The sequence below is a fragment of the Stegostoma tigrinum genome, unplaced genomic scaffold (genome assembly GCF_030684315.1).
Source record: "Stegostoma tigrinum isolate sSteTig4 unplaced genomic scaffold, sSteTig4.hap1 scaffold_82, whole genome shotgun sequence".
Taxonomy (NCBI): Eukaryota; Metazoa; Chordata; class Chondrichthyes; order Orectolobiformes; family Stegostomatidae; genus Stegostoma; species Stegostoma tigrinum.
Genome location: NW_026728768.1, coordinates 962,314 through 1,034,402, shown reverse-complemented (window position 1 = coordinate 1,034,402; position 72,089 = coordinate 962,314). Strand labels below are relative to the sequence as shown.

Sequence of the window (72,089 nt, the reverse complement as noted above, 5' to 3'; positions counted from 1 at the left end):
AGGCAACTGAATCGATTCCTCTTCTTTGTTCATTCATGCAAGTTCTGTGTTTGGATTCCTGATTGCGGCTACAAAATGTCCTATCTGCCCCTCCAACTATCAAGTCTCCGATCACTCATGTCCTGTTTACCTTATCCTTTTCCACCGTGTCCCAGAGCCAATTACACTTTACTTTTCATGAATTTTAAGTTCAAATCACAATAAAAGGAAGCCATTTGGTCCATCATGTTTGAACTAGCTCTCCAAATACATGTCACAAATTAGTGCCTTTTCCTTAACCTGCACATTATTTCTCTTTAATTAATCAACTAACGCTTTCTTGCATCTTTTACTGAAACTGCCTCCTCTAGGTAATGCATTCTATAGACTGTGATAAAGCTATTTCTTACACTGCAGTTACTTCTGTAGTCAATCACTTCAAACCTCTGCATCTTATTCTCAATTCTGTCACAAGTAGGAAAGTCTTCCCCTCGTCTACTCTGACCAGATTTCAAATGATTTTGCAAGATTCAAAATAATCTCTTCTAAGTCTCAGCATCTTCGAGGAAAGCTGTCCCAATTCCTCTAATCAATTTTCATAATGAGATATCTCAACCCTGGAATCATTATTGTAAATTGGTCCTGCTCTGTCTCCAACATTTTCACAAAGTTCCCTTCGCATGGAAGGTTTTCATTCGCCATGGTGGTATAAACCTATTCAGAAGTAACCTTGCCAGAATCTTCCCAGCAATGGAAAGGCTGGTGATCCCATGGTTCTTTGAGCAATCTGACATTTCTCCTTCAGTTTTGTATAAGATATGGCATCTTAAAGATTTTGTGAAATCCTGCCCTGTTCCTCATAGTCCATGAAAAGCTAACAGATCTTGGCCTTCAGAGTTAGGCCACCATTCCTCAAGCTTCAGATGGAATTCAATTGACTCCGGGTCGCTGTTGCTCTTTACTTAGTTATGGCAGTCATAGTTTCATCCACAGTTGGGGTCTCACTCCAGTTCTTCTTAGACAGGGAGTTGTTTGATCAGATCAATGGCAGTAACACGCACCTTCTCCAAGATGGCCAATCTTAGAAATGTAGGAGAATAGTTAACTGAAAAGGGTCAATTTACCCCTTAGAAATCCTGTCCAAATATGCAATTTAATTTACTAATTATGGACAAGAAGTTTTATCGATCATTTAGCAACAACACAGCAATCACTTTCATAGGATGCACACACACTGATTACAGGACTAATAAAAAGGCCTTTCTGTAAATTCTCAATAATTGCAAATTACAGAACCAACCGGAAGTCAAGTCACAATCCATTCTGAGCCACAGTGTCTGTGATCAATGCAACGGTGAACAAAATACCAAAAGCATGCAGCACTCACCTCTCACAAAAAATTAAGTTAAAGAAGTTGATACTTAATTTGTCCTAATTACTTCTCTGGTCCATGAGTTTGTTGGGATTTTTGATGATTTCAGTTGTGTTGTTGACTGATCGAGTTTCTAATAGAACATCTAAAGTTAAAGCTTTCTTTAAAAACTAACTCCCACTAACTTTCTGCTGGTTTGCACATCTCACCTGAAACCTACGAATGGGTACTCTTTGCAGATGTTACACTTCGCCTGATGTTTTGCAGTTTCAGCAGCTGCCACATGGTGTAGAACAGGCAGCCAGACCATGGATCGAGGCTCCAATCTCATCCACTCTACAAAGTGTTTAATATCAATCTCTGTTTTTGTTCTGGCCCGAGAGGGAAATAAAAGATCAGCTGCATGACTAATTATGTCAAGTTTACATCCGCTATCCTCAGTGATATCTAATACACTATCACTGGGGTTTCTGACATTGTTTTTAATCATTAATTTAATAAAAACATTGACTATTTATAAACATGATAGCCTTGGATTAGTCGTGGTACATGTTGGCCTCTGGAACTAATTCAAACCGAAAATGAGCACAAAATTCACACTGGCAAGTAGACCCGCTTGACCTATTGAATTGGCGCAGAGCACACTTACATGTTGGAAGCAACTGCAGACACTTGGTTCAATGTTTCTGCCTCCAAATGAAGGTACCTCACCGAGCTGCCGAGGGATCTGGACTGCATTGTGAAGCAAAAGGCTCAGGCTTCGTTGGTCACATAAATCTGTGGGTTCAGCTACTTGTTTGAAGAGATCTGCAAAAGTTATTCAGAAGAAAAATATTGATATTCCTAAACTTAAGAGAGGTAGTTGAGAGTTCAATACATCCAATACATCTTCCTCAATTGCCTTGCTTTGTAAATTATCTTAAAACATTATTTTATGATCTTGATTGGCTATTTGCAAACAACTGTGGAAACAAAAACTTCTGTTTGTTTACAACAATGGACAATGTATGTTGTCCAAGGAAGTCATTTGGTCAATTTCTTTCTTGATTGTAAATCTCAAACCTCTCGAATATCTCCTCATTCGTTTCACAGAGATGTACAGTTTGTGTGGACCTGGAAAACATGGGCACTGCCCTCAATGAATATTTTGTGTCAATCTTTACAATGGAAAAGGACACTGCAAGTATAGATATCAGGGCAGAGGACCTAGGAACATCAGAGGTAAAGACACAGGGAGACGCAACTGGTTTAGCAACTTTACAAGTGGATACATCCGCAGGCCTAACTGAAATGTATACCAGCTCGCAAGGGAAGTGAGGGAGGAGATATCTGGGCCCCTGGCAGCAATTTTCAAACCCTTGCCAATCAGAAATGAAGTAATGAAGGTCTATGAACATTGTTCTACTATTAACAAACAGAGAGAGGAACAGACCAGCAAATTAAAGGCCAGTCAGAATAATCTCAGCACTGGAGAAGCTACAAAGAGGCATTCTTAGGGGTAGAATGTACTTGCATGAATTAATCAGGGATAGTCAGGATGGATTTGTTAAGATGAGGTCATATTTCAGAAATTTGATCCTTTTTTGAGGAGATGTTGGAAAGTTGATGAGCTTATGCATTCGATGTGGACTTAGTAAAGACCCCTTGGCAGACTGATCAAGAAAACAACAGTCAACGAATCAAAGGCAAAGAGGCACACTGGAGCCAAAACTGGCTGAGGCAGAGAGCACAGGGTGATTGATGGTAAAGGGATATCTATGTGACAGGATGTGTGCTTTGATTGGGCTTGTGCAGGGCTTGCCACAAGGACCCTTGAAATTTGTCAACTAGATTCATCGTTTGGGCTTAAATACAGTGTGTATGACCGTGTCGCTAGCGAATGACTAATTTAGTGAGGAGGATATCGATGGAATGGTCATGTAAATAACAGCCATGGGATCAAAGGCAAAGTGGCACACTGGATCCAAAATTGGTTGGCAGACAGGAAGGCTAAACTTCAGGAGGAGATCAACAGACTGGTCAGCTGGGCACAGCAATTGGAACTCAACCAGGAAAAGTGTGATCTAACGAACTTGGGAGGGCTAACAAGGCAGGGGATCACACTATGAAGGGTGTGATCCTGGAGATTACTGAAAAACCAAGATGCTGCCTGGGCTGGGGGTTCTCATGGAATCATACAGCACAGAAGAGGTCCCACGGCCCACTAAGGATGTACCTCTGAAAATACACTGCGACATATACTAGTCCCATTTTTACACACTGGACCATTCTCTTAAATATTACAACATTTCAAGTGCTCATCCAAGTACTTTTCAAAAGTTGTGAGGTTTCCTGTTTCAACTTCCCTCCCAGGCAATGCATTCCAGACCTTCACCACACTCTGGATGAAAATGATTTTCCTCAAACCTCCTCTAAATTTCCCGTCTTTCTCTTTAAAATTATGCCCTGTTGTTATTGATGCTTTAACTAAGGGGAACAATGCTTTCTACTCAACCTATCTATACCTCTCATATTCTTATATGCCTCTATCAGGACCTCCACTCAACCCGCAAACCTTCTCTGCTTCACAGAAAATAATCTGACTTTTTCCAGCCTTTCTTCACAGCTAAAATGCTCCAACACATGCAACATACTTTTGATTCCCTCCAGTGCAATCACATCCTTCCTAATGGGTGGTGACCAAAATGCCACTCACGACTCCAGCTGTGGCCTAACCAAACTTTGAAACAGCTCCAAAGTGGCCTCCCCGTTCTTACAATCTGTGCCACGAATGATAAAGGGAGATGTCCCATATGTCTTTGTAACAACCCTTACTAGCCTGACCTGACCCCTTCAGGAATTCATGAACAATCACCCCAGGATCCCTTTTCTCCTCTAAGCTTCCCAGTGTCCTGCTATGCATTAGATTGAGATTTAGGTTTTATTATCACATGTATTCAATACAGCGTACAAGAGTACAATGCCACCTCAGACGGTGCCACCTCAGGGACAAAGTCCCGAGGTATGAAATTTTAGTTGCGGAAGTAGAAAATTTATCCATCTTTCTTTAATCAGAGTCTTAGGGGAGTGGAATGCAATGCCGGAGAGGGTCGTGGAGTCAGCCTCATTAGGGGCATTTCATCGGCTATTAGACAAGCACATGGATGACATTATAAGGTAGGGGTGGAGGTTAGATAGACGTTAGGATGAGGGTAAAAGTTCGGTACAACATCGTGGGCCGAAGGGCCTGTACTGTGCTGTACCGTTCCATGCTCTATGTTATAAAAATAAATGAATAAGTTTAAAAGTTCAGCACGACAGTCTTCTTAGTATAACAGTAGAAAAATAAAAACAAAAATTTAAAAAGTCAAACATTACAGTCCTTTCTGAAGCCACGAATTTGCAGACACTCTGAACGAGGCTTCCCCCGTGACGGTTGGTGTTCCCCTGTGCTGGGCTGAGGCCCGCCCATCCTTGCCAGTGGACTTCACTGCTGGCTGCCATTGCTGACCTCCATCCGGCACGACAGGTTTTGCCACATTAAGTCTCTCTTATATTATTCCTTCTTCAGGCTATATCAATCTGCCACTGACCTGCCCGTTTGACCGATGCCAAGATTGGAGCAGACAAGGGGACCTGGTAAAGGTTTTTAAGATTTTGAAGGGCATAGAAAGGATAACTGGAAGCTGCTTTTTCCATTCGTAGACATGTCAATAAACAGGGGACACAGATTGAAGTTCACAGGTAAAAGGCGAGGAGGGGAGTTGAGGAGAACCTATTTTCCCAGTGTGGTGGGAGTCCTGAGCTCACTGACTGAACAAGTGTGACTGATTCAGAAAGTGTCTGAATATTTAAGCAGTATTTAGATGTTCACTTGTGTTGCCATAGGCTCCAGGGCTATGGGCCAAACAATCAAAAAGGAAATCAATGTACTCTGAGTTCAATGTAGACAGATCTTTGTTGAGCAGTGCAGTAACGACAGACCGCACGGCCTCCTCCTGTGCAAAAAATATCCTTGAGTCTAGAATTACACAACTTTTCTAGGAGGCATTTCTCCACTTGACTGATTCTTTGTAAATGCAAGGCCGATAAAATAAATCCTTTTATTAGAAGCTTCTACCTCACTGAGAAAGCTTCAGGCCAATTTGATAATCTGCTCTCAAAAATCTGCTCATGTTTTGATAGTTATGACAAATTCTACTGTCAGGGCTGACACAATCCACAACATTCGAAATCAATCAACAATATTCCAGAAAGATGATCATTTGCCTATCCGACCAATTTTAACTGATGCTTTAAAAAATAGAGAAATAAATTTGGATCTGGCAAAAACTAATCAGTTCTTCCTTGGACCATACCTGTTCGTACCAGCTTTCAAAAAAATATGCCCATTAGTTTGTGAGATGCATTGTTGACAAACAGCACAAGTGGGCAAAAACATGGCCTCACATTAAGTGTTATCACTGCTGCAAGTGAGCAGTAGAGTCATACAACACTTCCAAATACTTTTCCCAGTATTCTAATGATGAAAACATTATTGGTCACAAAAACAGCTGCTAAGTTGGTGTCATTGAGAAGCAATGGCATCATACATATGTAGTGCATCATTTATCCAGCAGGAATGCACTGTGCAGATTCTGCACAGACCAAGTTATGACTTAACATTCATCGTGGCAGTGACTAAATACAGAAATATACTAATACAGCAAACCTTTTGTAAAACAGCACCTGTGGTCCCAGGAATGTGCTGAATAATCAACAATTCCATTTGATCAATCGGTCCACACACACAAAAAACACACACTCAATAATAGGAACATGATGCATGGGATACACACATCATTGTTATACTTCATCTGCAGCATAAATAACTTCAGTAATGATGCAACTTTGCCTTAACTCAAACTTACTGGCAGAGAGCCTTCTCACGTGCACCCTCACCAGACATCACAGAGATTAGGAGAATACAGTAAACATCTAGTGTATAATTTTTGTCAGTTTATTGAGTGTGCTAGTTTGTTAAACAAAGTTTACCTCCAGTTAAACCTACAGTTTACATGTGTATCAGCAATGACAGATTTAGTACTGACACTTGTATTTTTCCTCCAGATGACCCTTGGATCGACACATCAAGACAAATTTTCAAAGAAAGCACTCTGATTCTTCCACTCATACCCCTGGAAAAGGAAGTTGCAGAATGTCACTGACTGACTTTACTCATTTGAAGACAGCATAAGATACATAGAACATCGAACAGTACAGGCCCTTCAGCCCACGATGGTGTGCCGAACCTTTATCCGAAACCTCAGGTCCATCTAACCTCCACCCCTATCTTATATTACCATCCATATGCCTGTCTAATAGTCACTTAAATGCCCCCAATGAGGCCGACTCAACGACCCACTCCAGCTGAAACAAAGATCTCTTTGAATTGTCATTTGTCAGACATGTATTGAATCAAAAAACAAATTTCTCACTTCCATAGATTTCTATAGCATCTTAATATGATGTGAAGATTAGACTTCACCCTATCATTTTATAAATACAACTTTGAACAAAATGCCACGATATAGAACTTGTAAGTTGGTATTTGTGCATATGCCATTTCAGTTTGTGTGATCTGTTTCGATGCAACGAGTTATAAACACTTCGATTGAAATGGTTGAGAGTAGTATATGTGAGATTTAATACCATGTCTAATCTACAGATAGTCCATCTGCAGGTAGTTTTTCATGAGGCTCAACTGACATCATGTCTTAGGGGAGCTTGTGGCCTCTGGGTTAGGTACTGTTTGACCATTGCCTACTGGTCACTGGTTGAGAGGAAAGTGAACTACTAGCTGCTATCCATTTTCAACAAGTGATCACGATAATCTACCTGTGTGACAACGTCCCATCAACATTCAAGAATTGTTGCTCGAAGAGGCTTCTGTGTAACAAATAGGAGCGGAATCAAGATCAACCATGTTTTCCCTACCTGAACAAGCTGCCAACACCAGAAATATGGGACCGTCTTAATCATTCTGATACAATTAACTTTTACAACAGACAACAGGTGCAGGATAAGGCCATTCAGCCCTTGGAGCCAGCACCACCATTCATTATAATCATGGCTGATCTCCACAATCAGTATCCTGTCCCTGCCTTATCCCCATAACCCTTGATTCCACTATCTTTAAGAACTCTATTCATCTCTTTCTTGAAAGTATCCAGAGACTTGGGCCTCCATTGCCTTCTGGGGCTGTGCATTCCATACATCCACCACTGTCTGGGTGAAGAAGATTTTCCTCAACTCTGTTCGAAATGCCCTACCCCTTATTTTTAAACTGTGTCCTCTGGTTCTGGACTCACCCATCAGCAGAAACATGCTTCCTGCCTCCAGAGTGTCCAAAACTTTAATAATCTTATACATCTCAATCAGACCCACTCTCATCCTTCTGAGCCAGGTCCCTGTACAGCGGCAGAAGGACCTCTTTGCTCCTATACTCAATTCCTCTTGTTATGAAGGCCAGCATGCCATTAGCTTTCTTCACTGCCTGCTGTACCGACATGCTTGCTTTCATTGATTTCTGTACAAGAACACTTAGATCTCGTTGTACTTCCCCTTTACCAAACCTGACTCCATTTAGATAGTAATCTGCCTTCCTGCTCTTTCCACCAAAGTGGATAACCACACATTTATCCACATTAAACTGCATCTGCCATGCATCCGTCCACTCACCTAGCCTGTCCAAGTCACCCTATATTCTCATAACATCCTCCTCACATTTCACACTGCCGCCCAGCTTTGTGTCATTGGCAAATTTGCTAATATTACTTTTCGAGCCTGCATCTATATCATTAATGTATATTGTAAACAGCTGCAGTCCCAGCACTGAACCTTGTGGTACCCTATTGGTCACCGCCTGCCATTCCAAAAGGGACCCGTTTATCACTACTCTTTGCTTCCTGTCAGCCAGCCATTTTTCAGTCCAAGCCAGTATTTTGCCCCCAATACCATGTGCCCTAATTTTGCTCACTGATCTCATATGTGGGACTTTATCAAAGGCTTTCTGAAAGTCCTGGTCCACTCCATCCACTGGTTCTCCCTTGTCCAACTTCATAGTTACATCCTCAAAAAATTCCAGAAGATACGTCCAGCACAATTTCCACTTTGTAATTCTTTGCTGACTCTGACCTATCCTGTTACGGCTATCCAAATGAGTTGGAATTTCATCTTTTATAATTCACTCCAGCATCGTTCCCACCATTGACGTCCGGCGAACCAGTCTGTAATTTCCTCTTTTCTCTCTCCCTCCTTTCTTGAAAAGTGGGACAACATTAGCCACCCTCCAATCCGCAGGAACTGATCCTGAATCTAGAGAACATTGGAAAATGATTACCAATGTGTTCACGATTTCTAGAGCCACCTCCTTAAGTACCCTGGGATGCAGACCATCAGGTCCCGAGGACTTATAAGCCTTCAGACCTAACAGTCTATCCAACACCATTACCTGCCGAATATAAATACCCTTCAGTTCATCCATTACCCTACATCCTTCAGCCATTATTACATCTGGGAGATTGCTTGTGTCTTCCCGAGTGAAGACAGATCCAAAGTACCTATTCAACTCTTCTGCCATTTCCTTGTTCCCCATAATAAATTCACTCATTTGTCTTCAAGGACCCAATTCTAGTCTTAACCATTTTTTTTCCCACATACCATTTACTATGCTCCTTGATAATGGGAACTGCAGATGCTGGAGAATCCAAGATAACAAAGTGTGGAGCTGGATGAACGCAGCAGGCCAGGCAGCATCTCAGGAGCACAAAAGCTGACGTTTCGGGCCAAGACCCTACACCCAGGCCCGAAACGTCAGCTTTTGTGCTCCTGAGATGCTGCTTGGCCTGCTGTGTTCATCCAGCTCCACACTTTGTTATCCTTACTATCCTCCTTAATATTTTTGGTCAGTTTTCGTTCGTACCTCATTTTTTTCTCTGCGTATTGCCTTTTCAGTGATCTTCTGTTGCTCTTTAAAAGCTTCCCAGTCCTCCGGCTTCCCGCTCATCTTTGCTCTGTTATACTTCTCTTTTATCTTTATACAGTCCTTAACTTCCCTCGTCAGCCACGGCCGCCCCCGCCTCCCCTTAGGATCTTTCTTATTCTTTGGAATGGACTGATCCTGCACCTTTTGCATTATATCCAGAAATACCTGCCATTGTTGTTCCACTGCCATCCCTGCTACGGTATTGAACCATTGAACTTTGGCCAGCTCCACCCTCATAGCTCCATAGTTCATACAATACTGACACTTCCGATTCTCCCTTCTCCGTCTCAAATTGCTGATTAAAACTTATCATATTATCGTCACTACTTCCTAATGGCTTCTTTACTTCAAGGTCTCTGATCAAATCCGGTTCTTTGCACAACACCAGATCCAGAATTGGCTCCTCCCTGGTGGGCTCCATACTGACCATGCATCTCCTGATTCTATGTCTCCACTCACAAGGGGCTGAAGATTTTATATTTCTTTATATTCATAATTTCATATTTTACTATTTGTTATTTCTTTATTATGTCATATTTCTTTGCTTCTGACTATTTTAAATACGACATGTTTTCTTATGCTACATCAGTGACGACATTTCAAAAGCACTTCAGCTGCGTATAAAGTACATTTTATGCCCGAGTCCATAAAATGTGCTACATAAATGCAGTTCTTTCTTTTATTAACTTCTGTCGTTGTGTGTTTCTTTGCCAATGGAGGATTGGCTACAATTTTGCAGAGTAACATAAGTGAAATACATTTCCTATGACAAAATTCCAAACCAAAGTTACGAAATTAGAATAATAAAATATTGGCTGTTTGCAACTGAACACTGTAGATGACCAAAGGTCACTTAGTCAGTAAAGTACCAATTAAGTATGTTCCCGACATGGAGAATACAAATGAAAACTATGGTAATGTTCATAGGAAATTGGACAATGTTCTCTGTTATGATCATAGCAATGCCATATCATCAACACATGTTTTAATAGATAATAAGGCACTCTGGGATATTTATTCATTTGCTTGATATTCTCAAGATCATCTTCACAAATCCTGTGAACAGGGACCACTGAACAGCTTACTTAAGCTTTTTTTACACCTATAATTTCCATGTTTTATCCCTCTACCATCGATGTTCGTTTGCAGCAAGATGAGTTTACAGGGGGCTTACAGCTTTAATTTGTACAGCTATGTGTCCAATGTTTATAAATATCTGTCTGTAGCTAGAATCTATGCAGTTGTCATAAATAGGCATTCTTGTTAAGAACAGAAATCTGGACTGTGGTCTCCATCAGTTTGGATCTAAAAGACAGGTAAATTAGGGAAATTTACATCCTTTTCAAAATCTTCCACATTGGGATTACTCTGCAAACAGCAGGCTAGAATTGCAGCATGGTACCCTTCTGAACGTAACACCTGAAATCACTAAAGTAATAAAAAATGAAAATGGACTCTATGTGTTAAGGTTACACAAATCCACGAGCTACAACATGGGGAAAAATACAATGGATGCTATTTTTAATGAACAGTGTGTCAACATCAACTATTCTGTCCCAGAGTGAAATCTGAGAAATGAAAAGTGAAAACTGCCGGGTTAGAAAGTTCCAGCTACGTGCTTACCTGATGGAAATGCATTGATTGTGATATTAATATATATATGATTGTTAAATGAGAATACTGATGAATTTTGCTTATTGTTTCTGTGATGATCTAAACAATCCATTTGTCAACACAATAAAGTAGATATTCTTATTGTAAAACACCCCTGAAAATCCAAAGAAAATTTCAAGAGGGGCCAAATAAGTAGCGTTGGGAAACAAAGAAATGCCAGAGGAACTGAACAAATATTTTGCATCAGTCTTCAGGTTGGAAGGCACCAGTATTAGACCTTTAAGGGAGTCTGAAGCAGAAGTGAGTGTGGTGGCCATCACAAAGCAGAAGGTACAGGGGAAGCTAAAGGGTCTGTGTGAAATTTGTACATTCTCCCCATGTCTGCACGCGTCTCGGACAGGTGTTCTGATTTCCTTCCACAGTCCAAATATGTGCAGGCAAGGTGGATCAGCCATGGCAAATGCGAGCTTGCGGGGAAACAGTACAGGGCTGGGTCTTGGTGGGATTTTCTTTGCGGAGATGGTACAGACCCAATGGCCTCTTTCCGCACTGTAGGAATTCTATAATTCCGAGAAGACGGTAAATTACATGGACCAGATGGACTGCCCCCCAGAGTTCTGAAGGAGTTCAGTGAGAAGACCACGCAGGTATTGATGATCTTTCAGGAACTACTGGAGTCAGGGTGGGTCCCAAAGGAGTACAAAATGGCAAATATAACACCCCTGTTTAAAATGGAGGGAGGCAAAAGGTGAGAAATTATAGACTTGTTAGCCTAGCACTGGTCATTAGGTCAGATTTTAGAATCCATTATTAAGGATGAGACCGGAAATTACTTGGAAGGACATGGTAATACTTGGAAATACATGCTAAATTGGGCTGAGAAAACACAACTTTGTCAAGGGAAGGTCTCTGTTAGATTCTTTGAGAAGGTAACCAGTGAGTGAAAAACAAAAGAGAGCCATTGAACTTTATCTGTTTGGATTTCCAGAAAGCCTTTGACAAGGTGCCACACAGGAGGCTTCAAAATAAAAAAAAAATGAGCTTATGGTGTTAGGGAGTGGGCACTGGCATGGATACAGGATCGGCTAACTGGCAGAATGCAGAGAGTGGCAATAAAAGGGTCTTTTTCAGGATGGCAGCCAGCAACTACAGGAGTTCCGCAGTCATCAGAGTTCAGACTACAGCCACTCACGTTATACATTAGCAATCTTGACAATGGAACTGATGGTATTGTCATTTCGATAGGTGGAGTAGCAAGTAGTGTTGAGGAAGTGGGGAGGTCACAGAGAGTCTGTAGAGAAGTGGCAGTACAGGCATAGGCTATTTTCTAAATGGGGAAAGGCTTCAGAAATCTGAAGCACAAAGATCACCCAGTTCAGGATTCTTTTAACATGCAGGTTCAGTTGGCAGTTGGGAAGGCAAATGCAATGTCAGCATTCATTTCAAGACGGCAAAAATACAAGAGCAGAGATGTATTGCTGAGGCTGTGTAAGGCTCTGGTCCCATTGCATTTGTAATATTAAGAGCAGTTTTTGGCCATCTATCTAAGGAAGATGTGCTGGCCTTTGTCAGGGTCGAGAGGAGGTTCTCAAACATAATCCTGGGGATGAAGGCACTGTCATGTGAGGAGTGGCTGAGAACTCTGGGTCTGTACTCGATTGAGTTTAGAAGGACGAAGGGGATCACACTGAAGGTAATTTAGGCCTGGATAGAGTGGACATGGAGATGATGTTTCCACGAGTAGGAGAGGCCAGGACCTGAGGGCACAGCCTCAGAGTCAAAGGGACCACCCTTCAGGATGGAGATGAGGAGGAATTTATTCAGTCAGAAAGTTGTGAATCTGTGGAACTCGTTGATGCAGAAACCTGTGGTGGCCAAGTCAGAGTTGATTTCAGGCATAGATAGATATGTTCTTGCTTAGTATGGACACAGGAGAATGGGATTGAGAATGATAGATCCCACTCAATGGGCTGAATGGTCTAATTCTGTTCTTCAATCTTCAGGTCTAAAACACTGGAACGAATCAGTTCAGTGTCATTTTTATTGCACTGCAAGGACAGTATCTCTCCAAAACACCTAACAAATTTTCTCACTCTGTTGTGGCAAACCTATTCAATAACTAGCAACAATGCTCCTGTTGTGCCTCTCTCAGCCGACGCTAGTTAGTTCTCCCACTCATCGTAACTGGACCATCCCGGTATTACTGTCACTGGTGCCACGTTTAATGGATATTGTGAACCAGTAAAATGCTCAGAATCCAGAACTGCCTTAGACAAATGCTATGAACTGTATGAGACAGGGCAGGAAAGGGGAAATTAGCAACTTATTTTACAGTTAGGGACCTGGAGGTCCTGGTGGATGGGTTGGTGCAGTGGAGGACTGTCCTCTTTCCCAAGGACAAGCACAGGAGACCACGACACAAGACTCGGCCAGACTGATCTGAGGCTGTCCAGTGTCAATGCAGTCTCAACCACCGAAAGAACCATCCAGCAGTGCTGCAAGACCAATGACCTCTGCTCCAACAGAGGAAGAGCCTCATTGTTCTGTGCTACCTCTGCAGTTCCTACTATCTCTGAAGAGATTTTCTTTCTCTTCTCCCACAGCAGTCTTGGAAACAACTGGGGATTTGTTCACTTTTAAACCAGCCAATAATTTCAATTTCACACTGCATCTTCCTGCTTTATACAATTCAATGCTCCTCCTTGAAGGGAGGACAGATGGGAGGCACTTGTCTACTGTATCAATGCCCTTCAGTTCCAAACACAGATTGCCCCATCACCCCTCGTACACCACAGTTTCTAATTGGCCCTACTCTTTCCCTGGTTATTCTCCTGCTTGATATGCCTGTAGAATATCTTGATATTCTTTCCAATCTTGGCCACCACCGTTTCTTCACGCTTCATTTTTATACGTCACTAGTCATCCATTCATTTGCTCCCTTTGCACTTGTCATAAACATGTCCTGAACATTCCTCAAGATCCAGGGTTCTCCAGGCTTGTTGATCATAAATTTCACCCAAAACGGAATATAACTGGCCTTGACTCTCCCAGTTCCTTTTCTGGACGTATCCAACTATACAGCTGTAGATTCGCCCGCAAGTCACTTCCCAAAATATTTTACCCAGATCCTGCCTTGTTTCAATAAAATATGCCTTACCCTAAGCCAAAAACATTTTTTTTAAACAGATCTCCTCTCCCATGTTGAAAAGTCTGTTGTCATGGTCACAGGGACTTATGCACTTAGACACTGTCACCCTGAACACTGGCTTTGTGTCCCAGAAATAGGTCCAGCATTGCACTGTCCCTGACAAGCTCGTCGACATGTTGATGTTAAATCATCTCTCAAATGTATTTAAAGAATTATTTCCCAAGTCAAACTTTTATGTTATCTCAATTAATGTTGTGAAGTTCAAATCCCCTAATATAATCTTTATTTTATTAGTTTCTCACCCCTCAGTGAATTACCTGCTCTTCCATTGCCCACTGCTTGCAGGCCTCTTGCTTAAATTCCTCACCACATTAGCAAACCCTCGTGCAAGGATTTTGGTTCCTTTCTGGTTCAGCTGCAGACTAGCCCACTTGTAGAGGATATACCATCCCCACAAATTGTCCTTCAGATCCAAGTGTCTAAATCCCCCCCCAAACACAAACACTTGAGCCAAGCATTCATCTGTTTTCTTCCCCTTTTTCTTGCCTTCTCAGCATGTGGCACCAGGAATAATCCAGAGATTACAACTTTACAGGTCCTGCTATTTAACCCACTGCCTAGCTCTCGGAACGCTTGATGCAAGACCTCATCACTCATCTTACCAATGTGTACATTGAGCTGTGTCTTACGGTCCTCCTCCTTCAGGATACGCTAAATGACATGGTTGACCTGGTTAACACGCCATAATGGAGTCACATCAATGACTGTGAAAAATCTGGTCCACCCAGATTGTCGCAATGGGCAAAAAAGCACACCAATGTGTCTACTTCCCAGGAGGCTAAGGCAATTCAAATATAAAGGGCAACTTTCATTGATGTACCAGAGAAAGCATCCTATCTGGATGCATATCACAGCATGGTATGGCAGCTGCTCTTCCTAAGAAAACAACAAACTCCAGAGTCATGAAAATAACATAGTCCACCATGCAAATCAGCCTTCCATTCATTGAATCCACCTATACTTACCGCTGCCTCAGGAAAGCAACTGACATAATCAAAGGCCTTTCTCACCCCCCAATTACACTCTCTTCTACCCTTTTCTGAAGGGAAGATGTCAAAAACTTAGTATTCACGTGTGAACAGATCCCAGAACAGCTTCTTCACCGCTGTTCCTGCACATCTGAGTAGAACACTTAAAATTTTAAATCTAATTTTGATCTCGCTCTCTGTAGCTGTCACTATGTTCCATTTCACTAATGCACCTTGTATGGTATGATCTGTCTATACTGCGTGCATAACAAAACTTTTCTCTGTACCTAGGCACATGTGATAATGATGACTCAAATCAAATTGACTGTGTGCAAGAGAGAGGTGAGCATATGATTGTGTTCAAGAGTGCAAAGACAGTGCATGAAAGTGTGAGCGTGCGCACGACAGAATGTGTGCGCCAGTGACTGTGCTCGAGAGTGTGTAAACGAGAGTCAGCACAAAAGGGAGTGTTGCAGCATGCATGAGGGAGTGAGTGTGTCTGTGAGAGCGAGTGAGCTTGAGAGGAAGTGAACTTGTAAGCCGAAGTTTGTGAGGGAGAGTTTTGTGGGAGTGTGCGTGTGTCTGTGTGTTGAGAGTATGAACATTGGCAAAAGATCCTACGACAGGGCATGCAAGTGTGCCACGGAATGTGTGCAAGACCATGCATGATTATGTGACAGTATGGACTATGAATGAGTGAGAATGTGACTGTGTGCCTGTGCGTGCGTGTGTGCCTCTGTGTGTGTGTGTCTGTGTCTGTGTGTGGATAGTACGTTTGTGCATGAGGGATAGGATATGCATGTGCAACATAGTGTGACCGTGAACTTCTGTTTGTGCCTGAGTCAAGTGTTGGGGGAGAATAGGGAGAGGAGAGATACAGACAGAGAGCGAGAGAGACAGTGTGTGAGAGAGAGATGAGATGAGGAATAAGAAATGACGAGCAGTCAATACCTGGAGCTAAAAAAGAACAGTATGTGAGTGTTAAGAGAAGCCGCTGGATGTGATATGGAGGCTATTGTTTTACTGATTGTACTAAGTGAAAAGCAAGTGTCACCTCCTGGTGTTAGGGGACAGGAGATGCGCATTAGAGAAGGAGATATAGTCAGCCTTGTTATAGACAGCAGACACGTTGCAAAAACATAGAAACTGAAATTAAAGCTTTACTGTCCATGTGTGAAGAGGTGAGACAAATATGACCAGCCAATATTGTACCTTTGCGCTCAGTAAGATCATAGAATCATGAATCAGAGAATCCTTACAGCGTGGAAACACGTCCGTCAGCCCAACATGTCCACACTGCCCCTCACAGCATCCCACCCAGACCCATCCACCTATAACTCATCTAACATACACATCACTGAACACCTTGGGAAATTTAGCATGACCAATCCACCTATGTTGCACATCTTTTGACTGTGGGAGGAAACTGGAGCACCCGGAGAAAACCCATGCAGACACATGGAGAACGTGCAAACTCCACACACACCAAAGGGTGGAAGTGAACCCAAGTTGCTGGTGCCGTGAGGCAGCAGTGTTAACCAGAGCCACTGTGGTCTTTATTATGCCAATTAAACTGCAAGCATTTTTTTTTCAACAAAGGAAACTTACCATCGTCACAGGATGTGAGGGCTTTCAATTTTCTATCAGCTTTGAGAACTTTATCCATGTCTGTCTTCACAAGGGCAAGGTGATGGCAATGGTGAGAGACTGGTTAATATTCAGCAGCTCGCCGTGCAAAAAATTAGCGGCACTTTCATTGCTTTTTCCCTCGGGGCATAACAGAAAGACAAGTAGAAGGAAAATATTCTGCCTGGAAGTCAGTGGTGAGTGGGGTTCCACAGGGCTCTGTCCTTGGGCCTCTACTGTTTGTAATTTTTATTCATGACTTGGATGAGGGGATTGAAGGATGGGTCAGCAAGTTTGCAGACGACACAAAGGTCGGAGGTGTCGTTGACAGTGTAGAGGGCTGTTGTAGGCTGCAGCGGGACATTGACAGGATGCAGAGATGGGCTGAGAGGTGGCAGATGGAGTTCAACCTGGATAAATGCAAGGTGATGCATTTTGGAAGATCGAATTTGAAAGATGAGTACAGGATTAGGGATAGGATTCTTGGCAGTGTGGAGGAACAGAGGGATCTTGATGTGCAGATACAGAGATCCCTTAAAATGGCCACCCAAGTGGACAGGGTTGTTAAGAAAGCATATGGTGTTTTGGCTTTCATTAACAGGGGGATTGAGTTTAAGAGTCGTGAGATCTTGTTGCAGCTCTATAAAACTTTGGTTAGACCGCACTTCGAATACTGCGTCCAGTTATGGTCGCCCTATTATAGGAAAGATGTGGATGCTTTGGAGAGGGTTCAGAAGAGGTTTACCAGGATGCTGCCTGGACTGGAGGGCTAATCTTATGAAGAGAGGTTGACTGAGCTCGGTCTCTTTTCATTGGAGAAAAGGAGGAGGAGAGGGGACCTAATTGAGGTATACAAGATAATGAGAGGCATAGATAGCGTTGATAGCCAGAGACTATTTTCCAGGGCAGAAAAGGTTAACACGAGGGGCCATAGTTTTAAGCTGGTTGGAGGAAAGTAGAGAGGGGATGTCAGAGGTGGGTTCTTTACACAGAGTTGTGAGGACATGGAATGCGTTGCCAGCAGCAGTTGTGGAAGCAAGGTCATTGGGGTCATTTAAGAGACTGCTGGACATGCATATGGTCACAGAAATTTGAGGGTGCATACATGAGGATCAATGGTCGGCACAACATCGTGGGCTGAAGGGCCTGTTCTGTGCTGTACTGTTCTATTTTCTGTGTTCTATGTTCTATGATAGGTGGAGAGGCAAGTAGTGTTGAGGAAGTGGGGAGGTCACAGAGAGTCTGTGGAGAAGTGGAAGTACAGGCATAGACTATGTTCTAAATTGGGAAAGGCTTCAGAAATCTGAAGCACAAAGATGACCCAATTCAGGATTCTTTTAACATGCAGTTTCAGTTGGCAGTTGGGAAGGCAAATGCAATGTCAGCATTCATTTCAAGACGGCAAAAATACAAGAGCAGAGATGTATTGCTGAGGCTGTGTAAGGCTCTGGTCATATTGCATTTGGAATATTAAGAGCAGTTTTTGGCCATCTATCTAAGGAAGGATGTGCTGGCCTTTGTCAGGGTCTAGATGAGGTTCTCAAACATTATCCTGGGGATGAAGTGAGGAGTGGCTGAGAACTCTGGGCCTGTACTTGATGGAGTTCAGAAGGATGAAGGGGGTCACACTGAAGGTAATTCAGGCCTGGATAGAGTGGACATGGAGATGATGTTTCCACAAGTAGGAGAGACCAGGACCTGAGGGCACAGCCTCAGAGTCAAAGGGACCACCTGTCAGGATGGAGTTGAGGAAGAATTTCTTCAGTCAGAAAGTTGTGAATCTGTGGAACTCATTGATGCAGAAAGCTGTGGAAGCCAAGTCAGAGTTGATTTCAGGCATAGATAGACATGTTCTTGCTTAGTAAGGACACAGGAGGTTGAGAATGATAGATCCCACTCAATGGGCTGAATGGTCTAATTCTGTTCTGAAATCTGAAGGTCCAAAACACTGGAGTGAATCAGTTCAGTGTTATTTTTATTGCACTGCAAGGACAGTATCTCTCCAAAACACCGAACAAATTTTCTCACTCTGTTGTTGCAAACCTTTTCAATAACCAGCAACAATGCTCCTGTTGTGCCTCTCTCAGCTGAGGCTCGTTAGTTTTCCACTCATCATAACTGCAAGTGTTTGCCACCACTGAAACATCCCGGTATTACTGGCACTAGTGCCATGTTTAAAGGCTATTGTGAACCAGTTAAATGCCCAGAATCCAGAACTGCCTTATACAGTTCATAGCATTTGTCCCAGACAGGGCAGGAAAGGGGAAATTAGCACCTTACTTTACAGTTGGAGACCTGGAAATCCTGGTGGATGGATTGGTGCAGTGGAGGACTGTCCTCTTTCCCAAAGACAAGCACAGGAGGCCACGACACAAGACTCGGCCAGACTCATCTGAGTCTGTCCAGTGTCAATGCAGTCTCAACCACCAAAAGAGCCATACAGCAGTGCTGCAAGATCAGTGACCTCTGCTCCAACAGAAGAGGAGCCTCATTGGAGGTAATGGGAACTGCAGATGCTGGAGAATTCCAAGATAATAAAATGTGAGGCTGGATGAACACAGCAGGCCAAGCAGCATCTCAGGAGCACAAAAGCTGACGTTTTGGGCCTAGACCCTTCATCGGAGAGGGGTATGGGGAGAGGGAACTGGAATAAAAAGGGAGAGAGGGGGAGGCGGACCGAAGATGGAGAGTAAAGAAGGTAGGTGGAGAGAGTATAGGTGGGGAGGTAGGGAGGGGATAGGTCAGTCCAGGGAAGACGGACAGGTCAAGGAGGTGGGATGAGATTAGTAGGTAGATGGGGGTGCGGCTTGGGGTGGGAGGAAGGGATGGGTGAGAGGAAGAACTGGTCAGGGAGGCAGAGACAGGTTGGACTGGTTTTGGGATGCAGTGGGTGGGGGGCAAGAGCTGGGCTGGTTGTGTGGTGCAGTGGGGGGAGGGGACGAACTGGGCTTGTTTAGGGATTCAGTAGGGGAAGGGGAGATTTTGAAACTGGTCAAGTCCACATTGATACCATTAGGCTGCAGGGTTGCCAGGCAGAATATGAGTTGCTGTTCCTGCAACCTTCGGGTGGCATCATTGTGGCAGTGCAGGAGGCCCATGATGGACATGTCATCTAGAGAATGGGAGGGGGAGTGGAAATGGTTTGCGACTGGGAGGTGCAGTTGTTTGTTCCGAACTGAGCGGAGGTGTTCTGCAAAGCGGTCTCCAAGCCTCCGCTTGGTTTCCCCAATGTAGAGGAAGCCGCACCGGGTACAGTGGATGCAGTATATCACATTGGCAGATGTGCAGGTGAACCTCTGCTTGATGTGGAATGTCATCTTGGGGCCTGGGATAGGGGTGAGGGAGGAGGTGTGGGGGCAAGTGTAGCATTTCCTGCGGTTGCAGGGGAAGGGGCCGGGTGTGGTGGGGTTGGAGGGCAGTGTGGAGCGAACAAGGGAGTCACGGAGAGAGTGGTCTCTCCGGAAAGCAGACAGGGGTGGGGATGGAAAAATGTCTTGGGTGGTGGGGTCGGATTGTAAATGGCGAAAGTGTCGGAGGATGATGCGTTGTATCCGGAGGTTGGGAGGGTGGTGTGTGAGAACGAGGGGGATCCTCTTAGGGCGGTTGTGGCGGGGGCGGGGTGTGAGGGATGTGCTGCGGGAAATACGGGAGACGCGGTCAAGGGCGTTCTCGATCACTGTGGGGGGAAAGTTGCTGTCCTAGAAGAACTTGGACATCTGGGATGTGCGGGAGTGGAATGTCTTATCGTGGGAGCAGATGCGGCGGAGGCGGAGGAATTGAGAATAGGGAATGGAATTTTTGCAGGAGGGTGGGTGGGAGGAGGTGTATTCTAGGTAGCTGTGGGAGTCGGTGGGCTTGAAACGGACATCAGTTACAAGCTGGTTGCCTGAGATGGAGACAGAGGTCCAGGAAGGTGAGGGATGTGCTGGAGATGGCCCAGGTGAACTGAAGGTTGCGGTGGAAGGTGTTGGTGAAGTGGATGAACTGTTCGAGCTCCTCTGGGGAGCAAGAGGCGGCGCCGATACAGTCATCAATGTACCGGAGGAAGAGGTGCGGTTTGGGGCCTGTGTAGGTACGGAAGAGGGACTGTTCCACGTAACCTACAAAGAGGCAGGCATAGCTGGGGCCCATGCGGGTGCCCATGGGCACCCCCTTAGTCTGTAGGAAGTGGGAGGAGTCAAAAGAGAAGTTGTTGAGGGTGAGGACGAGTTCAGCTAGGCGGATGAGAGCGTCGGTGGAGGGGGACTGGTCGGGCCTGCGGGACAGGAAGAAGCAGAGGGCTTTGATGCCATCTGCATGCGGAATGCAGGTGTACAGGGACTGGACGTCCATGGTGAATATGAGGTGTTGGGGGCCAGGGAATTGGAAGTCCTGGAGGAGGTGGAGGGCGTGGGTGGTGTCACGGACGTAGGTGGGGAGTTCCTGGACCAAAGGGGAGAAAATGGAGTCCAGATAGGTGGAGATGAGTTCGGTGGGGCAGGAACAGGCTGAGACGATGGGTCGACCAGGGCAGGCAGGTTTGTGGATTTTGGGAAGGAGATAGAAACGGGCCGTGCGGGGTTGGGGAACAATGAGGTTGGAGGATGTGGGTGGGAGGTCCCCTGAGGTGATGAGGTCGTGAATGGTGTTGGAGATGATGGTTTGGTCATGTGGGTGTGGGGTCATGATCGAGGGGGCGGTAGGAGGTGGTGTCGGAGAGTTGGCGTCTGGCCTCGGCGATGTAGAGGTCAGTGCGCCATACTACCACTGCGCCACCCTTGTCTGCGGGTTTGATGGTGAGGTTGGGGTTGGAGCGGAGGGAGCGGAGGGCTGCCCGTTCTGCGGGGGAGAGGTTGGAGTGGGTGAGAGGGGTGGAGAGGTTGAGGCAGTTAACGTCTCGATGGCAGTTGGAGATGAAGAGGTCGAGGGAGGGTAGGAGGCCTGGGGGTGGTGTCCAGGAGGAGGACTTGTGTTGGAAGCGGGTGAAGGGGTCAGTGGAAGGAGGGTTAGGTTCCCGGTTGAAGAAGTAGGCATGGAGGCGAAGACGGCGGAAAAACTGCTCTACGTCCAACCGTGACTGGTATCATTGGTCTGTGCTACCTCACGTTCACACTCTCTCTAATTCTGCACCACCCTTCAGCACAGCTCATGTAATACCATTCTCACCAAAGCATTCAATGTCTGTCTTCACTTGCTCTCGCCTACTTGAGGGCCCAAGGCTATTAATCCTCTATGTTCTCTGTGCCTCTTGCTCTCACCCAGGAGACCTCACCTCCCTTCCCAAACATACATGAGCACTAACAAATGCACCAGCTCATTTCATCTCACTCAATCACTCCCTTTGTTTCATTCCAGGAAAAACAGCCCACCGTAGGGCAGAAAGAGCCAACACAGGTAGTGAGGTGTCTAACGTTTGACTTCTCACAACCTATGAGGGCAGTGTCCTGACCATGATCATCCTGAGCAGCCAACTGATTGCATCCAAGCCCCTCGAGTGATATCAGACAATGCCCTGGAGTTACCTCGATCTGCTGCCTGGAACTGCCTCCCTTGACTACAGACCATTCCCCTCAGAACCTGAAGAACGACCATGTGGTTGGAGACAATGCAACGCGTTCTGTGCTTCTGCAGCTGGCACATGCTGCAGGTGTGAGATCAACATATCACGGTGCTGAACGGCAACACACCCACTCCTTTGATTGATGACTGTTGACAAACATGACAAGCTGTCTGGCTTTGTCTCGATGCCAAAAGGTTAATCAACATACTAGTGTTATGAGTCTGAGAGATGTGGCGGAGGGGGCAACCCATAAAAAGACAAAGCAAATGAAGACAAGGCAGAGGAGCTGTTAGCATTCATGCAGGGACAAAATGAGAGTGGAGAGCTCAAGCAAGGTGTCCTGATGTGTAACGTGACCCAATACACGAATGGGTGCCTGTCCCTGCATATAAAAGTGCCCTGGCAGTAGCACTGCAATGAGGGGGGCTGCTGCAATCCAAAATGCAGCAATGAAGTACAGAAGAGTACTGAAAGCAGATCTGAGATGTGCCATGATGTGCTGAGGCTGGAACATGCCACATGTCAAAACTGTGGACATGGGGTGCTACTGATGGGTGTGGCTGCAGATGCTGGAGACTACTGCCCAAGCTGGAGGTCCAGAGGAGCATTGAGCAATGAGCAAGCATCACACACCCACTCAGAATTTCATTTCGCTAATTCTGAGCGTCTAGTTTCTGTCTGGCAGGTACAAAAATGGAATAAGTATTAATGAGGGCGGTACTCAGAAATAATGCATGCCGTTCAGTGCTCCCTCGCGAGAATTTCAGCTCAATGTCTACAATTTCACTGGAAAATGCAACATTTTGGTTTTGACACCCTGAAGCACCTTGAGCCGCTATCAATATGAAGGGTACGTACCTAATGAAGAATGTCAAAATTTACAGTCGCAATAACGATTTAATATTGGAACACACCTCATGCAAACAAAGCTCAATTTTATATAAATGGAAAATTGGAGGTGATTTGGGGTGGATAGAAGGACACCGGAGGTTTAACCCTGGACGTTCATCTCCAAATCCTAGAATTATATCCAGCTTGGACTGAAAGAAAATAAAAATCTCTCCGCTTGCAAGGATTCCCCAATATACTGTCACAGTCTTAATACATTTCCAAGTGAAGTGCATCACATTATTCCGAAATGGAGTTGACTAAACAATCTGACTGAGATAAGCTGAACGACAATTAGTCTGGAAAATACCACAATGGCAAAGTTAATGCTCTTCAAGATACTGGCTAGATTAAAAAGTCTCAGTTACGAGATAGACTGGTATGCTGGATTTGTGTTTCTTGTAGCAGAGGAAGCTGAGGTGGGGGTTGGGATCTGATTGAGGCAGAAAAAATTATGACAGGCCCTGGCAGAATACATTGTGAGAATCCTTTCCCCATGGCACATGTGTCTAAGACCAGATGGCACAAGTTTAAGGTGAGGATTAAATGCTTTGGAGGAAGTCTGAGGAAAAGCTTTTTCATCAGCAAAGTGGACATATGGAGCACGCTGCCTGAGAGGGTAGTTGAGGCAGGTATTCTCAACATTTAAAAAGCATCTGGGATGAGCATTTAAAATGCTAGGTCAAAGTAGGCTATGGACCAAGTGTAGATAAATGAGATTAGTGTAGTTTGGTGTTTGTTGGGAGGCATAGACATGGTGTTTCTATGCTGTATGACTCGACGAGATTGAGGGTCACATAAAAACTTATTCTGCATCTGGCTGTTTATTCCTTGACATTAACTGGATGATGTTCATATTGTGTACTTTATACACGTCTTTCTCCAGCACTAACATTTGTCACCGTGAAGAGCATTACAATCAGAGTGTCAAGATGTCTCCATGATCCTGTACAGATCTGACCAAATGGAATCAAAAGTATATGGTCGGCACAACATCGTGGGCTGAAGGGCCTGTTCTGTGCTGTACTGTTCTACGTTCTATGTTCTATATCAGTTTCAATTTTATGATTTAAAACAAAAGTCGCTAAAACTTTCAACTACTTTATCACTTGCACTGAAATGAAATTAGAACATACTGAAACCTTATGTCAACAATACTAGGAGTGATTTTAATCAGTTGACAATCTTCACATTTACTTAACTGATCAAAATCCAAAATGTAGGATGCAGTTTAATGCACCTTAGGACAATCTAAACATACTACATTCAAGTGTAAATCATACATACGTATCAAAGACGTTCAGCAGCCAGTTCAGACACATGTTGACACAGAGTGACACATGGACCTAGTCTTTGTGATTTTGTTCCAAACCATCATAAATGGACGTTAAACAGTTGATTACTTCAGTTACATTTAGAAGTTGCTCGTTTTGTGTCAATTTGTGTCGATCAAAGACGTGTTGTGCTGTGTGCAACTCCAACAGATCCACTACAAAGGAGGAAGAAAACTAACTTCGATTACAGTTTCAACTTATTGAGCTATCAAATAAAATTAATTCCTTTATTGGGCCGACAAATAAATACAATGATTAAGAAAAGTGCTCTGGAATGATGGAAACAGGCCATTTCCTTCTCAAATGCAATATGTCAAATCTAACTAGGGAACCGTCAGTGATAATGTATGGTTTAGAAGGGGTGGACGCTAGGAAGTTGTTTCCGTTAGGCGGGGAGACTAGGACCCGTGGGCACAGCCTTAAAATTAGAGGGGGTAAATTTAAAACTGAAATGAGATGACACGTCTTCAGCCAGAGAGTGGTGGGCTTGTGAATACATTGCCGCAGAGTGCAGTGGAGGCCGGGACGTTGGATGCCTTCCAGGCAGAGATCAACAAATTCTTGATCTCCAAAGGAGTCAAGGGCTACAGGGAGAGTTGAGGGAAGTGGTGTTGAAATGCCCATCAGCCATGATTTAAATGGCGGAGTGGACTTGATTGGCCGAATGGCCTTACTTCTACTCCTATCTTATGATGCTGGTCATACTCTGTCGTTTGATTCAGTAATTTCTGCAGAACAATGGTGGAGGAACAGCAGCTTTATAAGTTATGAGGCCCTCCTTTATATTTATGAAGCAGGACTCAGAACAGTTTAAACTAAAACATCAGTCTCTTTCAACCGACGTGCATTCTCATTGCACCCAAATCCAAAGTACAATCGAATTGGCTCTTTAATCGTTTCAAATAGTGGATCTTACAACCCCTATTTAACTTCTGGTAATCAGCATTCTTTTAAATCACACTCGGTCGCAGCTATTAAGTGTGTTAATCACATATTCTTGTTAATTTTAAAAAGGTCTCTGTCTGCCTGACTGTCTCTGCCTGTCTGCCTCTGTCTGCATCTGCCTCTGTCTGCATCTGCCTCTGTCTGCATCTGCCTCTGCCTGCATCTGTCTCTGCCTGACTGTCTCTGCCTGCATCTGTCTCTGCCTGCATCTGTCTCTGCCTGCATCTGTCTCTGCCTGTCTGTCTCTGTCTGCATCTGTCTCTAGCTGCATCTGTCTCTGCCTGCATCTGTCTCTGCCTGCATCTGTCTCTGCCTGCATCTGACTCTGCCTGCATCTGCCTCTGCCTCCATCTGCCTCTGCCTCCATCTGCCTCTGCCTCCATCTGCCTCTGCCTGCATCTGTCTCTGCCTGCATCTGTCTCTGTCTTCCTGTATCTGTCTGACAGTCTGCCTGTGTCTGACTGCCTGTCTCTGTCTATCTGCCTGTCTCTGTCTATCTGCCTGTCTCTGTCTATCTGCCTGTCTCTGTCTATCTGCCTGTCTCTGTGTGTCTGTCTGCCTGCCTCCGTCTGCTTCTGTCTGCCTGCCTGTCTCTGTCTGACTGTCTCTGCCGGTTTGTCTGTCTCTGCCTGCCTGACTGTCTCTGTCTGTTTGTCTGCCTGCTTGTGTCTGACTGTCTCTGCTGGCCTCTGTCTGTCTCCACCTGCTTGCCTCCGTCTGTTTCTGTCTGCCTGCCTGTCTCTGCCTACCTTTGCCGGTCTGCCTGTCTCTGCCTGCCTGTCTGCCTGTCTCTGCCTGCCTGTCTCTGTCTGCCTGTCTCTGCCTGCCTGTCTCTGCCTGCCTGTCTCTGCCTGCCTGTCTCTGTCTGCCTGTCTCTGCCTGTCTGTCTGTCTGCCTGCCTGTGCCTGACTGTCTCTGCCCGTCTGACTGACTGTCCGCCTGCTTGTGCCTGACTGTCTCTGCCAGCCTCTGTCTGTCTCTGCCTGCCAGTCTCCCTGTCTCTGCCTGCCTGTGGGAGGGTGCGAGAGAGCGGGAGGGTGCGAGAGAGCGGGAGGGTGCGAGAGAGCGGGAGGGTGCGAGAGAGGGGGAGGGTGCGAGAGAGGGGGAGGGTGCGAGAGAGGGGGAGGGTGCGAGAGAGGGGGAGGGTGCGAGAAAGCATGAGGGTGCGAGAGAGGGGGAGGGTGCGAGAGAGGGGGAGGGTGCGAGAGAGGGGGAGGGTTCGAGAGAGGGGGAGGGTTCGAGAGAGGGGGAGGGTGCGAGAGAGGGGGAGGGTGCGAGAGAGCGGGAGGGTGCGAGAGAGCGGGAGGGTGCGAGAGAGCGGGAGGGTGCGAGAGAGCGGGAGGGTGCGAGAGAGCGGGAGGGTGCGAGAGAGCGGGAGGGTGCGAGAGAGGGGGAGGGTGCGAGAGAGGGGGAGGGTGCGAGAGACGGGGAGGGTGCGAGAGAGGAGGAGGAGGGTGGCGGGGGAAAGAAGGAGGAGGGTGGGGGGGGAAGGAGGAGGTGGCTGGGGGGAAAGGAGGACGGGGCTGGGGGGGAATGGAGGAGGGGGTGGGGGGGAAAGGGGGTGGGGGGAAAAGGGGTGGGGGGAAAGGGGGCGGGGGGAAAGGGGGCGGGGGGAAAGGGGGCGGGGGGAAAGGGGGCGGGGGGAAAGGGGGCGGGGGGAAAGGGGGCGGGGGGAAAGGGGGCGGGGGGAAAGGGGGCGGGGGCGAAAGGGGCGGGGGCGAAAGGGGCGGGGGCGAAAGGGGCGGGGGCGAAAGGGGCGGGGGCGAAAGGGGCGGGGGCGAAGGGGCGGGGGGGAAGGGGCGGGGGGAAGGGGCGGGGGAAGGGGCGGGGGGGAAGGGGCGGGGGGGAAGGGGCGGGGGGGAAGGGGCGGGGGGAAGGGGCGGGGGGGAACGGGCGGGGGGAACGGGCGGGGGGAACGGGCGGGGGGGAAGGGGCGGGGGGAAGGGGCGGGGGGGAAGGGGCGGGGGGGAAGGGGCGGGGGGGAAGGGGCGGGGGGGAAAGGGGCGGGGGGAAAGGGGCGGGGGGAAAGGGGCGGGGGGAAAGGGGCGGGGGGAAAGGGGCGGGGGAGCAAAGGAGCAGGGGGTCGGGGAGCAAAGGAGCAGGGGGTCGGGGAGGAAAGGAGCAGGGGGTGGGGGAGGAAAGGAGCAGGGGGTGGGGGAGGAAAGGAGCAGGGGGTGGGGGGTAAAGAAGGAGGAGGGTGGGAGAAGAGGAGGAGGAGGGTGGGGGAGGAGGAGGAGGGTGGAGGGAAAAGGAGGAGGAGGGAGGTGGGAGGAGGAGGAGGAGGGTGGAGGGGGTGTACTTTTAAACTCCAATTTTCCTTCGGTATTATTGGAGAGGTGAGCCTTTTTGCAAGCACGGAAAGTCTCCACCAGTTTATGCTAAAACTTGAGGAACTCTAAGTTTCACAAATATGTTCCTATTAAACACTCATTCCTATTGAAGCAGTATTAAGCTAAATTTGTTCAACTAGACAGCAGAAATGGTCAATATTTTAAAAGCAAGTAAGTACTTTGAAGAGGAGTCACTCTTCGAACTAAATTCCATCTTGGTGTGTGAGAGTCCATAGGTTCCTCACGCTCACCGAACCATTCAAACTGTCATGCAATTACTGAAACACACAGACAAAAAACATGAATGTTCACAGTCACCAAGATTTTGACAGTGATTTGGAATTTGTATTCAATACCTGCTGGGGGAAATCTGTTCCAATCTGGATCGTACTCACTTATCGCCATCCCACCTACCTTCCCCAGCACCTCCTCCCTCTCCACGCTATTTGTTTCTGAGCTCCCTTCCACCCTCCATTTTGGAGGAAGGGTCCTAACCCAAACCCTCAACTTTCTTGAGCTTCTGATGCTGCCTGCCCTGTTGTGTTCCTCCAGCTCTACAATGTGTTATCTCAGACACGAACATTGGCAGTTCTGACTATCTGAATAGCTCATTCTCACCTTGTAACAAGTGATTTATATTCATTTTCTTTTCAGATTACACATGTACATGTATATACATAAATATACATGTGACACTTTTATGCCTGAACCACTAACCTAGAGGATATTTTAAAATATTCTCTTCAAATCTGCATGCAAGAGTAATCATCAAGGTCATAATTTTCATTTTAGGAATCACTTCAACATTCAAAGTACTCAGTCAGTGTCCCATTTCCTTGACCAGTCAATTTGTTGCGAATATTTCTTGCAAGAGGAAACTATAACAGCAATTATATTTTATCATCAAGTTCTTCATTGCATCACCAATATTTCCTTGTCTGTTTGAAACGTAAGATAATGAAATAATCATGGACAGATTGGCCAACAATGTAATTTCACGTGTGTTATGGCAACTGAAAATCACCACCATTGAAGAGTGTTCTTTCAAATGTTGTTATCATACAAGAGCACTTTTGGAGATGCAGTGATGAATTTAATATATGCTTAATTAATTCCAAAGTATAACTTTACAATTAAAAAGAAGCGAAGAATCTCTTTGCATCGTCATGCTTGTCAGATTGCTACCAGTCAATGGAAATCGTTCAGAACAATTATTTATTTCCAGATCAAAAGGAAGGGTGCACATTTCATTTTTACATCTCATCCAAGAGAGAAAAAAAAACACCTTTACCAATGCATTGTCAAACAACAAGACTCACTAAAAATGTCATTTGGCACATTGAATTTCCTCCACCATTCGGTGAAATCATGGTTGGTCTCATTGCATTTATTATTATACAACATTTCCACCAAAGCCTCCTTATACCTCATACATTCCAATCCAAGTAACATCCTGGTAAATCTCTGTTTCTGTGTCATGCCTTGTCTTTCTAATATTTTTGAGTCATCTACTAATTTAGCCACAGCACATTCACCTCTTTCCTCCAAGTCATTAATAAACAAGCTCAAGAGCTGTGGTTCCTTCAGCGCTACCTCATTTCTTACTGACAAGCCAACCCTGACATCTCTGTCCATTCGCCTGTTCTTTCTAGAGGGCATGTATCATTGGATATTTAGTTGCCAAAACGTATCCCCTAACAACCACCTCTCTGTGACACCCAGAACAATGTATCTGTCAATTTCAATCGGCACCACAAACTCATTCACTTTGTTTCATACACTCCCTGCAATTAAATACAAGACCTTCAGTCTGGCATTTCCAGGGTGGACACTCTTCTTGTTTGCTGCACCTGAAAGGAGACTCCTGACCATTTCCATACTTTTTGTCCTATTACTTGCTCTGGAAACTTTGCTGAGCACTTACCAGCTTCTAACTTTTTCCATAATTTTCCATGCAACTGAACTCACCCACTCCACACTTTTTACTTTAATGCCCTACCCCGAGACCTAGCTATGTCTTTTGCCAGGACACTTGTCCCAAAATGATTCTGGTCGAGTCTGTACCACCGGAACAACTTCCTCCTTCCCCAAAGCGATGCCAATGTCCCATGAATTCAAACACATTTCTGCCATGCCACCATTTGAACAATGCATTTACATCTTTAATTTTGTTCACACCGTGCCAAATTGCTCAGATAAGAATCCAGAGATTATAACCTTTCGGGTTCTGCTTTCTCACCTCAGTGCTCATAATCCCTCAGCAGAACCTCTTTCCTCTTTCTTCCATATCAATGGTACATGTGTGTACCACGATAGCTGGATTTCTACTCCTCCCACTTCAAGTTCCTTTGTTGCTGAGATGGAATACCCTGAACCTGGGCACCAGGCAGGCAACACTACTTTCGAGACTCTCGATCCTAGTCACAACGAACAGTGTTCATTCCCCTAACTATACTGCCTCTGATTATAACTACATAGAACATAGAAAAGCACAGCATAGTGCAGGCCCTTCAGCCCACGATGTTGTGCCGTGGAATATTCCTAATCCAAAAATAAAATAACCTAACCTACATTCCCCTCAATTCACTGCTGTCCACGTGCATGTCCAGGAGTTGCTTAAATGTCACTACCGACTCCGCTTCCACGACTACCACTGGTAAACTATTCCATGCGCTCACAACTCTCTGGGTGAAGAACCTCCCTCTGACGTCTCCTCTATACCTTCCTCCGACCACCTTCAAACTATGACCCCTCGAGGCAGGCAAACCTGGCCTGGGGAAAAGTCTCTGCCTATCGACTCTATCCATGCCTCTCATTATCTTGTGATCAGGTCACCTCTCTTCCTCCTTCTCTCCAGAGAGCAAAGTCCAAGCTCAGTCAACCTCTCCTCGTAAGACAAGCCCTCCAGTCCAGGCAGCTCCTGGAAAGCCTCCTTTGCATCCTCTCCAAAGCCTCCACATCTTTCCTATAACAGGACGACCAGAACTGGACACAATAATCCAAGTGTGGTCTCACCAGGGTTTTGTACAGCTGCAGCATAACCTCGCGGCTCTTAAACTCGATCCCCCTGTTAATGAAAGCCAAAACACCATATGCCTTCTTAACAACCTGATCCACTTGTGTGGCAACTTTGAGGGAGCTATGCACTTGAACACCAAGATCCCACTGTTTCTCCACAGCGCCGAGAATCCTGCCTTTAATCCTATATTCAGCATTTAAGTTCAACCTTCCAAAATGCATCACTTCGCATTTATCCAGGTTGAACTCCATCTGCCATTTGTCAGCCCACCTCTGCATACTGTCAATGTCTCGCTGAAGCCTGCAATCGCCCTCAATACTATCAACGGCACCTCCAACCTTTGTGTCATCAGCAAACATACTAACCCACCCCTCAACCTCCTCGTCCAAGTCATTCATACAAACTACAATCAGCAGAGGCCCAAGAACAGAGCCTTGCGGGACACCACTCAGCACTGACCTCCAGGCAGAATACTTACCATCTACAACCACTCTCTGCCTCCTGTCAGCCAACCAATTCTGAATCCAGACAGCCAAATCACCCTGTATCCCATACCTCCTGGCTTTATTAATGAGCCTGCCATGGGGAACCTGATCAAATACCTCGCTGAAGTCCATGTACACCACATCCACTGCTCGACCCTCGTCAACCTGTCTCGTGACTTCCTCAAAGAATGCAATAAGATTTGTAAGGCATGACCTGCCCCTCTCAAAGCCATGCTGACTCCCTTTAATCATGCTAGGCTTTTCCAAATAGTCATCAATCCTATCCCTCAGAAATCTCTCCAAAATCTTGTTGACCACAGACCTAAGACTGACGACTGACTGGTCTGTAATTTTCAGGGATTTCCCTATTCCCTTTCTTGCAAAAAGGAACAACATTTGCCTCCTTCCAATCTTCCGATACGACTCCCATGGAGAATGAGCAAGCAAAGATCTTCGCCAGCGGCTTAGCAACCTCCTTTCTCGCTTCCCGGAGCAACCTAGGATAAATCTGATCTGGTCCTGGGGACTTATCAATCTTAATGTCGGCCAAAATTCCAGCACATCAACTTCCTCAATCTTGATCTGTTCAAGCCTGTTTTCCTGCTCCTCAAAGTTCTCATTCACAACTTTCCTTCGTGAAAACCAAGGCAAAAAACTCATTTAGGGCTTCCACTATCTGCTCAGACTCCACGCACAAGTTCCCTACGCTATCCCTGATCGGCCCTACCTTCTCCCTGATCATTCTCTTATTCCTCACCTATGAGTAAAATGCCTTCGGGTTCTCCCTAATCCTTCCTGCCAAGCCTTTTTCCTGCCCCCTTCTGGCCCTCCTCAGCCACTTTGGAGCTCCTTCCGAGCAAGCCTGTAATCCTCTAAAGCTGTGCTGGACCCTTGCTTCCTCCACCTCACGAACGCTGCCTTTTGCTTTTTGACAAGAAGCACCTCTGTACCCGTCATCCAAGGTTCTTTAATCTTACCCCTTCTTACCTGTCTCAGAGGAACAAATTTATACATCACTCGCAACAACTGCTCCTTAAACCGCCTCCACATGTCTGCTGTGCCCTTTCTGTGTAACAATTGGTCCCAATCTCTACTTCCCAACTCCTGTCTGATAGCGTCATAGTTTCCTTTTCCCCCGTTAAATATCTTCCCCTGGTAACTGCTCCTTTCCCTTCCCATGGCTATGGTAAATGTCAGGCTGTTGTGGTCACTGTCGCCAAAGTGTTCTCCCACCACGAGATCTGACACCTGTCCTGGCTCATTGCCGAGCACCAAATCCAAAATGGCCTCTCCCATCGTCGGCCTGTCCACATACCGAGTCAGGAAACCCTCCTGAACACACCTGACAAAAACGGCTCCATCCAAACCATCTGCACGAAGGAGGTTCCAATCTACATTGGGAAAGTTGAAGTCACTCATAACAACAACCCTGCTACGTTTGCACTTTTCAACAATAGGCCGGCCAGTGAGGTCTTCGATCTCCCTACTGTGATTTGGGGGTCTGTAGAACACCCCCAGTGAGGTGGCTGCTCCCTTGCTGTTCCTAACTTCCACCCATACTGACTCAGTCGATAACCCTTCCTCGGCAACCTCAGTCCATACCACCTCAATAGACGAGTCCTCCTCAAAAGTTCTTTCAGCCACCGTTATACTGTCATAGAACATAGATCATTACAGCACAGCACAGGTCCTTTGGCCCTCGATGTTGTGACGACCTGTCATACCGATCTGAAACCCATCTAACCTACACTATTCCATGTACGTCCATATGCTTATCCAATGATGACTTAAATGTACCTGAAGTTGGCAAATCTATTACCGTTGCATGCAAAGCATTCCATTCCCTTACTACTATTATAGTATATACTATTAGGCGCCCTATTATAGGAAAGATGTGGATGCTTTGGAGAGGGTTCAGAGGAGGTTTACCAGGATGCTGCCTGGACTGGAGGGCTTATCTTATGAAGAGAGGTTGACTGAGCTCGGTCTCTTTTCATTGGAGAAAAGGAGGAGGAGAGGGGACCTAATTGAGGTATACAAGATAATGAGAGGCATAGATAGAGTTGATAGCCAGAGACTATTTCCCAGAGCAGAAATGGCTAGCACGAGGGGTCATAGTTTTAAGCTGGTTGGTGGAAAGTATAGAGGGGATGTCAGAGGCAGGTTCTTTACGCAGAGAGTTGTGAGAGCATGGAATGCGTTGCCAGCAGCAGTTGTGGAAGCAAGGTCATTGGGGTCATTTAAGAGACTGCTGGACATGTATATGGTCACAGAAATTTGAGGGTGCATACATGAGGATCAATGGTCGGCACAACATTGTGGGCTGAAGGGCCTGTTCTGTGCTGTACTGTTCTATGTTCTATGTTCTACTCTCTGAGTAAAGAAACTACCTCTGACATCTGTCCTATATCTTTCACCCCTCAATTTAAAGCTGTGCCCCCTCGTGCTCGCCGTCACCATCCTAGGAAAAACACTCTCATATCCACCCTATCTAACCCTCTGATTATTTTATATGTTTCAATTGTCACCTCTCAACCTTCTTCTCTCTAACGAAAACATCCTCAGGTCCCTCAGCCTTTCCTCCATACCAGGCAACATCCTAGTAAATCTCATCTGCACCCTTTCCAAAGCTTCCACATCCTTCTTATAATGCAGCGACCAGAACTGTACACAATACTCCAAGTGCGGCCGCACCAGAGTTTTGTACAGCTTCACCATAAGCTCTTGGTTCCGGAACTCGATCCCTCTGTCAATAAAAGGTAAAACACTGTATTCCTTCTTAACAGCCCTGTCAACCTGGGTGGCAACTTTCAAGGATCTGTGTACATGGACACCAAGATCTCTCTGCTCATCTACAATACAAAGAATCTTACCATTAGCCCAGAACTTTGCCTTTCGGTTACTCCTACCAAAGTGCATCACCTCACACTTGTCTGCATCAAACACCATTTGCCACCTCTCAGCCCAGCTCTGCAGCTTATCTATGTCTCTCTGCAACCTACAGCATCCTTCGTCACTATCCACAACTCCACCGACCTTAGTGTCGTCTGCAAATTTACTAACCCATCCTTCTGTGCCCTCATCCAGGTCATTTAAAAAAATGACAAACAGCGGTGGACCCAACACCGCCCCTTGCGGTACACCACGAGTAACTGGTCTCCAGGATGAACATTTCCCACCAACTGCAGCCCTCTGTCTTCTTTCAGCAAGCCAATTTCCGATCCAAACTGCTATATCTCCCAAAATCCCATTCCTCTGCATTTTGTAAAATAGCCTACTGTGGGGAACCTTATCAAACGCCTTGCTGAAATCCATATACACGACATCAACCGGTTTACTCTGATCTGTTTTTCACCAACAAAGCCACACCTCCCCCTCTTTTACCACCTCCCCTTACCTTAATGAAAGATCTAAACCCTGGAACCTGCAACATCCATTCCTGACCCTGCTCCATCCATGTCTCTGAAATGGCCACAACATCGAAGTCGCTGACTTGGGAGCAGGTCAGGACTGCAGAGTCATGCTGCTGTGAGCGGGTCAGGGCTGGAGGGGCAGGTCGCTGTGAGCGGGTCAGGACTGCAGGGGCATGTCGCTGGGAGCGGGTCAGGACTGCAAGGGCATGTCGCTGGGAGCGGGTCAGGACTGCAGGGGCATGTCGCTGGGAGCGGGTCAGGACTGCAGGGGCATGTCGCTGGGAGCGGGTCAGGACAGAGGGGGCAAGTCGCTGCAAGCGGGTCAGGACAGAGGGGGCAAATCGCTGTGAGCGGGTCATGGCTGCAGGGCAAGTCGCTGTTAGTGGGTCAGGGCTGCAGGTGAAATTTGTTCAGGTGAATTCAAATATGAAATTATACGAAAGACTGCAAGGAATTTAAAGCATCAAGAGGAAAGGGATTTGGAATAGAGCATTAGTTCGTGGGGATGGAGCAGCGCTTGGAATATTGCCTTCAGTTTTGGTCGCTTCATTATAGGGAGGATGTGGAAGCTTTAGAGGGGGTGTAGCGGAGATTTAGCAGGATGCTGCATGGAATGGACGGCACGTCTTATGATGAAACATTGAGGGGGCGAGGACTTTTTCCATTGGAGCAAAGAAGAATGATAGGTGGCTTGGTAGAGGTATGCAAGATGATGAGAGGCATAGCTGGAGTGGATAGTCAGAGATTTTTTCCTAGAGCAGAAATGACTATTACGAGGGGGAGAAATTTTAAGGTGACTGGAGGAAGGAATAAGGGAGATGTCAGACCTAAGTTCTTTACACAGAGAGTGGTGGGTGTGTGGAATGCACTGCTGGCAGTGGGAGTGGAGTCAGATACATTTAGAGACTCTTAAGCGACTCTTGGATAGGCACATGAAGGATAGTAAAATGAAGGGTATGCAGGGTAGTTTGATCTGAGTGGGATAATAGGTCGGCACAACATTGCGGGCTGAAGGGCCTGTACTGTTCTTTGTTCTACGTTCAGCCAAAGGTTCTTTTCTTTTGAGGAGAGGGCAATTGATTGTAGTTTTTAAAGACAGAACTGGAGGACAGAGAAAGATATCAAGGAAGGTTGCACGTTAGTGACAGTATCAACAAGTCCACAGCAGATGCACTCTGAGTAACTACACTGCTTTCAAGGCGAGAGGATCAATGATATCAGTTAAGCCCCCCTTGTTTTTGTATTGTGTACTTCTGATGTATGCGCAAATGGACAACCTCACTCTCCTGCTAAGCTGCAGAATGAATAATGCTGCAATATTTGTCAACCCCCAAATGGGCATTGATACATTCGTAAATCTCACATCAATAAACTTACATCTCAAGGTTCTCACCTTCTAGGACTGTTTGTAGTGGTAAATAACCCAAGCGAGGATGTTTGGCAAAGTACTTCTTTGATCTGAAGTTATTTTTCAGCACCTTGGTGAAATCACACACATCGTCACCTGATGTGGTCTAAAAATGTAATATAAATCAAATTTAGTAAAGAATTAATAATGAAACAATCTACTCAACTCACTCTATAATCCACGCTATCCCTGCTAAATGTCTTTGAGGATGTAAAATTAAAGAGTCCAGGCGGAATATGAGTTGCTGTTCCTGCAACCTACGGGTGGCATCATTGTGGCACTGCAGGAGGCCCATGATGGACATGTCATCTAAAGAATGGGAGGGGGAGTGGAAATGGTTTGCGACTGGGAGGTGCATTGTGGCACTGCAGGAGGGAACCTGGGAACCCTGCAGCCTAATGGTATCAATGTGGACTTCACCAGTTTCAAAATCTCCCCTTCCCCCACCACATCCCTAAACCAGCCCAGTTCGTCCCCTCCCCCCACAGCACCACACAACCAGCCCAGCTCTTCCCCTCCACCCACTGCATCCCAAAACCAGTCCAACCTATCTCTGCCTCCCTAACCTGTTCTTCCTCTCACCCATCCCTTCCTCCCACCCCAAGCCGCACCCCCATCTACCTACTAACCTCATCCCACCTCCTTTGCCTGTCCGTCTTCCCTGGACTGACCTATCCCCTCACTACCTCTCCACCTATCTTCTTTTCTCTCCATCTTCGGTCCGCCTCCCCCTCTCTCCCTATTTATTCCAGAACCCTCACCCCATCCCCCTCTCTGATGAAGGGTCAAGGCCCGAAACGTCAGCTTTTGTGCTCCTGAGATGCTGCTTGGCCTGCTGTGCTCATCCAGCCTCACATTTTATTATCTTGGATTCTCCAGCATCTGCAGTTCCCATTATCCTTGAAGATGGCAGGACAGGTTAACACGATGATTAAGAATGCAGACTCAGAACTTGCCTTTATCAGTCATGGCACAGATGGTTTCAGCTGGAAGGTTACGTTGGAATTGTATAGAACTTTGGTTAAGCCAAAGTTGGAATACTGTATGCAGTTCTCATCACCACACTGTTGGAAGGATGTGATTGAATTGGAGACGGTGCAGAGATTATTCACTCCGATATTGCCTGGGGCGGAGCACTTCAGCTATGAAGACTGGCCGGATAAGCTCAGTTTGTTGTCTTTAGAGCAGAGAAGGCTGAGGAGGGACGTGACTGAGGTGCAGAAGATTAGGAGGGGCAAGGTTAGCAGGCAGCTGTATCCTTAGTTGAAGGGTCAATAACAAGGAGACACAATTATGAGGTGAAGGGCAGGAGATGTAGAGGGGATTTGAGGAAAAATATTTTTACCCAGAGGGTGGTGGTAATCTGGAATGCACTACCCAGAAGGGTCGTTGAGACAAGAGAGCTCACAACTTGTAAAAAAGTACTGGGATGAGCACATGAAATTAAAGGTTATTCTCCAAGTGCTGCAAAGTGGGATTAGTGCAGTTAAGTTTGCATAGACTTGATTGGCTGAAGGGCCTTCTGTATGCCATATTCCCAAATTCAAATCATGTATCTATCTCCAAAAATCAGTGTCCTAATACTTGGGAAACTGCTAATAGCGATCTTCTAATCTATTTATCATAACTTGCTGCTTCTGTCCTTCAGCCATCTTTTTTAACCAAATTTGATAGTGACCTATATATTCCATGAATCTCAATTTTATAAATCAATCAGTCTTTTATGTGGACCTTCCCCTCATCCTTATCTAGGAAAGATTGCACTGCTTCATGAAGGCAGGCTAAAGTAATTCAGCATTACAGCCATACTCTGGTAGTATAATGACAGCATCAGTGACAGTACAATAAGTGCCTTATATCAATTGTTTCAAAACTGGGTTCTACAGTAGACAGGTAATTGGAGATCTACAAACCAAATCATCTGTCATAACTTTAGATTAAATATATTGGAAAAAAGCATACTAACTAACGCGAGCTTCAATGGTGATAAATTAAATGTAACTAATTGGAACAGTAATATTCCTCATCCAACCTTGCTAAGCAATGCCTTTCTGCACTGATAGGCTGGAAAGCTGCAGTCAAGAACAGATATTCACTATTTATCATCAAGTCGAAACAATTCTGGAATGCTTTTATCTGTCATGAATGTTTAATTACTGCAGTTTGAAACTCTCAACTATATGTAAATCATGAATATGTGATGTGAAAAATATACAAAAGGATCCAGCCCTTTTCTTGATTTATCAGGCTAACAATAGAAGAGCATTTGGATCAAGTGGATATACATTATGAGTGCCCGTATCAAACACCAGTCCAGCGACTGACAGATATCACAGTTAGAAGCAAATACACACATCGGGGCAGCACAGTGGCTCAGCGGGTTAGCACTGCAGCCTCACAGCACCAAGTACCCGGGTTCGATTCCAGCCTCAAGTAACTGTCTGTGTGGAGTTTGCACATTCTCCCCGTGTCTGCGTGGGTTTCCTCCGGGTGCTCCGGTTTCCTTCCACAGTCCAAAGATGCGCTGACTCGGTGGATTGGGCATGCTAAATTTCCCATGGTGTTCAGGGTGGTGTGTCGGTGATAGGGGGATGGGTCTGGGTGGGATGCTGCAAGGGCCGGTGTGGACTTCTTAGGCTGAAGCGCCTGTTTCCACACTGTAGGGAATCTAATCTCATCTCCATAATAAGCGTCAGGAAGGAGCTTTTTAAAAAGATGATTGGAACACTTCTTTACATGTAGCCCTTTGTATTATGAATATGCAATTAATAATAGATAGGTTAGTGATTGCTATTAATAGGTAGGCATTCAATCAAAAAGGTTTGAGAACGATTGCCTACCTTAAAAGGTTAAACACTGGAAGGAGCTCACATTTAGAAGGTAGAAGGAACTCTGCAAAACCCATCAGATACTTGGAGAATCACCAAGCAATACAAAATATACACTGCTCCTCAAACGGATTCAAAGAGGAAATTGGTTAATATGTTAGAGCATGTACGGTCATAGCAACAAGGAGCAGGAATAGCAAGGACAGTATTTGCTGCCCATCCATAGCTCCTCCAAATTGTTTGATATTTCAGAGTGCAGTTAAGTGTCAACCACATTATTGTGGATCTGGAGTCATATGGAGGTGAGATCAAATAAGAATGGCAGAGCTGCTTTCTTAAAGAACATCAGTGAATGAGTCAAGTTTTTATAACGGTGAATAGTTTAACAGTGACAGTGTAACCATCACTGAGACCAGCTTTGTTTATGATTATATCAATTTCAGCATGTGTTGGATAACTGGCCCCCTCAAGCCTGCTTCACCATTCAAGAAGGCCGTGGCTGACTTGACTGCAATGTCAGCTCCACATTCCCACCTACCCCCAAAATTATATTGAACTGAATTCAAATTCCATCAGCTGTTACAGTGGAATTTAAGCCTATACTCTACAGCATTGTCCCAGGCCTCCGGATTACTAATCCTGTGACATTAATAGTGCTTCACTGACTACCCCAGCATGTCAATCCCCGTTCTGAGCAAACTTCTTGGCTGAGGCGCCACATTTTCTGGAGTACAGAATTACAAAGTTCACCTCTCTGTGAGTGAAGAGGTTCCTCATCTATCGCTGTTGTTACATTTTATTCTGAGATTGATCTCAGGTTCTACAGCCTGATCTCTTAATTCAAATTACAATAACTTGGCTTTTCAAATGCCCTGTCACATTATCCTTGCCAAGAGATTGAATGTTAATGTTATATATACAGCAGAACAAATGTCCATGTTGATTTTTCTTCATTAAAGTGCCGTCAACAATCTTATAGTCACCAATCTTATACAAGTGCATTTTGTCATGGGAGAGGTTGAATGAGCAAAATCGGACCTTCATTTCTTCCCCACCCCAGCCTCAAAAAGTTTTGTCTTCATTTCAAATTTTTCACATCCAATGGATAATTCTGTACCTTTCTGGTCCCTTCAAGAAGCGCATCCTACCCAAATTGTCCCGAGTGTCTCATCTTAAAAATGAGAATATTTTTTGATATCCTCACTCTCGAACCAATCCATTATATACTTAACATAGGATTCAGGTCAAGTTTGTTTCCCCCCCCACTGCTGTTTAACTTCCTGGCCAATGTCCCACGATTTCTCAAGAAACTATTAGTCTCTCTCTGTATCAGAACATTCTTCAAAAAACTAATACTTTCTCCAAATCTTGATATAACAACTGGCCAGTTTCGGTGCGAGATGAGTTCCACAGCGCAAACTCATACTTGAACCTTTTAGCCATATAAATCATTTGACAAGCAGATTCTAGGGAGTCAATCTGCAGGATCAAGTGACATCTGAAATGCTGTACATTTACTGCAAACAGTCAAGTTCAGTTTTTCTGGCTTCCACAAATCTTTGACAGCATGGCCGTGGGTGTGAATCACCGAGGTCTGGCCAAAATCAGTAAAATCCCTCTCCTTTTCTCATCTGAACACTGCCCCAGAGCAATATCATGTGAATGCACTGCACTTTCCACAGACATGGTGGCAATGCCCGGGTCTATCTCACCACCCCCTCATTCATTTCTTCCACTGTCTCTACAGAACCGGACAGTTTCCATCTATTAAATCTGGTACAGAACGAAGCCATTATCTTTGGTCCTTGAAAGGACGTCTGCTTGCTAGCTACTGGTTTTCGTTGTACCCTTTGTTATTTTGACCCAGAGTTTAAATTCCGGCCACATAGGCCTGATGTCACAAAGTCTACTTATTTTCACATCCACAACATTTGGCCCCAGGTAAGTCCGTTAGTTTTGAAACCCGACCGCATTGATTAACTCTGAACATGACCATTCTGATGAATATCAAGTTGGCCTCCCAAGTTCTCCTTTTCTTTAACATGGCATCATTTAAAAGTCCATTGACTCTGTCTTAACACGCACCAAGTTCCATTCACCCATCTTTCTCTGCACACTCTGATCTACAATGGCTCACAGTTAAGCAGTGCCTTGGTTTTCACATTGCTGTCCTGGCTTTCAAATCCCTCCCTGACCTGGCAACACGCATGCACATCCCCTGACAATGTCCAGCTCATAGCCCCTCGAGGCACATTTACGCCTTTAATTCCAGCCTCTCAACACAATTTGTGCTGTTCCATCATCGACAGCTTTACATTCAACTTCTTGGAGCCTAAGCTTTATAGAATTACCTTGCTGAACCTCTGCATCGTTCTTTCCTCCTTCAAAACAGTCCTTAAAATCTACCTCTGATGTGGTTTTAATCATCTACCTTCGGATCTCTTTCAGTACTCAGTATCAAATTTTACTCTATAAAGCTCCTATGACATGCTTTGGGATGTTTTATAAAGTCATGTCATAGAAGCTGTTGTGGCAATTGCTCAGAATATGGTTATATTCTGGGCTGAAATTCTCCATGACACTCATCATTAAAGTATTTTTCTGTTATAAAATGGGTAAATAGTACAGTGACTTCAGGCCAAGGGATGATGTGGTTAAACGCCAAAGTTGCACTCCATGCTATTAGCATCATGAAGACAGTGTCTCCCTTTCATTTGAAGAAATCTTCTGTATTTTCTCAAATACTTTCTTCATTGTACTTTTGTTGTTGATGGTTTCCAATGAACATAAACCATTACTTGCCTTTTCAATTTCAACTTTCCTCACGTTCTCTTAATTTCTTTTGCTATACCTGATTTGAAACAAACCATTCCTCTTTTAATTCACTGTCCTCCTCAGTCCTTCATGTGGTTGTTTCCCAATCGTTAAGAAGACATCCTGTTGCTTTCCTCATTCACTCTAGTCTAAGATGCCTGGCTGCCCTTATCAGATTGCATTTTCAGCAACTTTATAGACAAACGTCCTTTGAGTGGAAGGTTGTAAGGTCATGCCGAACTGATGTCTCAACAACTGCAAAACCAAGCTAATTGTAATCAATGACATCTGACAACAGGCAAGCAAGGAAGCTCACAACAAAACACAGCACGAGATTACAAATTCTGCAATGTGTGAATGTACTCACAACAGAGCGCTTTCTGGAGTCGGCGGATCTTCATTGCTGGCCGATAGGCAGAAAAACGCACGGTGTTTAAATCACCTGCATTCAAAAAAATCTTTAGATACATTTTTCCTAACTGTTAGTACAAACCATTTCAATTGGAACACATTCTCAACTACTCTGCAATGAATACAGGGGGATAAATATCTGCTGAAGAATACAAGGCACAGTAAAAGGAAATGATAACTACTAGGTTCAATTTATTTCCACATATTTTCAAGGATGGGAACATCACTGACAGGACCAGCATTTGTTACCCATTCCTCATGTAGGTGGTCAAAAGCTACATGAAATTCATGTCATAACTGGCAAACAGCATCTGGTGAATACAGTGGAACTCACGGAAGTCTCACTGTCAGCTTTATAGTAGGAGAGAAAAGATTCAGATAATCATGCTTGGTGTAAAGTCTGCAATCTCGCCGCCTGGTTTTTCAGGGCCACAAAGGGTTTTGAGATCTGAAATGGTATATATGACTCATGAGCACACATCAAATGCAAGTTGCCATGGATGCTATTCTGACAATTCTATGTTGCATGCAGCAAATACCTGATGAAAGGATGTCGAGGAGGCAAGATATTGCCAATACTGTGATATCAGAGCTCAATGCTTCAAGTCCCTCAATGACACATTGCTGAACGTATGATCACCAGGAACATGAATAACCCCTCTGCCAGAGTTATTTAAAGACACTGTCAGCTACTTGCAGATTAATTACTGATGGATTCATAGAGCATACAAACATACAACAGTACAGCACAGGACTGGCCCTTCAGCACACAGTGTTGTGCTGAGCTTTTACCCTCAACCTAACGTCGAGCTAACCTCCACCCTTACCTTATACTATCATCCATATGCCTGTCTAATAGCTGCTTAAATGCTCCTAATGAAGCTGACTCCACTCCCCTCTCTGGCAATGCATTCCACGCTTCTGCCACTCTCTGAGTAAAGAACCTACTTCTCACGTTTACCCGATATCTACCTCCACTTACTTTTAAACTATGCCTCCTCATAAGAGCTACCTTCACCCTCGGAAAAAGTCTCTGGCTATCCACTCTCTATCGATGTTCATACCAGTCATTGCCAAAATGTATGTGTGTTGATATTTTTTAGACTTCTTTAAAGTTGCCAAGGTCCACATCTAAGTTCTGAAGGACTCTGTGAAAACTTCAAGGCTGCTACGCAAATCATTCACAGACATGGATGCAGTAATAGACATCTGCAAAAAACCATGTAGGTCAATGCTTCACATCCTGGCCAATGTCATAATGCTTTCAAGTTGCAAGTCTGCTTTGCCAGCCACTTTTGGCCATCAAAAAATTAAGGGGTAGCTACTGAGCTAAAGAGCCAAGCCACTAACAACTGGGCTTCTGACTCTTACACACAACATAGAACATAGAAAAGTATAGCACAGTACAGGCCCTTCGGCCCACCATGTTGTGCCGTGGAATAATCCCAATCCAAAAATAACCTAACCTAATTTACATTCACCTCAATTCACTGCTGTTCATGTGCATGTCCAGCAGTTGCTTAAATGTCACTAATGGCTCTGCTTCCACCATTACCACTGGCAAAGTATTCCATGCACTCACAACTCTCTGGGTGAAGAACCTCCCTCTGACATCTCCTCTATACCTTCCTCCTAACACCTTAAAACTATGCCTCGCGGCAGTCAATCCTGCCCTGGGGAAAAGTCTCTGGCTATCGACTCTATCCATTCCTCTCATTACCTTGTACACCTTGAGCAGGTCACCTCTCTTCCTCCTTCTCTCCAGAGAGCAAAGTCCAAGCTCAGTCAACCTTCTCAACCTGGTAAACCTCCTTTGCACCCTCTCCAAAGCCTCCACATCTTTCCTATAATAGGGCAACCGGAACTGGACACAATATTCCAGTGTGGTCTCACCAGGGTTTTGTAGAGCTGCAGCATAACCTCGTGGCACTTAAACTCGATCCCCCTGTTAATGAAAGCCAAAACACCATCTGATTTCTTAACACCCTTATCCACTTGTGTGGCAACTTTGAGGGAGCTATGTACTTGAACACCAAGATTCCGCTGTTCCTATACACTGCGAGCATCTGCCTTTAATCCTAGATTCAGCATCTAAATTCGACCTTCCAAAATGCATCACCTCGCATTTATCCAGGTTGAACTCCATCTGCCATTTCTCAGCCCACCTCTGCATACTGTCAATGTCTCGCTGAAGCCTGCAATAGCCCTCAATACTATCAACGGCACCTCCAACCTTTGTGTCAGCAGCAAACATACTAACCCACCCCTCAACCTCCTCGTCCAAGTCATTCATAAAAACTACAAAGAGCAGAGGCCCAAGAACAGAGCCCAGCGGGTCATCACTGAGCACTGACCTCCAGGCAGAATGTTTACCATCTACAACCACTCTCTGCCTCCTGTCAGCCAACCAATTCTGAATCCAGACAGCCAAGTCACCCTGATTTCCATACCTCCTGACTTTATGAAAATGCCTGCCGTGGGGAACCTGATCAAATGCTTTGCTGATGTCCATGTACACCACATCCACTGCTCGCCCCTCGTCAACCTGTCTCATGGCCTCCTCAAAGAACTCAATCAGATTTGTAAGGCATGACCCGCCCATCACAAAGCCATGCTGACTCCCTTTTATCACGCTCTGTGCATGTGCAACAGCACATCCACATGAAATTTGACAGGGCAGGTCCTCGTCTTCCTGAAACAAATTTTCTGCTGTCTGGATAACGCTGGGGAGGCTTCCAGCGCTTGGCAGGGGCAGCAATTGACAGAGTTGCATGATTGGGACTACAGTAGGTGAAAATAAAGGCATCACCTACTCACTAACACTCAGTTGGGTTTCTACCAGGGCCACCCAGCTCCTGGCCTCATTGATGCCCTGGTTCAAAAATGGACAAAAAAGAGGTGAGGGAGTGAGGGCGACAGTGATTGTTCTTGACATCAAGGCCACATTTGACCAAATGTGGCATCCAGGGAACTGAGCAAAACTGGTTTTAACGGGAATGGGGGGAAAGCTCCCTGCTCGTAGGAGTCAGATTGAGCGCAAAGAAGATGGATATGTTTGTCTGGAGTTAGAATCTTGGTGGCACACTGCATGGAAATAAGCCTTTCTGCCCAACACATTATGCATCCAGAGATTATGACATTGAAGGCTCTGCTTCATGGTGCCAAATTCCTCATTACAACTATTCACAAACTCCTTTTTTGTCCTGCCTACAATGTCTGGATTCTCCACCTCCCACCGCAAGGTCTTTTCCCGTCTGAGCAAATAAGACCCTAAGATATATGAGCAGAATTAGGCCAGTCTGCACACTGAGTCTGCTCTGTCATTCAAGCACGGCTGACATACTTCTGAACCCCATTCTCCTGCCTTCTCCCCGTAACCCTTGATGCACTTACTAGTCCACAAACCTATTTATCTCTGTCTTAAATACACTCAATGACTTAGCCTTCGCAGTCTTCTGTGGCAATGGCTTCCACAGTTACAGACTCTCACTCTTTGCTGCACAGAATAGTGTCAATCCCACTGATTATACTACGTTGCGTTTATCAAGCCCCTTTGAAAGTGTGTTTTTTACCACAGTGCGATAGTCAATTTGCACATCCACCCTAAAGCTCATGCATTCTAGTTCCGCTATCAGCCTCATTCAGTCACAGAAGAACATGGAAACTAGAAGCAGGAATAAGCCAATCAGCCCTTCAAGCCAAGTCCACCATTCAATAAGATCATGGCCGATCTTACATCTCGATATCATATTCCCACTTTCCTGTATACTTATTGAATCTTTTAACATCTAAAAATCTATCACAAAATCAAAGAATCCCTACAATGCAAAATGTTTTCAGCTGATTAAGTCGACACTGACCCTTCGAAGTGCATCGTGTCCAAGACTGGCCCCTCCATCCTTGCTCCATAACTATGCATTTACCATGCCTTATCCACTTGGCCTGCATATTTTTGGACTGTGGGAAGAAACCGGAGCACCTGGTGGAAGCCCACACTGACACAGGGAGAATGTACAAACTCCACATGGATAGTTACCCAAGGGTGGAATCAAAACAGGTCACTGGCACTGTGAGGCAGCGGTGGTGAGCCACCGAGCCACCTTGTCTTGTTCTTGAATACATTCAGTGATGGCCCCCATGGTCTTCTGTGGTTGAAAATTTCACAGATTCACTCTGCTTGAATGACGAGATGTTGTCCTCATCCTAGTCCTAACTGATCTACCCCAAATTCTGAGACTGTGACCCCTGGTCCCAGCACCACAAACAGGGAAAATAGCTTCCCTGCATTGAGTTCATCTGGCTCAGTTCCAACTTTCTATATTTCAATCAGATCCCCCCCTCATCTTTTTAAACTCTCATGAACACAGGCCCAGTTGAATCCATAACTCACCACAGGACAGTCCTACTTTCCCCAGTATTAGCGTAATGAACCTCCACCATCGACCTCTCCTGCGCCTGAAGACTGACCAAATCAGACAAACACAAACTTAAGGGCTGTGACTGCCTCTTGGTGCAAAGAATCCAGGTAACTTGCTCCCCTCCTGATGTGTCCCAGCATCCCTAGATCAGCCTCCAGCTCATAAACACAAGCTACTCAAACATTAAGTGCTTACAGCAAACATGCTTGCACCAGACCATACTGGAACACAGGAGCTCTTACATGTTGTAGCCGAGTTCTAATTAATGACTTTGCTATTTTTATTTAATTATATATATTTACTTATGTTTTCATAAAGCTTATTAACTTTACCATCAGTTGCATCATGTTAAACCTTGGGAATAGAATAAGCCACAGTCACCACTTCTTCTCTAGCACTGGGAGAATCAATTACTGAAGGCTGAGAAGTTAGAAAAGGCAATCGTAATTTTTTTTCTTGATTCAATCTCGTCGAGGGCGTCACTGGCGAGGCAGCATTTATTGCCCAGCCCTGATTACCCAGAGGGCAGTTAAAAGTCAACCACATTGCTGTGGGTCTGGAGTCACATGCAGACCAGGCCAGGTAAGGATGACAGTTTCCTTCCCTAAAAGGCATTCGTGAACCTGATGAGCTTTTCCAACAAGCAACAACAGATTCATGGTCATCATCAGATTGTGAATTCCGGATATTTATTGAATTCAAATTCCACCATCTGCCACAGCGGGATTTGAATCCAGGTCCCCAGAACATGATTTGTCTCTCTGGATGAACAGTCCAGTGACAATACCATGAGGCCATCGCCTCCCCTAAGATGGATAATTTATACATCCCTAACACAAAAGGCTGAGTTAACTCAGTTGAGACTTGGGTTAATCAAGCCCAAACGCTCTTCAAAGGTGAATTTGTTAAAACTCCACTTAAAATTGGGAACTTCTGAACTTAAACTGCACAATTCAGTTATTGCTAATAAATTACAAATAAAATTAGGTTTGTCCAAAGGGTTAAGACTTTCTTACCCACAAACCACCTGTATTCAGTTCAGTGGATCTACATTCTGGCCAACACTTAGCATTCAATCAATATCACAAAGTAAGTGGTCATTTTTACAGTTCTGTTTGTGAAAGCCTTCTGCGCATATATTTGTTGCTGTGTTTCCGACATTACAAACATACTTCAAAAACTTACTTCATTGGTTATACAGTGCTTTTAGTTGTTTAGTGCCTGTCGAAGCTGAAATATGAACCAAAGTTCTTTGTTCTTGTTTTTCATTTAATGTCACAGATGTTGTCTGTCACTCCTAATTATACATTATTTCAAGTATTTTTAGCCTACATGAATGCACCTAAATAGATTTAAACACATAGGTATATTTGCCTAGAATCCAGAATTTACTTTGGTACCTTTTGGAGTCGCAATGATCTGACAGTGGCACAGAACCAGAGTCCTATTATCAATCTACTTACCTAATGAGTGAAAATGTTCAGTCATTTTTGGATGGTCCCAACAGGTACTCTGAGTCTGGTGGCTAGATAGAGGATGCACAGAATATAGAAGCTTCCACTATAACACTCTGAAAACATTTCTTATCAGAAGTATTATCTATTAATATATGAGATTCAATGGCAAGCCATTCAGAACTGAAATCAGGAAGCACTTTTATCTTAATACAAACAACAGTCAAGATCTCAAATACTCTCTCATAAAAGAATGTGGGTGCTGGATCAATAAGAATGAGTGTGACTGAAATTATTTTTGATAGCTAAGGCTATGAAAGGATATAGAAGAAAGGGAGGTAAACAGACTGACGACAAAAAATGCCGGAGACCACAGTAGGTCAGGCAGCAGCCATGGAGAGAAAGCAAGCTAATGTTTTCAGTCGACATGCCTTTTCAGCAGGTAAACAGAGTTGAAGCTCAGACTAGCTGTGGTTTAACTGAATGGTTTATGCACAGAACAGCAAAACCGGTCTGCTTCTGCACCCATTTAGAATGGTTCCTTCTGTTTTATGTACTGTTTTTCGAACCAAACTTCACAATTTTCTGTATTACATTTAATCTACAACATCAACTGGTGCCTCTCCTCACCTTGACCTCCAACTTGCAGCCTCTCTCCACTCCCAAACCTCTGGGTTGTGCCCTCTCCTGCTTCTCAATCTCCAAGTAAGAGCCTCTTTTCCTTCCCTCCGTGACCTCAGGGTTGCAGTCTCTGCCTCCTCACCTCCTGCTGCTATTCAACAATAAATAAAACACAGAACACAGAACATTGGGAGAGCATTTTGGTGATAGTGACCATAACTGCCTCACATTTTACATAGCTATGGAGAAGGAGAGGATTAGGCAGAATGGGAGGATATTTAATTGGGGAAGAGGAAACTATGATGCGATTAGACATGAGCTAGGAAGCATGGACTGGGAGCAGTTGTTCCATGGTAAGGGAACTATAGACATGTGGAGATGGTTTAAGGAACAGTTGTTGGGAGTGATGAGTAAATATGTCCCTCTGAGACAGGCAAGAAGGGGTAAGATTAAGGAACCTTGGATGACGAGAGCGGTGGAGCTTCTAGTGAAAAGGAAGAAGGTAGCTTACATAAGGTGGAGGAAGCTAGGGTCAAGTTCAGCTAGAGAGGATTACATGCAGGCAAGGAAGGAGCTCAAAAATGGTCTGAGGAGAGCCAGGAGGGGGCACGAGAAAGGCTTGGCAGAAGGAATCCGGGAAAACACAAAGGCATTTTACACTTACGTGAGGAATAAGAGAATGGTCAAAGAAAGAGTAGGGCCGATCAGGGATAGCATAGGGAACTTGTGTGTGGAGCCTGAGGAGGTAGGGGAAGCCCTAAATGAGTTTTTTGCTTCTGTCTTTACGAAAGAAACCAACTTTGTAGTGAATGAAACCTTTGAAGAGCAGGTGTGCATGCTGGAATGGATAGAGATAGAGGAAGCTGATGTGCTGAAAATTTTGTCAAACATTAAGATTGACAAGTCGCCAGGCCCGGATCAGATTTGTCCTCGGCTGCTTTGGGAAGCGAGAAATGCAATTGCTTCGCCACTTGCGAAGATCTTTGCATCCTCGCTCTCCACTGGAGTCGTACCTGAGGACTGGAGAGAGGCAAATGTAATTCCTCTCTTCAAGTAAGGAAATAGGGAAATCCCCGGCAATTATAGACCGGTAAGTCTCACGTCTGTCGTCTGCAAGGTGTTAGAAAGGATTCTGAGGGATAAGATTTATGACCATCTGGAAGAGCATGGCTTGATCAAATACAGTCAACACGGCTTTGTGAGGGGTAGGTCATGCCTTACAAACCTTATCGAGTTTTTTGAGGATGTGACTAGAAAGGTTGATGAGGGTCGAGCTGTGGATGTGGTGTATATGGACTTCAGTAAGGCATTTGATAAGGTTCCCCATGGAAGGCTCATTCAGAAGGTCAGGAAGAATGGGATACAGGGGAACTTAGCTGCTTGGATACAGAATTGGCTGGCCAACAGAAGACAGCGAGTGGTAGTAGAAGGAAAATATTCTGCCTGGAAGTCAGTGGTGAGTGGGGTTCCACAGGGCTCTGTCCTTGGGCCTCTACTGTTTGTAATTTTTATTAATGACTTGGACGAGGGAATTGAAGGATGGGTCAGCAAGTTTGCAGACGACACAAAGGTCGGAGGTGTCGTTGACAGTGTAGAGGGCTGTTGTAGGCTGCAGCGGGACATTGACAGGATGCAGAGATGGGCTGAGAGGTGGCAGATGGAGTTCAACCTGGATAAATGCGAGGTGATGCATTTTGGAAGGTCGAATTTGAAAGCTGAGTACAGGATTAAGGATAGGATTCTTGGCAGCGTGGAGGAACAGAGGGATCTTGGTGTGCAGATACATAGATCCCTTAAAATGGCCACCCAAGTGGACAGGGTTGTTAAGAAAGCATATGGTGTTTTGGCTTTCATTAACAGGGGGATTGAGTTTAAGAGTCGTGAGATCTTGTTGCAGCTCGAGAAAACTTTGGTTAGACCGCACTTGGAATACTGCGTCCAGTACTGGGCGCCCTATTATAGGAAAGATGTGGATGCTTTGGAGAGGGTTCAGAGGAGGTTTACCAGGATGCTGCCTGGACTGGAGGGCTTATCTTATGAAGAGAGGTTGACTGAGCTCGGTCTCTTTTCATTGGAGAAAAGGAGGAGGAGAGGTGACCTAATTGAGGTATACAAGATAATGAGAGGCATGGATAGAGTTGATAGCCAGAGACTATTTCCCAGGGCAGAAATGGCTAGCACGAGGGGTCATAGTTTTAAGCTGGTTGGTGGAAAGTATAGAGGGGATGTCAGAGGCAGGTTCTTTACGCAGAGAGTTGTGAGAGCATGGAATGCGTTGCCAGCAGCAGTTGTGGAAGCAAGGTCATTGGGGTCATTTAAGAGACTGCTGGACATGCATATGGTCACAGAAATTTGAGGGTGCATACATGAGGATCAATGGTCGGCACAACATTGTGGGCTGAAGGGCCTGTTCTGTGCTGTACTGTTCTATGTTCTATGTTCTATTACAGCACAGTACAGGCCCTTGGGCCCTCGATGTTGTGTCGACCTGTCATACCGATCTCAAGCCCATCTAACCAACACTATTCCATGTACGTCCATATGCTTATCCAACGACGACTTGAATGTACCTAAAGTTGGCAAATCTACTACCATTGCAGGCAAAGCGTTCCATTCCCTTACTACTCTCCGAGTCGAGAAACTACCTCTGACATCTGTCCTGTATCTTTCACCCCTCAATTTAAAGCTATGCCCCGTCGCGCTCGCCATCACCATCCAGAAAAAAGGCTCTCCCTATCCACCCTATCTAACCCTCTGATTATTTTATATGTTTCAATTAAGTCACCTCTCGGCCTTCTTCTCTCTAATGAAAACAGCCTCAAGTCCCTCAGCCTTTCCTCGTAAGACCTCGTAATGTTGCAGGGGGTTGGGAGCCAAATGCACAGGTTAGTGGGCAGTAACAAGATAATAACTACAGCCTGTAAGGAACTAGATAATGAAGTCAGTGTGACCAAGAGGAAGAGTAGACACAGAGCAGATGATGAACGCTGACGGACAGGTGGTCTGAGGTGCATTTGTTTCAATGCAAGAAGTGTGTAGTGAGCTATCAACGCAAGGTAGCTCAACTGTGGGGTCCTTACAAAAGTTATCTCAAAACTGAACGAGTTGAACTGCTGGGACAGGACAGATTTAGCAAATATCATGTGTGGCACAGCACAATTTTTGACAAAACAAATCTGAATTCTCAGACAAAGATGCATGAAAACTGATGTTATCATAAATCAGGAACTATATTCAGAATTCTCATAAAGCTCAATGATAAACTATGAAGAACTACTGTAATATTTACATTTTATTATCTACACTCTGATTTAACTATTTCACAAACAATGAAAACGCATATTTTTTCACATTTTTCATTTCAGTGGTTCAGCCAGTTATTTTCTAACCACCATCTTTATCAGGCCGGAAAGCCATAACTAGTGGAGTGCCACAGGGATCAGTCCAAGGACGAGAATTATTTACTCTCTATATTCATAACTTAGAGGAGGGGACAAGGCATAAATTCATCCAAATTTGCTGATGCTACAAAAATAGAGTAAGGGAATGTTGTCATGAGGACAGAAAGAATCTGCAAGGGGATAGACAGGTCGAGCAAGTCGGAAAAAAGTTGGTAGAGAGAGTTTAATGTAGGAAAGTACACTTTGGTAGGAAGAATCAAAAGATAGACTCTTACTTAAATAGAGGGAGACTCTAAAAAAAAATGCAGGGTAGGGGACTTGGATGCTCTCGTCCATGAAACACATACTAGCGTGCAGGTGAATGATTGTTTTGTTGCTGTCACATGTACTGAGATACTGTGAAAAGTGTTGATTTGCATGCTGTGTAGGCAAATCACACCGTACAAAGTGCAGAATAGTGTTACAGCCACAGAGAAGAGGCTGAGAGAGAGAGATCAGAATTAACACTTGAGAGGTCCGTTCAAAAGTCACAACAGGAAAGAGGCTGTTCTTAAATCTATTTGTACGCTTTTTCAATCTGATATCCTCTGCCCGACAGAAGAGAGTATAATCAGAGTGAGGGGGTATTTTGATTATGTTGGTTGCTTTCTCAAGGCAGTGGGAAGTGTAGATGGAGTCAATGGAGGGAAGGCTAGTTTGCGTGACGGATTGGGCTGTGCTCATGATTCTCTTCAGCTTCTTGCAGTCTTGGGAACAGCAACTGCCATACCACACAGTGATGCATCCAGATAGGATGCATCTCCAAAAACAGGTAGGGTCCTCATGGACATGCTGAATTTTCTTAGCCTCCTTGACCATCATGTCGACATGGGTTGACCAGGACAGATTGTTGGTGAGCAACATTCCCAGGAACTTCACACTATCAACCATCTCCACCTCAGCACCATTGCTGCAGACAGAAGCTTCCTGAAATCAATGACCAGCTCCTCCATTTTGCTTATGCTGATGGACAGATTGTTATCTTTCCATCATGCCAGCAAGCACTCAATTGCTTTTCCTGTAATCTGACTTATTGTTGTTTGAGGTCCGACCTACAATGGAAGCGTCATCAGCAAACTTGTAAATGGAGTTGGGGCCACACAGTCATGATTGCATAAGGAGTATAGAGTAGGGGCAGCTTTGCTGGGCACCGGTGTTGAGGTTTACGGTGGAGCAAGTGTTGTCACCTATCCTTACTGATTGTGGTCTCTGGGTCAGGAAGTCGAGAATCCTGTTACAGAGAGGGATGCTGAGGCCGAGGTCTCAGAGTTCAGAGAGGAGTTTGTTTGGAATTACAGTGTGGAAGGTGGTGGTCTGATCAATAAGTAACAGCCTGATGTAGGTATCCTTGTTATCCAGACATTCCAGGGATGACTGTCAGGCCAGGGAGACGGTATCAGCTGGAGACCTGTTGCAGTGGTAGGTGAATTGCAAAGGATCAAAGCACTTTGGTAGGTTGGAGTTGATGTGAGCCATGACGATGGTGATGCAACTAATTTGGAAGGCAAATGGAATTTTGGCCTTTATTGTAAGGAGGTTTCAGTTTAAAAATGGGCAAGTTTTTTTGCAACTGATCAGGCTATTGAGGAGGTCACACTTGGAGAAATACAAGAAAGGATACACAGCCATAGGAAGCAGTTCAAAAGAGACTCACTGGGCCGATTCATCGGATCATGATTTATCAAGAATGGTTGCACAGAAGGTCTTTATTCATTCAAGTTTAGAAGAATGAGGGGTGATCTTACTGAAACACAAAATTTTTTGACAGGCTAGGTGTGAAGACAATGTTTCCATTATTGTGGAAATCTCAAACTCAGCAACATAGTTACAGAAGAAGGGAACATTTATTGAAACCTGAGATGCAAAGGAATTTCTTCTTTCAGCAGGTAGTGATTGTTTAGAATACAAGAGAATTGTGAAAGGTAGATCACTGGAAGTATTTAAAGAAGGTGGTAGATAAGATTTTTGAAATAGAGAAGTTGAGCGCTCTGAGAAGCTGGTATGGAAGAGGAGTTGAGTCCCGGGCAGGTCAGCCATGTCTTATCGGATGGTGAGGTAGGGTCAAGAGGTAGAACATCCAGATCCTGGTGCTTTTTATGTTTTTGTCTGCTTGCTAGAACCGATAAGGAGTTTTATTGCGCTATATGGCCAAGCGTGCTGCTGACACAGAACAAGACTGAAATAATTTGCTCAATAAAACATTTCATGCGGCTTTATGGGATAAAGAAAACTTTCATCTACTACTTTGCTGACATCAATCAAAATCTGCTCAATTGAAAGAAATACATGCAGTTCATACAACTTTATGTCATTCTTCCCTTCAATGCATCAAGTATATCTTTGTTGCAATTCATTAAAGTATGCCTTTCTCAGGGACTTAAATTATGAAACAATACATAATACTGAAGTGTACAGCAGTGAGCACAATGGTCCAATTCCAAATTCTTTTGGATGGATCGGGAAAAATATCTGCCACCTGCAGCTTCATCCTGAATATATTCAAATTGTTCCAGTCCTGAGCCATTTCAGACTGTAGTTCGGATGCTCACATGTCTCACTATTTGGATTTTGTTTTGCGATTACATTCTAAAGTGCAGACTACAGACAAGAACATTGTATTTTTGAAAACGTAATATTATAAAATTGGATAACTTCATAAACTATGATAATAAAATATTAATTGCTTGCTTCAATTGAAACGGTTCTTTATCTTGCTCATATATTTGAAGCCAAATTATCTGGACATGCTTTCTTCAACAGATTGGCTAGTTTAGAAAATGTTTTCACTGTTACCTGTATAAATTTCAACCTCATATTTAGGTCGTCAAGCTGGTGAGAAATCTTTGGAGAGAAAGAGACATCAAGCGGAGATAATTGACTGGCCAGATCATTTAATATTTTGACTTCTTGTTTGACTGGGGCAATTTCTTCTTTAAAAACCTAATGGAGAGGAAGCGTATAAAATCTGAGAAACATCCTGAAATTAATGATTAAATGTTAATAAGAAATTAAGTTAAAACTAAAATCCTAATATTAAATATAATATACAAAAGCATCTGCTGGAAATGACATTTAATTCATAAAGATCTCGAGTTAAAAGTAACAGTGACGATGAAACTATCATAAATTATTGTAACAGAAAACTGAATTCACTAATCTATTCTTTAGGGAAGGGAATCTGCATCCCTTCACAATTCTGGTATCTGACTTCAAATTCACAGGAATATGGCTGACTCTCTACTGACTTCCAAAATGACCTACCAAGCCATTCCTGGATGGGAAATGAATGTTAGCCTTGCCAGCAGTGCCCTCATCCTGTGAAAGAATGCTTTTAAAAAAGTGGATTTAATAAATGTAAAAGTAAGGAACAAAACAGGACAAATCAACTCAACAAGGCTTTGAAGGATAATACTACTTAGTCCTGTTCTTCTTTCTTACGTTACGTTCTCTCGCATGAAGGGTCGAGGCCCGAAATGTCAGCTTTTGTGCTCCTGAGATGCTGCTTGGCCTGCTGTGTTCATCCAGCTCCACACATTGTTATCTCGCATTCTCTGGCATCTGCAGTTACCATTATCTCTCGCAAGCAAAGGTTGATGTCTTTCAAAGCCCAATCTCAGATTTTGCAGGCAGTCCTTACCCTGAAAAAATACCAAATATGTATAAAGAAGAAAACTGGAGGTGAAACCATTCAAACAATTTTCATTGGCACAACAAATGTTCAAACTGTAAAAGCAGGTTAAGCACCTGTATATGAGGAAACTGTACTCAAACTTTAAACAGACACTTACAGCCAACAAATGCGAGAAACATCCATTTCTTTCTGCATTGCCAATTTTGCTGTTGGGAAAATAGGCCTAGACTTAGCAATGTAAATTCAAACAAGATAGCACCCTCTCAGATCTCAACACTCACAGTCGTAGAGTTCTGTTTTCACAGGTTGGAGTATAATAGCATCAAGTACAATACACCAAATCTTCTTTGGTACCTTTTCCTTCCATAAAACTGCTTTTAATAGATGCGCACAGAATTCATTTTATATACATTTAAATGTTTCTAAGTTCAAGAGGCCAGTTCCAGCACTTGGACTTGCATCTTCTTCATCATCACAACAGAACAAAATAAAGACCCCACTCTTTCTAAGTCACGTTTTCAATTGTTAGTGACAAGGTGAAGTGCGAGAACTGCTCACTCGATGTTAAAATCTCTTAACTATGTACCTATATATTTCAATCCTGCGAAATATGTGGAATGAATTCGAGAAAAGGATTAATTTTGTTGCTCTGGGAGAGAGCTGGTACAGATAAAATAGGTTGAATGGCCTTCTCCCATGCTAAAAATGTCCATAACTGTTCTTGGCGCTGCTAAATTAAAGTGGGCATCCTTTCATTATGACTGTGAGGCGCAGCATGTTATGATAGATGGCATAATGGAGAAATCCTTTGTTATTAATAAACTTTTCAGCACGAGGCATCCTTCTGAAGTCAAATGTTCGACATATACCTGTTGCACTGACTTGGTTTCAAACACTTATAATGTGGAGGTGCTGGTGTTGGACGAGGATGGACAAAGTCAGAAGCCACATAGCATCAGGTTATAATCTGACAGGTTTATTTGAAATCATACAAGCTTTTGAAGTGCAGTCCCTTCATCACGTGTGGTCAGAGAGGAAAACACACAGGCACACAATTTATAAGCAGACAGATCAAAAGATCATACAACTGGTGTGAGTGGAGTGTCAGATAATAAGTCTTCATCCAGGATGTTTGTTTATTTGCAGATATTTTGTTGAAGAAACACACAGCTTGTAGTTACAGTCAGTGTGGTGTGTTATAAATAGTATCAGAGATAATGGGAACTGCAGATGCTGGAGAATTCCAAGATAATAAAATGTGAGGCTGGATGAACACAGCAGGCCAAGCAGCATCTCAGGAGCACAAAAGCTGACGTTTCGGGCCTAGACCCTTCATCAGAGAGGGGGATGGGGAGAGGGAACTGGAATAAATAGGGAGAGAGGGGGAGGCGGACCGAAGATGGAGAGTAAAGAAGATAGGTGGAGAGAGTATAGGTGGGGAGGTAGGGAGGGGATAGGTCAGTCCAGGGAAGACGGACAGGTCAAGGAGGTGGGATGAGGTTAGTAGGTAGCGGGGGGTGCGGCTTGGGGTGGGAGGAAGGGATGGGTGAGAGGAAGAACCGGTTAGGGAGGCAGAGACAGGTTGGACTGGTTTTGGGATGCAGTGGGTGGGGGGGGGGGGGGGGGGGGGGAGAAGAGCTGGGCTGGTTGTGTGGTGCAGTGGGGGGAGGGGACGAACTGGGCTGGTTTAGGGATGCAGTAGGGGAAGGGGAGATTTTGAAACTGGTGAAGTTCACATTGATACCATTGGGCTGCAGGGTTCCCAAGCGGAATATGAGTTGCTGTTCCTGCCCCCTTCCGGTGGCATCATTGTGGCACTGCAGGAGGCCCATGATGGACATGCCGTCCTCGGAATGGGAGGGGGAGTTAAAGGAGTTAAAGTGGTTGGTGACTGGAAGGTGCTGTTGTTGATTGCGAACCGAGCGGAGGTGTTCTGCAAAGCAAACATGAGATTTTTGTCTTCTACCTTGCACTCACTGGAGCACTGCAGCAAGCCTGAGACAGAGATTTTGGCCAGGGATCATGATGGGGTGCTCAAGTGATAGGCAATTGGAAACCTGGGGCCATTTTTATGTACAGAATATAGGTGTTCAGCCAAGTGGTTGGTCAGTCTGTGTTTCGTCTCCCCGATGCAGAGCGAGACAATATTGTGAGCAGTGAATACAGTAGACTAGATTGAGTGAAGTGTAGGTAAATCGCTGCTTCCCCTGGAAGCCTTGGATAGTGAAGCAGGAGGAAGTAAATGGGCAGATGTTATGCCTTCTGTGGTGGCATGGAAAGTGCTGTCGGGTTATGGGAAGGTGTTGCGAATGGATAAGGAGTGGACCGAGGTGTCCTGATGGAATGGTCCCTGCAGAAGGCTGACAAGGGAGGGGAAGGGAATATATGCCTGGTGGTGGGATCTTGTTGGAAATCGTGGCTGATGTTCTTCTAGATGTGGATATTGATGGGTTGGTCATTGAGGACCAGGGTACCTCATCAGGGGTGAGGCCAAAGTGTACGAGCTGGGTTGGACATGGCCGAGAGCTCTGTCAACCACGAACGCAAGGAATGCTCAGTTGAGGAAGAATGCAGACATTTCGGAATCCCTCCAGCAGAAGACGATATCATGAGAACAAGTGAATCTGTCTGGACAGTCCTGTTTGAAGATTTTAGGAAGTAAGACTCTGTTGTTTGTCATAAAGGATATGGTTAAGTGATCATATTCAAACTGAAGAGACCAAGAATGTGAGCCTGCAGAATGGGTGGTGAACCATGCCTCTAGGAATTCCTCTGCGTGTCTACACTTGGCTTGGGCTACTATGGTTACCTTGTCCCAGTTTCGTATGAGTGGCGTGATCCTCCACCCATAATGTAACCAACAAACAGATACAATTGGACCGCACATACAAACCCATACAGATCAAAACCCGAAATGACAGTACTCATGGTAACTGACCGGACAGTATAAATTCCAGACAGAGGAAAGTAACATTGTTTCGTTGGAGGCTCTGCTGGTGATGTCACCAATCATGGTGACGAAACGTCTCAATGAAAACAAGCCAGCTCGGCGAGCAAGTCAACAACCTCAATTTGAGCTACCTTGTTCAAGTGTTTCATTTTTGATCTTGGATGTTAAATCTCGCTCCAACACAGGGACGGAGGATTACTGTTAACAGCTGCATTATAACTAATTCAAATCGAATCATTGTTTTGACCAGTCCAGAGATGTGCAGGTTAGGTGGATTGGGAATGCTGAATTACCCACATTGCCCACACACGTGTAGGTTCGGTATATTAGCCATGGGAAATGCAGGCTGACAGGGATTGAGGAGGGAATGGGGATGGGTCTGGGTGGGATGCTCTTTGTAGGGTTGCTGTGGACTTCTTGAACTGAATGGCCTGTTTCCACACTGGGGATTCTATAAAACTAGGTTTTACTGAATTAGTGAGAAAGTGAGTTTATCAATTGCTAAATGCAAGAAGTCATAAGGCACCACAAATACACACAAGTTAGAAACAAGAAATTAGCTCAAAAAACGTAAAAGTTAAGAGGGATACGGATAGTTCAGCCTTTGGATTGTTTGTGAGAAATAGAAAGTGGGATGTTGTGGCCACTACATTGGGCGATCCCCGGAATGCTTATGTGAATTCAGCAGTTAATTTTGAGATTCTTGTTGAAATTCTTTTGACCTTGTTTCCTTTTTGACATTGCCCTGGTTTGCAGAGCTCAGAGCAAGAGATTGTCTTTTCTTCTTAGCTGCAGCAGAGGCCTATGAAATGGCTGTCCTAGAACTGTGACCTCCACAACTCCGTAGACCACACGAGCATAGTCGCCCAGGAATACACACACACTGACATTAAAGAACTATTGGGATAACAATACTCAGCATGGGACTGGAAAAGACAGCATGTAGAAACAGAAAACAGCTGTAAATAGTGTCAAGAGGTGAAATAAAGTTATAAATCAAAATTAATGACTCTTTGCTTGCGTGCTCATTGTATTCAGAACAAAATCAACAAATTCATAGCACACATACAGGTTGACGGGCATGATTTGAGAGCTATTACAAAGACATGGCTGTGAGGAGATCAACACTGGAGGTAAATGTGCAGGGCTACGTGACATTCCAAAAAGACAGGCAGGAGGGAAACTGACTGTAAGCGATGAAATTACTGAGAGAACAAGAAACAATCTTCAATCAGAAGATGTAGAATCCAATTTTATTTATTTGTTAATGGGAGGAGGACATCACTAGCTACGCAGTGTTTATTGTCCATCCCTCGTTGCCCAGGGGACAGTTCAGAGTCAATCATATGGCTGTGGGTCTGCAGTCACAAGTAGGCCAGACCACGTAAGGATGGCAGTTTGCTTTTCTAAAGGACATCAGTGAAGCAGTTGGGTTTTTCTGACATTTGGCAATGGATTCATGGTCATCATTAGATTCTTCATTCATGATTTTCTTTTATGTTCAATTCAAATTCCACCATCTGCTGTGCTGTGATTTGAACACAGGTCCCCAGAATGTTATCTAACTCTCTGAATTAACAGTCCAGCAATACCACCACTGGGCCATTTCCTCCCCAATCTTGGAACAAGAAAACCTGTAGCTGACTCCCACATGGGGAAAAACACTGAACCAGGAGCTTCTTCAAACGGGGTGATCGCCTCTCCTTACATTTTAAGATAGCTATGAACAATCAGGAACTTGTGGGAAGCTACTAAATTGGGGGAAGGAGTATTAGGTAGGAGCTGAGCAGTATTCATTGGGAGGAGCTTTTATTGAACAAGTCGACATTTGATACGCGGGAGTTATTAAAAGACCTACTGATCAGCGTTCAGAACTGGCCTATTCCAGGGAAGGAGGAATGACAAGGATGGCAATCTAAGGACATACGGACATAAGAAATAAAGCAGGAGTAGGGCATCTGTCTCTTTCAGCTCACTCCGCCATTCAATAAGGTCATGGCTGACCTTTGTGCGGACACAGCTCCACTTACCCTGCCATTCACCATAACCCTCAATTCCTTTCCTGTTCAAAGATCTATCTGTCTTGGCCTTTAAAACATTCAATCAGGGAACCTCAACTGTTTCACTGAGCAGAGAATTCCACAGATTCACAACCCTTTGGATGAAGCAGCTCATCCTCAACTCAGTCTTAAATCTGTTCACCCTTATTTTGAGGCTGTGCCCCCCAGTTGTAATTTCACCCATCAGTGGAAACAACTTCCGTGTATCTTTCCTATCTATTTCTTTCATCATTTTAAAAGTTGCTATTAGAACACCCCTCATTCTTCGAAGTTTCAGTGAGTGCAATCCGAGTCTCCTCAATCTCTCCCCAGACAGCAACATTTTCAATTCTGGAATCATTCTTGTGAAGCTCCTTTGCACCCCCTCCAGTGCCAGCACATCCTTTCTAAAGTGAGGAGACTAAAACTGTACAAACTACTCTACATCAAGCTTTACCAGCACCCTATACAACTGGAGCATCCCCTCCCGATTTTTAAACTGCATCACTCGAGCTATAAGGGACACTATTCCATTTGTTGCCTCAATTACCAGCTGCATCTGCAAACGTTCTGTGATTCATACACAAGGTTGCCCAGCTCCCTCTGCATAGCAGCATGCTACAATTTTTCACCATTTAAGTAATACTCCATTTTGCCCTAATTGCTACCAAAATGGATAGCCTCACATTTACCATCATTGCACTCCATCTGCAAGACCCTTGTCCATTCACTTCAACTTTGTGTCCATCTGCAGATTTTCATTATCCTCTTTACTCTACCACTCATTTTAGTGTTAAATGTGATCTGTGAACTGTAATAGTACATGGAACAACACAGCGCAGAACAGGCCCTTTGGCCCTCCATGTTGCGCTGACCTGTGAACTAATCTAAGCCCATTCCCCTACACTATCCCATCAGCATCCATATGCTTATCCAAGGGCTGTTTAAATGCCCTTCATGTGGCTGAGTTGACTACATTGGCAGGCAGAGCATTCCACCCCCGTACCACTCTCTGAGGAAAGAACTTACCTCTGACATCTGTCTTAAATCCATCACCCCTCAAAGTGTAGCTGCACCCCCTTGTACAAGCTGAAGTCATCATCCTCGGAAAAAAACTCTCACTGTGCACCCTATCTAATCCACTGACCATCTTGCATGTCTCTATTAAATCCCCTCTGAGCCTCCTTCTCTCCAATGAGAACAGACCCAAGTTCCTCAGCCTTTCTTCATAAGACCTTCGCTCCAGACCAGGCAACATTCTGGTAAATCTCCTCTGCACCTGTTCCAATGATTCCACATCCTTCCTGTAATGGAGCGACCACGCAATATTCAAACTGAGGCCGCACTAGCGTTTTGTAGAGTTGCAGCATGACATCACGTCTCCGCAACTCAATCCCTCTACCAATGAAACCTAAAACACCATCAGACTTCTGAACAGCACTATCAACCTGGGTGGCAATTTTCAGGAATCTATGTACATGGACACCAAGATCCCTCTGTTCATCTCCACTACCAAGAATCTTTCTGTTGACCCGGTGTCCTGCCTTCCTATTATTCCTCCCAAAGTGAATCACCTCACATTTATCCGTATCAATCTCCATTTGCCACCTTTCGGCCCAATTTTGCAGTTTATCCAAGTCTCCCTGCAACCTGCAACATTCTTCCACAATGTCCACCACTCCATTGTCTTTAGTGTCATCTGCAAACGTACTAACCCATCCACCAATGCCTGCATCCAAGTCATTTATAAAAATGACAACAGCAGTGGTCTCAAAACAGATCCTTGAGACACACCACTAGTAATCAGACTCCAGGCTGAATATTTTCCATCAACCACCACTCATTGCCTTCTTACTGAAAGCGAGTTTCTAATCCAAATGGCTAAATCTCCCTCAATCCCGTGCCTCTGTATTTTCTCCAATAGCCTACCATGGGGAAACTTATCAAAGGCTTTACTCAAGTCCATGTACACCACGCCAACTGCCCGACCCTCATCCACATGATTGGTCACCTTCTCAAAACACTCAATGAAGTTTGTGAGACACGACCTGCCCTTGACAAATCCATGTTGACTATCTCCAATCTCATTGTTGCTTTCTAGATGATTATAAATCCTATCTCTTATAATCCTTTCCAAAATTTTTCCTACAACAGACGTAAGGCTCACAGGTCTTTAATTGCCTGGGTCATTCTTACTGCCCCTCTTGAACAAGGGCACAACATTTGCACTTCTCCAGTCCTCTGGTACGAAACCTGTGGACAATGAGGACTCCCAAGATCAAGGCCAAAGGCTCCACCACCTCCTCCCTAGCTTCCCAGGCAATCCTCGGAAAAATCCCATCAGGCCCAGGGGTTTTATCTACCTTCACACGTTGTCGAATTGATAACACTTCATCCTTACTAACCGTAAGCTTTTCAATTCTAATAGCCCGTAACTCAGTCACCTCCTCTGCAATATTCTCCTGTCGCTCAGTGAAAACAGATGAGAAATATTCATTTAGCACCTCTCCAATCTCCACAGCGTCCACACACAACTTCCCACTTCTGTCTTTGACTGGCCCTTTGCCGAGCCCAGTCATCCTCTTATTCCTCACATACCTATGGAAAGCTTTAGGGCTCTCCTTTATTTACCTGCCAATGTCTGCTCATGTACCCTCCTTGCTCTTCTTAACTCTCTCTTTAAATCCTCCCTAGCTAATCTGTAGCTCTCCATCACCTCATCTGAACCATCTGGTCTCATCGTCACATCAGCCTCCCTCTTCTGCTGAACAAGAGATGCAATTTTTTTAGTAAACCACGGTTCCCTTAGCTTATTGCTTCCTCCTTGCCTGACAGGGACGTACCTCTCAAGGATATGCAATATCTGTTCCTTAAACCAGCTCCACAATTCAATTGTCCCCATCCCCTGCATTTTGCTAACCCATTCTATGCCTCCTAAGTCTTGCCTAATCGCACTACAAGGGAGGAATGGAGAAGCAGATAGTGAAGGGGACTATCAGAGATTACAACAGAACAGAGATAGACTGGAGAGTTGGGCAGGTAAATGGCAGATGGAGTTCAATCCAGGCAAATGCGAGGTGATGCATTTTGGAAGATCAAATTCAAGGGCAAACGAAACAGTAAATGGAAAAGTTTTGGGGGAAATTGATGAACAGAGAGATCTGGGTGTTCAGGTCCATTGTTCCCTGAAAGTGACAATGCAGGTCAATAGGGTGGTCAAGGCGGCATATGGCATGCTTTCCTTCATTGGACAGGGTATTGAGTACAAGAGTTGGCAGGTCATGTTGCAGTTGTATAGGACTGTGGTTCGGCCACATTTAGAGTACTGTGTCCATTACCAAAAGGACGTGGACGAGAGGAGGAAAATTTAGGGGAGATATGCATGGCAAGTTCTTTACACAGAGGTTGGTGGGCACCTGGAACGCATTGCCAGCAGAGGTGGGCAACGCAGGCACATTAGCATCTTTTAAGATATATTTGGACAGGTACACGGACGGGCAGGGAGCAAATGGACACAGACCGTGAGAAAATAGGTGACTGGTCAGACAGAGGATCTTGGTCGGCGCAGGCTTGGAGGGCTGAAGGGCCTGTTCCTGTGCTGTAATTTTCTTTGTTGTTTTGACTGACTGGAGTGAGGGAGGGAGGGTGCGACGGCTGGAGCGAGGGAGGAATGGATGGCTGGAGGGAGCGAGCGAGGGAGGAATGGATGGCTGGAGGGAGGGAGCGAGGACTGACAGGAGGAAGGAATGGATGAATGGAGGGAGGGAGCAGGAGGAAGGGGCGGGGGGTAGGAGGAGGGGGTTGGGGGGAAGGAGGAGGGGCGGGTGGGGAAGGGAGGAGGGGGCGGGGAGAGAGGAGGGGAGGAGAGGGGGTGGGTTCGGTGCCAGGCAGCGGTTCAGGCAGGTACCAGAGATAGTGGGAACTGCAGATGCTGGAGAATCCAAGATCCTGGCCTGCTGTGTTCATCCAGCCTCACATTTTCTTGTTCAGGCAGGTAGCTGTGCCCAGGAGCCGGGCGAAGAGGCCTTCTCCCACCTCGGATCCCCGCTCCCGGCCAAGGCGGCGCAGGGCCGAGCCACTGAGCAGCGAGCGCTCCAGCAGCCTGGATGCCTGCTCCTCGCCCAGTGGTCATGCTGGAGGCTGTAGGGGTCCCGGATCGTGGTACACTGATCCCGATGCAGAACAGCTGGGTCCTCCGTCCCCTCCCGGGAAAAGGGTTCCAGACAGTGGACTCGTCACCAAGGCAGAGGGGGGGGAAAAGGCGTGAGTAGGAACAGGAGAGGAAGGGGATTGACTGAGAGGGAGAAAGAGACAGACTGTGTGTGTGAGAGAGAGAATTAGAAATGCAGTCTGATTGCGGATGGGTTGGGTTTAAACAGATTTTTAAACTTTTAAAAAAAAACTCAATGCTCCCTGCTGAGCGGGTGGAGATGCACGGATAGAGAAACACACGGCGAGAGGAAGAGAGACACAGAGAAAGACAGAGCGCCGGGGGCGGGGGCAGGGGAGAGGGAGAAGTTCACAGGGAGAGACGGAGAGACAGGGGAGAGACAACGGCAGAGACACACACAGAGGGAGGCAGAGACAAGACGAGAGACAGAGAGGAGCGCGCAGGCACACACACACACAAGAGACAGAGTGAAAGAGAAAGAAAGAGAGACAGAAGTGCACAGCGAGGTGGCAGAGACAAGACAACAGAGAGAGAGAGACAATGACACAGAGTGAGGCACACACAGAGAGATGGAGAGACAGAGATTGTGTGTGTGGCGAGGGGTGGGTTTGGAGAAAATGGGAGGGGGGAGCGAGGGCGAGAGAGAGACACACAAAGAGACTAAGACAGAGTCGTAGAGTTGTGCAGCAGGGAAACAGACCCTTCAGTCCAACTCCTCCATGCCGACCAGATATCGTAAATGACTAGTTCCATTTGCCAGCATGTTGCCCATATCCCTACAGACCCTTCCTATTCATGTGTCCATGCAGGTGACTTTTAAATACTGTGATTATAATAGCCTCTGGCACTCCTCTGGCAGTTCATTCCAGACACAAACTACACTAGGGAGAACACATTGGCTCCAAATCCATCTACCATCCTCAGAGAAAAAGAACAGGAAATAACATGACCAACCCAAGGAAACCTAAACACTTGAATAGAAAGCGGGACCGAACACCAGCGCTTCACTGGAGGCTCACTGATGATTTCGCCTGGAATGGTGACGAATCATCTGAAAACTAACCTTCCAGCTCAGTGAGCAATCTTACATCCAAAACCTCAATCCTGAGCTAAAAATCTTCTCAAAACTCGATAATACTTGGCCACTTGATTGACAGATGCATCCTATTTTTTTTAAAAAATAAACTTTTTTTGTTCGATGTATGACTGACTGACCAGTGTTTATTGTCCTTCCTTAACTGAGACTTGGGAACTCTGCAGCCCAATGGTATCAATGTGGACTTCACAAGCTTCAAAATCTCCCCTCCCACCACTGCATCCCAAAACCAGCCCAGCTCGTCCCCACGTTCCTAATCTGCTCTTCCTCTCCCCGATCCCCTCCTCCCAGCTCAAGCCAAACCCCCATTCCTGACCTACTAACCGCTTCCCGCCCCCTTGACCTGTCTGTCCTCCCCAGACTGACCTCTCCCCACCTACACTCACCTCTATTGGCTTCATGTCCGACCCTTTAACTTAAGACCATAAGATATGAGTCTAAGTAGGGCCATTCGACTCATCAAGTCCACTCCGCCATTTAAATCATGGCTCATGGGCATTTCAACTCCACTTCCCAGCACGCTCCCCGTCGCCCTTGATTCCTGTGAGATCAAGAATTTGTTGATCTCTGCCTTGAAGACATCCAACGTCCCGGCCCCCACTGCACTCCGTGGCAATGAATTTCACAAGCCCGCCACTCTCAGTCTTAAGAAAAGTCGTCTCATTTCCGTTTTAAATTTACCCCCTCTAATTTTAAGGCTGTGCCCACAGGTCCTAGTCTCCTGGCCTAAAAGAAACAACTTCCTAGCGTCCACCCCTTCTAAGCCACATATTATCTCCTAAGTTTGTATTAGATCTCCCCTCAACCTTCTGAGCTCTAATGAGTACAATCCCAGGATCCTTAGCCGTTCATCGTATGTCAAACCTACCATTCCAGGGATCATCCGTGTGAATCTCCGCTGGACACGCTCCAGGGCTAGTATGTCCTTTCTGAGGTGTGGGGCCCAACATTGGACACGGTATTCTCAATGGGGCCTAACTAGACCTTTATAAAGCCTCAGAAGCACATCACTGCTTCTATATTCCAACCCTCTTGAGATAAACAACATTACATTCGCTTTCTTAATCATGGACTCTACCTGCAAGTTAACTTTTAGAGAATCCTGGACCAAGAATTCCAGATCCCTTTGTACTTCTGCTTTACGAATTTTCTCACCATTTAGAAAATATTCCATGTCTGTATTCTTTTTACCAAAGTGAAAAACCTCACATTTACTCACATTCAATTTCATCAGCCATTTCCTGGACCACTCTCCTAAACTGTCTAAATCTTACTGCCGCCTCTCCACCTCCTCAGTACTACCTGCCTGTCTACCTATCTTCGTATCATCGGAAAACTTCGCCAGAATGCCCCCAGTCCCTTCATCCAGATCATTAACATATAAGGTGAACAGCAGCGGCCCCACCACTGAACCCTGCGGGACACCAATCGTCACTGGTTGCCATTCTGAAAAAGAGCCCTTAATCCCAACTCTCTGCCTTCTGTCAGACAGCCAATCCTCAATCCAGGCCAGTATCTCACCTCGAACACCATGGGCCCTCACGTTGCTCAGCAGCCTCCTGTGAGACACCTTATCAAAGGCCTGTTGGAAGTCTTGATAGATAACATCCGCTGGGTTTCCCTGGTCTAACATACCTGTTACCTCTTCAAAGAATTCTAACAGGTTTTTCAGGCACGACCTCCCCTGACTAAATCCATGCTGACTTGTTCTAATTTGACCCTGCACTTCCAGGAATTTCGAAATCTCATCCTTGACAATGATTCAAGAATTTTAATCAACTACCGAGGTCAGGCTAATCGGCCTGTAATTTTCCATCTTTTGCCTTGATCCTTTCTTAAACAAGGGAGTTACAACAGCAATTTTCCAATCATCTGGGACTTTCCCTGACTACAGTGACTTTTGAAAGATCATAGCCAAAGCCTCTGCTATTTCCTCAGCCACCTTCCTCAGAACTCTAGGATATAGCCCATCGGGGCCAGGAGATTTATCAATTTTTAGACCTTTTAGCTCTTCTAGCACTTGCTCTTTTGTAATTCCTACCATCCTCAGCTCTGCCCCCTGGCTCTCCCTAATTGTTGGCATATTACTCATGTCTTCCACTGTGAAGACTGACGCAAAGTACTTATTAAGTTCTTCAGCTACTTCCTTATCTCCCACCACTTGCCTTCCAGCATCAATTTGGAGTGGCCCAGTGTCTACTTTTGCCTCACGTTTGTTTCTTATGTATTGAAAGAAGCTGTTACTATGATTTCTGATATGACTAGCTAGCCTACCTTCATATTTGATCCTCTCCTTCCTTATTGCTTGTCTGTCTCCTCTGCACCTATCTTCCCCTCCATCCATCTTCAATCTGCCTTCCCCTCTCCCTTTTTCTTTCAGAGCCCTCTCCTCCTCCCTCTTTTCTGATGAAGGGTCTAGGCCCGAAACGTCAGCTTTTGTGCTCCTGAGATGCTGCTTGGCCTGCTGTGTTCATCCAGCTCCACACTTTGTAATCTTGGATTCTCCAGCATCTGCACTTCCCATTATCTCTGATGCCAATTGTTTTTATTTTGTGGACAGCTGCTATCAATAGCAAACCAAACAAAAGCTTCATTTGTCATTGTCAAAATTGGTAATAGCCCACGAGCTGCAGAGTGAACAAAAAAAAGTTACCCATTTGCTTGTGACTCTCAGATGGATTTCTTTCCGATTTATTTATTCTTTAATGAGACATAGCTGTTGCTGATTGTCCAGCACAAATTGACTTCTTGAACAGCTTCATGTTGCTGTACACAGACCCACAATGCTGTTCCAAAAGAGATTACTAATATTGACTCAGGAACAATCATTCATTTCCAACTAAGTTTGAGAGTAGCTTGGAGGTGATTTTTACTGGGATTAGTGCTACCATGTCTGATGTCCTTGACCTTGAAGATGAGTTTTCTAAGTCTGGAAAGGCGGGTGTAAGAATAGTTGGAAAAAAATGTGGCAGTGCATCTTGTATATGGACACATTATTGTGTCTTGGAGTTGGTTGTGGAGAGAATGGATACGGTGCCAATCAAGGGGCTGCTTTGGTCTAGACTCAAGATCGTTTCCAGTGTTGTTGGATCTGCACCATCATTGACACACTTCTGACTTGAGAATTGGAGGGCGGCTGCAGGCTTCGGAGTCAGGAGTTTCTACATCAAATCGCAGAGTCGTTTTGCTTTGTTCCTTTGTCTGTTAGTCTGTGGTCCCAAGTGATATCTAAAACCAGGTCATCTTTCTTGTGAGCTTGTTATTCCAAACTTAAAATTTATGTTGAATATCAGATGGAATTTGTTTTATTGACTCCATTCTGCAATCATGTCGATCTGAAAATGTTAACTGCATTAATTAATACTAAGCAGAAACAGACTTTGTAGTAAATGGTTTGACGATTTTCTGTGTCTGGAACATCCCTCTTCCTTCTCGAACGAAGATCGTACCAACCTATGGTACCAAACTGCGAGTCAAACGGACGGGGCTCGTAATCTTTAAATTCCTCATCAAAATTAGTGTAATCGTATGGTTCTGTGCAATAAAAGAGAAAGAATAAACAGGTTCCCACAATTTTGGTGATGTTTATGAACAGAATGCACAAATTCAAAAGTTTGCGCTGGCATATCTGCTTCCTCCAGCCTGTTTAAACTGCTCCATTCAATGTGAAATTTGTGATAAGTTTTAGCACACAGGTCTGTTTCATCTGTGCCACCGCCTTCAGAGTGTATTCAATTCTAATATACATACATGCTTTCCCCCTTTTCCAGTAATACATTCCTTGAAGAGTTCAATGATATTTGGATGTTAAATCTTATCCTCATATTCTTTAGATTCTCAATCATCACTGAATCTGATGTCACCGCCATTCCATACAGTGTCAAACAGGAGTCAACTGGCATATCCAAATTTTAATTTGAGTTTAGTGCTACACAAATATATTACTTTTTAAAAAATTATATTCAAGTCAACATTAACATTTCATTCCCTGACACCGGATGAACTTACTTTTAAACTCCAATTTTCCTTCAGTATTAACAGAGAGGTGAGCCTTTTTGCAAGCGCCGAAAGTCTCCACCAGTTTATGCTAAAGCTTGAGGAACTGTAAGTTTCACAAATATGTTCCTATTAAACACTAATTCCTATCGAAGCAGTATTCAGCTACACTTGTTCAACTAGACAGCAGAAATGGTCAAGATTTTAAAAGCGACTAAGTACTTTGAAGAGAAGTCACTCTTTGAATTAAATTCCATGTTGGTGTGTGTGAGTCCATAGGTTCCTCACTCTCAATGAACCATTCAAACTTACATGCAACTACTGAAACACACAGACAAAAAAAACATGAATGTTAACAGTCACGAGGATTTTGAGAGTGATTTGGAACTTGTATTCAATACCTTCTGGGGTAAATCTGCTCCAATCTGGATAGTACTCATTTATCACCATCCCACCTACCTTCCCCAGCACCTCCTCCCTCTCCACACTATTTGTTTCTGAGCTCCCGTCCACCCTCCATTTTGGAGGAAAGGTCCTGACCCAAAACATCAACTTTCTTGAGCCTCTGATGCTGCCTGCTTTCCCCCAGCTCCACAATGTGTTATCTCAGACACCAACTTTGGCAGTTCTTACTATCTGGATAACTCATTCTCACCTTGTAACAAGTGATTTATCGTCATTTTCTTTTCAGATTACACATGTACATGTATATACATAAATATACATGTGACACCTTTATGCCTGAACCACGAACCGAGAGGATTTTTAAAATAGTCTCTTCATATCTGCATGCAAGAGAAATCAAGGTCATAATTTTCATTTTAGGAATCACTTAAACACTCAAAGTACTCACAGTCAGTGTCCCATTTCCTTGACCAGTCAATTTGATGAGAATATTTCGTCCAAGAGGAAACCGTAACAGTAATTATATTTTATCATCAAACTCTTCATTGCATCACCAATATTTCCTTGTCTGTTTGAAATGTAAGACAATGAAATAATCATGGACAGATTGGCCAACAATGTAATTTAATGTGTGTTATGGCAACTGAAAATCACAACCATTGAAGAGTGTTCTTTAAAATGCTGTTATCATACAACAGAGTACTTTTTGAGATGCAGTGATGAATATAATTCCTGAGATGCAAATAATATATGCTTAATTAATTCCAAAGAATAACTTGACAATTAAAAAGAAGCTAAGAATCTCTTTACATCGTGATGCTTGTCAGATTGCCACTAGTCAATGGAAATCGTTCAGAACGATTATTTATTGCCAGATGAAAAGGAAGCGTACACATTTCATTTTTACATCTCATCCAAGAGACAAAAAAAAAACACCTTTACGAATTCATTGTCAAACAACAAGACTCACTCAAAAAGTCATTTGGCCCATTGAATTTCCTCCACCATTCGGTGAGATCATGGTTGATCTCATTACATTTATTATTATACAACATTTCCACCAAGCCCTCCTGAAAGCTAATACATTCCAATCCAAGTAACATCCTGGTAAATCTCTGTTTCTGTGCCATGCCTTGTCTTTCCAAATATTTTTGAGTCATCTACAAATTTAGCCACAGCACATTCACCTCTTCCTCCAAGTCATTATTAAACAAGCTCAAGACCTGTGGTTCCTTCAGCGCTGCCCCATTTCTTACTCACAAGCCAACCCTGGCATCTCTGTCCATTTGTCTGTTCTTTCTATAGGACATGAATCATTGGATATTTAGTTCCCAACACTTATCCCCTTACAACCACATGTCTGTGATACCCAGAACAATACATCTGTCAATTTCAATCTGCACCACAAACTCATTCACTTTGTTTTATACACTCCCTACAATTAAATAAAAGACCTTCAGTCTGGCATTTACGGCCACCCTTCTTATCTGCTGCACCTGAAATGAGACTCCTGACTATTTCCATACTTTTTGTCCTATTACTTGCTCTGGAAACTTTGCTGAGCACTTACTAGCTTCTAACTTTTTCCATAATTTTCCATGCAACTGGACTCACCCGCTCCACACTTTTCACTTTGATGCCCTACCCCCAGACCTAGCTATGTCTTTTGCCAGGATACTTGT

General features: G+C 44.8%; 1 long non-coding RNA gene across 2 annotated transcripts; it reads right to left on the bottom strand.

Annotated features, from left to right (window-relative positions):
* Positions 1 to 36,158: 36,158 nt before the first annotated feature.
* LOC132209293 (uncharacterized) lies at positions 36,159 to 55,753 on the bottom strand. 2 transcript variants are annotated; one of them, XR_009445392.1, is made up of 4 exons: positions 55,558 to 55,753; positions 54,913 to 55,059; positions 48,689 to 48,830; positions 36,159 to 36,239 (listed from the first exon to the last, which is right to left on the bottom strand). It is a non-coding gene; the product is annotated as an uncharacterized LOC132209293 (long non-coding RNA). The 2 variants fall into 2 exon arrangements; XR_009445391.1 differs by lacking the exon at positions 36,159 to 36,239 and adding an exon at positions 44,663 to 48,129.
* Between the last annotated feature and the right edge of the window lie 16,336 nt (positions 55,754 to 72,089).